Consider the following 54,752-nt stretch of genomic DNA (forward strand, 5'->3'; position numbering starts at 1 on the left):
CTATCAGTTTCTACAAACAGAGAAATGTGTTGCTTTCCGCTTTTTTTTCTTCTCAGGAGCAGGGATCCATTTTGACACCCAGTGCAACATCTGGAGCAGACAGATGAGAGGAGAACAGAGGAGTTTGAATTAGAGCTGACACATCGACATGCAGGCAGACACGCCACACATCAGAGCCAACACTCTGCGCCGGGATGGACACATCAGTCTGTTTGGATATTGGCGAATCCAGAGTGCGAAAAAAAAAAACACACAGCTGAGCGGGACCGCAGGAAGCAATCTGAGATATCGACAATGAAATATAAAACGGAGGCGCAAACCAAAGAAACCGCAGTGTGTACCCAATATGACTGCTTTAACTCACAGAGAAGTTCCCAGCAAGGAGAGGGGAAAAAATACACACAAGCTGGAGAGGCACAGTGTTGTACCTGTCTGAGTGTTTCCATTCTTTTCATTTTATTTTAACAGCAAAAGTGAGGCAGACAGATCACCACAACAGAAATATGATGTCTGAACTGAGTAGAGAGATCTGTTGTTTCATTGTTCTGTTTGTTTGTTTTGAAGACCAGTCTGGCAGCGGAAAGCACATCCCTTTCAGAATACAAAAGATGCCTTAGAGGCAACATAAGTGAAGTCTTATGCTGATGACTGACTGTTTGACAAACATCGGGGGTGAAACTGAAACCCCGTTCAGTGAGCGCGAAGCGAGGACAAAAATATAACAGGGGTACCTGGGTAATGTATAAAAAAGAAAAAAGGAAAAAGGGGGTTTAAAAACTGAGAGAGCAAGAAGACAAAAAAAAAATCTAATTTATATCCTATAAGAGGAATGTGAGGCACCCAGGGGGGGCCTGTAAGTTGTGAAAAATTAAAGGAGACGGATTCAAACTGTCCAATTTCCACATCAAACAAACCCTGGGCTCTGTGCTCCTGGAGAGGCTGCCTCATATCCAACACATAGCCTCAGAAAAAGGTACCCCCCCCCCCCCTTTTCCTCCTCACCCTCTCCCTTCCTCTTCATCTCTTCCATGAGTCCAGTATGGCAGCCGCCACGTTATTTTATTTATTTTTTTAACTGGTACTCTCCATTTCCTCAATAACCCCGCTCCCTAATTCCCTTAAGCACTGTACTGGTTACACTAGCCACCATCTCTCCCCTGCCTAATTATACCCTTGTGAGTCTATTAATCAACTTGTGAATTATTTAAGAAGGAGAGCTCCCCTGCCTGTAACTGGCTTTGACACTGTGAAGGAGAGACGAGAAGAGAAAGGCAGCGGGGAGGTGGGGGCAGGCTAAAGAAAAGGGGGAATGAATGTTCGGAAAAAGAAGGAAGGGTGGATGGAAGGAAGGAAATAGAGAAAAGACAGGAAATGAAAAGAAAAGGGAGATGGAACCAGGGTCTTCTTGCATAAGTCCCCTGAGAACAGTGCTGCCTATGCAGCGCTGCACCCGGACCAGACAAAAACCCCCATCAACATTCACCCTTTTTTTGTTGTTGTTGTTTTTGTTTTTTTAGCCCTCTTCCCACCCTCTATTTTCATGCATAAGTTTTCATGATAAACAGGAAAATTCATGAATATATGGAGTGATACAGTGAGAAATGAAGGAGGAGGGGGGGACAGAGGGGTGAGGTGAAGGAAGAGAAAAAGGAGTGAACAGTCAAAGCCAAAGAGTGAGCCGAGACTGGATAGGAATTATGTAGACAGCAGGATGCACGCACACACCTGCACACATGTGTACACACACACACACACACACACACACACACACACACACACACACACACACACACACACACACACACACACACACACACACACACACACACACACAGGCAGATGCAGTCACATACGTTTACACACACACCACTTCGCATCGCAGGCGAACCGGGGTCCTTCTGCTGTTTGACAGGAGGCAGCGTCTCCCCGGAGCAGCAGGTATCTGGGCGATGGCGATGATGATGATGGTTGTGGTTGTTAGCGTGCCGGAGTCTGTCCTCCTCCTGCTCCCTTGGTCCCTCCTGCTGTAGCCGCTCCTCATCAGTCGAGAGAAGAGCCCGACCCTTCTAATGACTCCCATCGACACTGATGCCCACCATAAGCAGCCGGGGCAGGAAGAAACAAGCGTGAAAGTGAGATCATTATTATTTTCATAATGTTTCATGCTCTCAGTCGGACCCCGGGTGCATCGCCGCGTCGTCTGCAGAATCCTAATGACTTTGTGTCTGAGCAGTGTTTTGGGGGGCAGAAGAGAAAAGTTTATTTCAAGATGGTGTACAAGTTAAAACGATTGGTCAACCTATAGAAATAAACAACATGTTAACTTAACTTCAGTGGTCTCCAAACATGCAGTTCTTTTTTTAGATTTCATACACTGGACGTTTGAGACATCCGCCTCTAACACCCAACACAACAGAGATCAATCACATTTCTTTGTAGGGACTCAGCTCATTGAAGAATACAATGAAAAACAACATTACTGTCTAGAAATTATTTTACTCTAAATAATCTATGGAGCAATAGTTCTTTTCAAAGACAGTAAATCACTGTATAGATTTAACCTAAATACTTATTGTGTGTCATTGCATCATTATTATCATGAAGAACTAACAAGCGTTGACCACCAGGTAATGGTTTTTAAATGTATGTTTTTAAGATATATCTGAAAGATTTCTACCCAGAGCCTAAGATGTGATGCTCAAAGCACAGAACATCTGGTTAAAATTCAACAAATATCAAGTATCCTCATCGAAACATTTACATACGTGCACTGAATCCCAAAAAATGCTTTTTGATAGCACATCTGGATAACCAAATGTATTGTAATGCCATGTTATCATTCTATAAAACATACACACACGTTCAGTGCTCCAGTCTTGAATAAACAATGTGAAAGTGAAGTGAATATTTCTATGGATCAACTCCTACCAAAGAAAAGTTTCTGGGAAAGAGAGGTCCATATTTCTGAAGCTGTGAGTGCCTCAAATGAAATTCTATTCACCCTCTGTTGTGCTGGGATAAAACCCAAACTCTTCACGTCTACATACCACAATCTTTAGGTGGGAAAATGCACATTTGGTAATTGAGGGGATGCACAGGAAAACACTCTCCCCTCCTCCATGTTTATTGAGCAACTGAGTCTATGGGCTGCATGCTTGTGTGTTTTCAGAAAGCGTGTGTGTGTGTGTGTGTGTGTGCACATTTCCTGTTATGTATGAATATGTGTGTGTGTGTGTGAGTAGCACATCTCATTAGGCCTGAGCGGTGCTGTTGTCTGCGAGGGTACGCAAGTCCACACGGCTGCGTCTCTGTGGGATGTTTATTAAATTAATAAAAAGTTGCTCAAGGCGAGCTGTACCAAAGAATGCCCAGGGCTCGGCTGTGATTGGCACTCTCCGCCGCCCTGCGTTCTCTCCAGGGTACGCCTGCGTTTGCTTTAACTAACTGGCCGTGACTTAGGAGAGCAGGCTGACATGAAGCCCCTCTTCTCCCTCCCGCCCCCGCTCCCTCTTTCCATCTCACCCCCTCCTCTGTCTGATTGGGCTCTATTTGCTTTGAATGGGAAATAGCAAAAAAAAAAAAAAATCAGTGACAAAAGACAGTGAAACCTCCAGCTAATTTCTTGTTTTGACAACAACGTCCTGCTGGCTAATGGTTTTAAAAAATATCATTTAGCAATGTGGGATCAGTCCTGGCAGACCCTGGGTACACTTCACAATGAGGAGGCTGTTAATGCCTCAACTTTGAGTAGAAAAGAAGCCGTTTTGGGCAAATTTGTTCTTAACTGTCCAATGCAATCAGGTTCTGAATTCATTTTGGGTGAATATTTTAACAAACCCAAGTTTAAGTAGTAGTTTGATAGGGTTGGGAGTGAACTCGTGATGTAAACCATTCCCCGTGTTTGTTAATTGGTCTTCTTTCCTTCATGGATGTTTTAGAAGCAAAGATTTTGGCTCGCCGTGTCAGAATTACTTATCATAATTCTTAACTTCTCGGTTTGGATCGATGTGGTGTTACATGCATGGCCTGGACATTAGCCTGTTGTTCTTCTGTCTCCATTTACTCCATAAAGATGCGAGCACCTGTCCTATCTCTGCAAAATGGGCAAGACTAAGGAGGAGGCCGAGGCAAGTGGACAAGGAACCAGATAGAGCCGAGGTCATGGAGAAGAAAAAGTATTTACATCAAAAGATAATAGTCAGACAGTTGGAGGAGGAGGAGGAGGAGACTCCTGAGGGGAGGATAAGTCTTGTTTGTCGAGAAGAAAAAAAAAAACTAAAGTCATTATACAACCATTTCCAACTTCACACAAACACTTTATTTAGACTACCGGCATTATGTTCCAATTAAACACAAAAGAAAAGTCATGCATTTCAAACTCTTCAGAGAATCTGCATATTGCCTTTCAGGAAAAAAAAAGGAAACAAAGGGAAAAATTAAAATATATTATCATCTTTTAAAAATCCTTTTAAAAATAAACAAGACAAACACAAACAAAACACAACAAAAAAGCCCCACTCTGTCTCTTTCACTTTATATCTCTCCATCTATCTCGCTCTTTCTAGCTCGGCTGGCCGACTCTCTGAGGAGGAGGAAGCTGAGAGAACTCATTTGCATATAAACTGTGAGAGGCAGGGATTGTCATCGGCGGCACATTAGACGCAAGCAGCGCGAGGGGAGAGGATTTTCATGTGCAAATTTCAGCCTCACCAACTCTCTGCATTATTATTTCATCAGCTCCTAAGAAGGAAGCCCCTCCGATCCCCAAATCCCGCCATCATCCCCACGGACACTTCAAGATTCAGACCAAATCCCCCCGCCGAGCCTCTTCCCCCAGAAGGCCTCACTACTGGGTAGCTGTTTACGCTGGGGCCCGCGATGCAGGAGGAGTCAATCCGCCTCGAAGACAGCCGTGAGATCAGATGAGAGGGAATGGAAGAAGGGGACAGAAATACACCAGTTGTGATCAGCAATATTGGTGTTCCTTGCATTAATTGCTTGTAAACTGCGAGGCTGGAGGCTTGCTGGCTTTCAAGTATTAAAAAGGAGATTACAGCCAATTAGCAGGGGCCTCTGAAAACCCTTTACTGCCTGGGGAATAGCAGCTGATCCCTAATGTGGGACAGCTGTAAGCAACAAAGGAACAGTTGCAGTCCTGCTTTTGAAAACACACTTGCAAGAACAGCACTTTCAAAACACACACACATATTGTATGCACTCACGTTTATCATCACACACGCAAACAAAAAAAAAAAAGCCCCCGATTGATAGCGATAGCTGCAAAGAAGAGCCATTACGAGCATGAAAAATGAATGAGTACATAAATGGAGCCATGCAAACAGACACGAGCGTGCACAAAGTACGCTAACGTTCCCAAAGTGACAAAACGGGAACAGACGGGGAGGTAAATATGTTTTAAAAGGTGAGGGGAAAACATTTGTGGGATGGGGGAACGTATTTCATCCTTTTAAATCAATTTGTCAGGTTCTTCTTAAGAGCCGTGTTACCAAAAGAGCACAGTGTTTCCCTGTAAACTGCCATCTTTAATTTCTTTGTCTGACACGCTCCACTGTACCTCGACACACCAGAGACCCGAGCGTGAGGTGAGCAAAAGGTTCAAAGCCCAGATGGGAGCAGAGCCTGTGTACCCCTGAGCACCGTGGATTACCTCATTCACTCTCATGTCAAATAGAAGGCAGGAAGAGGAGGAACACAAGTCGAAAGATCTCCACAGGCTCCGTAATCTACCACGATTTATGCCGAGCCCCGCGACTCCCACTTACGAGTCTCGCTCAGTGATTTCTTTCTTCCTCTTTATCTTTTCTTTCCCGTGTTTTTCAATGCACTTTCCGTCTGTTTTGTCTACCTTTCTGTCACATTCGCTGTGCACCTGCACATCCTCAGCTGCACCCCCCCCCCCTCGCTCCAGAGCACGCATTGGCAATAACAGCTGTGTGCCAGCTATCTGACTTCATGTAATGGAATTCAAATCCTAAATCTGTTTGTAAAGTTGTTTTATTAAGTGCATATCTCTCCAGTAAGTTTAAAATCAGCTCGTAAAGAAATGCTGTAAAAAAAATAATAAACCGTGACAGATTACGCCTTCAGCAGACTTCTCAACATGATATTTGTATTTAGGTAATCAGATTTTGTCAAACAGTGTCCAGAACGAAGAACTGCTCTCCATGGATTTATGTAAACCTGCGTTTAAAAATATAATTTAGCCTAAAAAACTGACAGGAACATCAATACGAGGAGGTTTAAGTAAGATTTTTAAGTAAGACTGAAAATTGAGAAATAACAAAGTAGTGTCTCGTAAAAGGTTTTAACGATAGAACAGCCCTTGCACCATTTAATAAAACCAGAGGTTATAATGATAGTGCCTTGGTATGGCCAGATGGTGCCGGTTTGCAAACTGTAGATAGATTGATGTTGTGTGACATTACTAAAATAGTCTGCTGACTTCATGAAGTTTGCAGATGTTTAACTATCCTCCTGTTTAGAACAGATTCAAATTTCAATGTTTTTGAAGTCGTTGCAATTGGAACTGTTTGTTGCAAAGCCAAGCAGCAACCTGTGTTGTTGAAAAATGAAGCCAATGGGATGTGCAAAAAAAGTGAAGTTCCTCGAGTGTCCACTTGAGGCTGGCTGCAAAAGCCCCAGAAGTTACATACACACCTGTTTAAAAAAAAACGCAGAAATACACATTTTTACAGCCTGGTTCAAAAAATTAATTTGGTCTTAATTGGTCTGACTGATATGACTGATAACATTTATTCATAGTAACGAGAGGGGCTGAGTTGACCCACAGACAGGGGAGTTGTAGCTGTTTGTCAGGAGGCTTAAGGCCTGCATCAGCTCCACCTCTTTGCCTGTTACTAGGTTGACTGAATGTTTGTTTGAGACAGCATTTCCAAAATGGTGACCAACGTCGATGGGCCTCAAAAGTTTGCCTCACAAACCAATGCTGAATGTTTGAAACTCCAGACTGCAGCAGATTTCATAAACTTCAGTGATTGACCTGAGAGTCCCACAGAGTCTCTTCCTCTGGCTCTGTCAGAGAATAAAACATATAAATATAATGTATTTAAGATTCAGCACGGTCTTGGTTACAGAGTAGTTGCATGTGTTTCAACGCTTTGACATGCCAACATGTTGTACCATAGATGAGAAAACATTGATAAGGAATGAATTAAAATAAGTTCAAACTCATTATTGCCACAAATAAAATTCACACTAAGGCATTTAGAGAGACAAAGAGTTCATAACTTCACAGTCAGGATCAACCAGTCACGGAATAAGCTTGACCTTTTAAAAAACTATTTTCCAGTCCTGGGGATTCTTTAAAAAAAAGGCAGATGTCGATAGTGGAGAAACTTGCCAAAAAGTATTAAACTGCAGTAAAAACATCAAATGTGAGTTGTGTTTAAAACCTGGCTCATTTATATTTAAGGTGAGAATACAGCTGAGGTGAAGAGGTAAACTTCTCTCTGTGTCTGTCATGTTCATCATCAGACTGAATGAAAACACTTGAAATCTGACATCCAAGCAGGAAGTACCAGATATGTATCATTAACATGAAGTCATTTTCCTTTTATAAAAAATAAAGGGATTTATTTTTTGCCATATTGGCGCCCAAAAATACACACGAATACAAGAATTACAGTGTGACTGTGCTCAGGGGAGTATTTGCTTGATAGCGGGACCCTCTCAGGAAAGTCAACAGCTGTTCGAAGTCAGGCTTAGCGGGGCCATCGCTATCCTTCAACATGATGGGTTTCGCCTTTTAATGCATTGCAGTTAACCACATCCTAATTACAACTAATGACTCGCTCGTTAAAGAGCTCTACGGCTAATTGGCACACTGAACTGCGAGCATCAAACGCCACAAGGAGGTCAGGAATAAAAGGAAATACTTTTTTAAAAAGTGCATAATGGTGCGAGGCTAAGCAGAGAAATCTGCTAACCTTCTTATCAAACTGCATTTTTAATTAGAGATAATCAATATTCAAGGCAATGGATTTACCACAGTTTATATATCCATCGAGGATCATAAATACTTAATGCTTTAAAAAAATCTGAAACCCCAACACACCCAAATTTATATTCCCCAAGTTTATGGCAATCTGGCAAATCAGATATGATTAATTATAAATTGAACCATTACGGTTCGCCTCTGAAGATCACGTTCGTAAATTGCATCCACAACCGGGGTTGAACATGACTTTGCTCTCCTGGTATTTCTGCAGCTCGTATGCAAAGTCGCCAATCTGATTCACATGCAGGGTCCGTTCTGCACCCTGTAGTTTCATTTAGATCAAAAAGACTCAAATAGACAGAGAATCACAGGATATCCAGAATATCTGATCATCCCCCCCCACCCCCAGCTCACCTTACATCTGAGAGTCGGAGCCGCTCCCGAGACGATCTCATTAAATCAAAGATGTAAGAACCAGAGATAGAAATATACAACAGCAACACTTCCTGCTATTGTCTCTGCTATAAGCCACCGTGAATCCAGGTTAAGTGCTTCTACCATCCTCCATGATGGACTGTTCAGGGGAGTGGTGGATAAAGTGGAAGCTTTGACAGTCACACCACATTAGTGCAGTAACTGTAAACAGGTCTTCCTGGAATTTGTTCCCTAAAAATACTCTCACACCAATGGTAGCTGGAGCCTCTCAGGAGCCTGATTTAAAACTTGCAGCCCGAGGACAAAGCCAGCAAAGGCAGGAAAATAACTAAAAATGAAAAAACATGCCCCTAAACCGCTCCTATTACAGACACAACAGAGCAAACAGTGGAAAACAATAGAGTTATTTCAGCGCAGAGTGGAGAAGGATGGAGAGCGATGGCATCTTGGGGCAGAGGGCTGCAGGGCTGGGTGGGGGGCCTCCTGGGCCACGGTAGAAAGGAGGGGTGCTCTAATGGGCTTGGGGAGGCTGGCGAGCCCTGCTGGAGGCCCCACAGGAGGCCCTAGCCTGTGGTCTTGCCTTGGGCAGGCCTGCCACAGCAGCAGTCAGGTGGGCTGACAGACTGAGGGAGAGGAGGCCCTCCCCATGTGGCTTACCATCACATCACCCCCCCCCACCCCCTCCCCCCCTACGTCCCCTCCCTCTGCACAGATGTTCAGGGTTTGGGGAGCAACAAGCTGCGCAGAAAACAAACAAAGACGCAAAGATGAGGGTTTAACATCTCCAAGTTGCGTCTCAGTGATGTGTTGCACTGGATTGCTCTGATTGAGTCAATCTGTGGTGGTTTTTTAAATTCAGAGTAAAGCATGTGTCAACGTCTCTGCTACCAGATTAAAAGTTAAACGCTTGCTCATGCATCATGGAGAAGACTGAAGTATGAGGTTTATTAATTAATGGTCATTTACAGGGCTGAATTAAACATCAACACGAGCCCTCTGTGTCTACACATATTAGTACAAAGTTTGTTTTTGTGCTTGTCTAACAGAGAAGAAAGGGCAGGCATCAATGTGAACATCAACACACACACACACACACACACACACACACACACACACACACACACACACACACACACACACACACACACACACACACACACACACACACACACACACACACACACACACACACACACACACACACACACACACACACACGCCTTTCTTGTCAGGTGTGTTATGGAGCTGCTCTGTACTTGCACAGTCGACCTTTGCCCCTAAAGCTCCCTGAAGCCCCATCCATACAGCCGACTGTAGGAGGTAAAGATCAGGGCGGCCAAGCCTGGACTCTCCCCTCCTGACTGGCGGGGCGCGTGAAGCCTCTGGCATGACTCTCAGCATGGGAAAAGTGCAGCTTTATCACCGCTGCTCAAACATTCATCACACAACCTCTCCTGCAGTCGCTCCAAAGGGAGACAATAGCGCCTCCATCAACTCCCCATCTGAAGATGCCGATTTAGGCAGAAGGTGGCAAAGAGGCAACTTCAAAAGTTGTATTTTTTTCGGAGCCCGGGTCGACGCACACATCACACCGAAAAGAAGGAGAAGAGAGGAGGGACAGGGCGAGGAGGAGCAGCTCTCTCCAGTCAGGAGGGAGGTCATTATCAGGCCATGTTTACACCCGCACAGAGAACACTGATGTCTGTTGCTGTTTCAACATTTGGAATATAGTGCTGCAGCCATCACCGCAGGAAAAATTGTTTATGTCTCTGTTCCTCTATGTATGCATGTGTGCATGGGTGTGTATCTCTGTGTGTGTGTAAATTCTATGGAGACAACACTTTAAAAGGGATTCACATTATTTCCTGCATGAAAAGTGAAGGTCAGTGTTTCCCCAGTGAAAATAAAAATCTTTACACAAACTGCTAAATAAATACTCTACTCACTGTGGCATTATGAGCACACACTGCGAACACATCGGATTAAACACGTCTTCTGGTGCGTCACAAAACTCTTTTTTACTTGATAAGGACAAATTAACCCTGCCAACATATGTGACAATTATTCAAAAACGGTGCCAATGTTGGGTTGCTTCTAAATCTAAACACACATTATTAAAACAATGAAGTCACTCAACTAAATAGTGTGTTTGTTATTAAAAACAATAAGAGGGTGAGTTTCTGTTCACTGTCAGGACACATAGACTCAAACTGTACAATGAGCAGAGCACTTCTCAATTTTTATACATGTCATCACTTATTTGTAGGATCTTTACCTTTTTTTAAGGATTATTTTTGGGCGTTACACCTTTATTTAGAGATGGGACAGTGGGAGTCAGAAATCAGGGAGAAAGAGAGTGACATGTGTGAGAGGAGCCACAGTTCGGATTTGAACCCGGGCCATCCACTTGGAGAACTACTGCCTCCATCTGTTTATGGGGTGCATACACTAACCACAAGCGCCCCAGGATCTTCTCCTTCAATTTGTTCTTCATTGTCTTGTTGTTGCAGATACCTGATAAAGCTGTAGGACTGATTACTATGAGTTCAGCTTACATAGAGCTAAAGTTCTGATTATGTCACCAAAGCATATTAGCACATCGTTTTAAACATTAAGTTATATATCATCATTATCAAATTAATATGATGGTGATCTAATGGTTATGCTTAAGAGACATTGTAATGAAGAGAAATACTTTCTTTTTATAACTTGTTAAGAAGACATATTTCGCAGTGGGTAGGCATTAGGTGACTTTAACTGGACAGACATTACGTCTATGTAGATCTCAGGAAGGTCAGGTTGGCTGTTTTTGGTCTTTCAAAGGGTCTGTTAGAAACTGCAGTGAGCTCTTTTAATGTTTCTGTATTTCTTTTTTGTTTTTTGTTTGTATTTGTTAGATTTTAAATCTTGTGGCTGCCTAAAGTCGTGTGACAGAAATAAAACGGAATATTTCTGCAGAACCATGCACATCTTCCTAGCAGCGGGTCCGTTTTTCTTTTCTTTTGAAATTTTCCAGCACATTTGAGTATGCAGCCATTCGCTTGCTTACAGTTTTTGTTCAGCATTTATATCCAGTTCTAGCCTCCATGTTGTTATAAGTTAATTACTCGTACAGTCAAGGCATTAATGTGGTAGGTTTTTCCCGGAGCAGAGAGGCCGATTAGTAAAAGATGTTCCGTGTCGACACAGCATTAGGATGACTAAATCCCTCTGTATTTACTCTATATGGACAAAAGCAACAACAGTCAGGATGCTTTTAAGAATGAAGAACAATAAATGTGCCGTTATTTCTCTTGGTGGCAGAGATGTTTACAGACCTGCTGTGCCTCTCCTGTATCTACAGACCAGTTAACCCACATTTCGTAAACACACAGTGCAACTGAAAATAGAAAAACAAAGTCAAGCTTTGCCGTATCACTGGTGTCAAGTGAAGTGTGATTGCACATTTGAATTGGAAATCCGGCAAAGTGACGATAACAACGTCGTGCACTTGCTCGGAAGGCAAGAAGAGGGTTAAATGAACAAAGCCTTGGAAAAGAGACCAATTCTCCAGCTCCTGCCCCGATCCTCGCAGTTACCCCCACAAAGTACACAAGAAAAAAGAAAATAGTATCATGCATATCATTCATTAGCAGCAAATAAAAGAAATTCTCTCTAATAGTGCCCCCAAATCCCCGAGCTCCCAGCACCATGGAGCGGGGAACTAAAGGAATGGGGGAGAAAGATGTAAAAGGAAGCCGTCTCCCTCAAGTGCTTGTTAGGCCCAAATTATTATGGCGATGAATAATTTTAAAAATAAATAAGAAAATAAATAAATAAATAAATAAAAAAAGAAACATTTATAGATCTAAGTATTATCAGAGGAGCAGTGGATCTGTTGCCAAGCTCTCTGGGCCCGTTTGAAATCCGCCTTTGTTTTTCACTTTGATCTTTAACTGCTAACCTATCCACCGCTTCACCTGGTCCCCTGTTAGCGCTGCTTCACCCACTTCCTGCCGTTAAACTTTTCTCCTCATGGCGCAGCACTGCCCGCACTTAGTGGTAATCATAACCGCATCATCAACATCATCATCATCTTTTTCTCCTCTTCTTCGTCATTAACTTTCGGTTCTTTCACAGTAATTAACATACTGCACAGGGAGCAAGATTAGGCAGCGAGATGCAGAGAAAACGAGGGAACATAGAGGAACGCTGAGCAAAGGAAGACGAGGGAAGAAACAGAGAGGAAGGAGACATGAGAGAACGCCGCGACCAACTCCTCTTCTCTTGCTTCCTTTCCTCTCATCAGTTTCTCTGATTTATTTCTCTTTTGTTTTCTTTTCATCTCATTTCTTTTCCTCTTGCTTCCTCTCATCTGCTTGCTGAATATCTTTTCTCCTCATTTGCCCCTTCCTCTCCTTTTCTGGTCTCCTTTACTTGCACCTTGCTTCCTCTCATGTTTACCCCCTCCCCGTTTCTGTTTCTTCCATTTCCTCAATTCTCCTTTTCTGTTCACTCATCTTCTCGTGTTTCCTTGATTCTCTTTTTTATTTTATTCTTATTCTCCTCTTCCATTTCTTCTCTTATTTTGTCTCCTGTCATCCATCCCTCTCCTTTTTGCATCCTCTCTTTCTCCCAACTCATTTTCGGATATCTTCACTTCTATGAATGTTGCCTCTTTTTTCCATTAATTATGTTCACTTGTAGGTCCCTCACTTCCTTCTTATCCCTCTACTTTTCCATTATTCTTCTGCTCCTCATCCAGTCTTTCTTTGTCCCTTACTTCCATGAGATCTTTTCTTTCTTTCAGTCCATATGCATCTTCATCTCCACATTGTTTCCAGTTTTACACTCTCTTTCCTTCCAACAGGAATTCCTCCCCTTGTTTCCTCAGCTTTTCTTTTCTCTAAAAAACCTTTATTGTCTTCCCTTTTTTATACATTTCCACTCCCCTCATTTTCCCCCTCCTTCTTTCCTCCCCTCTCATCCCTTCCATCATACTTCTCCTGAGGTTTCTGACCTCCAGTACAGGGACGTCCCAAACCCTGTGCTCTGTGCCCGGCCTCTGATTGATATTATAATGAGACTTATCCCAACATCCCTGCCTCCCTGTACTGTTCGCCACCTCCCCTACTCCCCTGCCCTCACTCCTATCTTTTCCTGGTATCCTTCCTCACCCCTCTCCCCCTTTTGCTCCCTGAGCCCCTGAGTGGCTCGCTTGATTCCGTTTCATCACACATCAAACAGGCCTGACGCTCTCCTTGCAAGAAGGACCCAGGGACCACAACATCTGCAAAGGGAGGCATGCAGGGGTGTAGGGGGGGGGGGGGACTCCGGCCTCTGAGGGGGTGGGGAGTGAGGACACGCCATGCTACGAGCAGATGTCACTGGGACCTGAACAGCAGGCTGGGGGGACGCTGCGGGGAAAGAGAAACGTAGTGAGGGACCCCACCCCTGCAGCCCAGCCTTGAGAGGAGAGGAGAGAGGAGATGAACCCGACTCTCTCCTTTGCTCCCCTCTCCTCTCCTCACCTTGCAGCCCAGCTCCCCCTCCTGCTCCCTCTTTTGACAGTACAATTAGGTAATTAGTCACCTCAGTGCTAATAACCTAATCATTACTTGTCTGTGGGTTTTCTGTCTAATTCAAAATCTACGTCCTCCACAGGCGCTCCCCTGAGTGCTGACGTGGAGGTGGGGGGGCAAAGAGGGCGTACAATTACCTTTGTCTGGCTACTCCCTGTAGCACAGAGAGAGCCAAGGATCTGATCCAGACCAAAGCAAAGGCGTTTTTTTTAATGGAGACAGAGAGGCTGCTCTTTGGAAAGGGTCAAGATAGCTCTCACATCCATTAACACCACAGCTATTTCATCACTGCCTTGTTGTGGCAGGCGGGAGCTGCAGAGGGACTGTGATCAGCCTCCGCTGAGCGCAACACGCTGACATTTCCCCGGTTAGTCAAAGTGGCAATTGGAAGCTTCTGCTGTCAATGAGTCATCAAAGGGCTTGTTTGAGAACAGCTGTTGACGTCAGTGCACTGCCACAAGCATTAGCCCTGGTTGAGAAGTCAAGTTTTTTTCTTCCTGAATTGCCAATGATCCTTTCATCAGTATGGGCAACACGCACATGTCATAGTTCACAGAAATGTTATCTGTCACCAAAAAGAGCTCATTTTTGACAGTGATTTTTAGAAGATGGAGCACAACAAAAGCAAAAAAAAAAGATCTTGAATGTATCTATTTTTTTTGTTGAGAAGATTTGTGTGCATGTTCACATTTTCAAAGCATTTGAGAGAGTCAGTAGCTTTTTCCTAAAAAATAAAATATAGACCCTAAAAAAAAGTAATGCCACTCGATCATCACTAATGGGCCTTCATACATGTGTGGTGGTGACTGTTTACAGAGACCCTGTCCTCTGCCTGGATTTTGATGTTTTGGTTGATTTGGTTGACACGGACGTTTCTGGGCGAGAAGCTAGTGTGTTTCCTCCAGCCAATGACAGCGCGCAGGTGAGTTTACCAGCGGATACAATTCAGCGATTGGACTGTATGATCTTTAGAGCAATTTTGATGTGTACACAGTAAATTATAAACTACAAGGAAACCATTACCTGCATTGACTCCCTTACTGCTGTCTCCTTTAAAGCTTCATATTTTTAAAAGTATTATAATGTAGCACTTATGCTAAAGCTTGCATAAATACAGGCACCGTCTTTCAGCTGACCTGTCCTAAGCTTTTAATCTCAATGTAGCAACAACATCTACTATTCCCCTTCGAATGATTTTCAAATCTCAAATGACGACAACTTTCCAAGAGGCGTAGAGAAGCTGCTCCTCTGTGCCATGAAGCACGCTCCTCCACTCCTCATAATCTAGTCTCATGTTTTTGGTTTGAGGAGTTGCGAACCCCCCGCTGTGCTCGCAACGACAGACGTTGTGTCATCCTCTTTATTATTCAGATTTCTTGGAGCCAAACAGCTGTTTTGCATGGCAGATTAAATCAGAGCCTGTCCTGACTCCTGACATGGAGGTGATGGATGAAGCACTGACGTCTTGGATTGTGGCATAAAGATAAGTTGACTGATATTTGAATCCTCAGTACACCAAGGAACAGAGGGTGCTTTTTAAATCTTCATTTACTGTGCATCCACACTTGTATATCATTTTGGTTATTCAACAAATAATTCATCTAGACTTCATGTGCAGGGATTTTTAACTACAGAGACGAGTGTCAAAGCTCAGAGAAACTAAATTAATTGCTGCAGCCACTAACAATTTTTCTGCTCTGTAACAAACTGCCTGCAAATGGATTTCACAAGCAAGTGCAGAGTCGGCAGCAGGCTTTATTAGACAGAGCCGAATGCATTACTTTATCTTGACGGCAAAGTTGGTACACTTTATCACAGTCCGGGTAATGAGAGATAACTCCCTGCGTCTGCGGGAAGCGAGTCCGGCACCACAACCCCCATGCATTTTTTATCAGTCGCAATTACTCAGAGCTTGTTGATATTTCCCATTCGTTTCATTTGGGAACATTTGCATCAAATAACCAGAGGCCCGCTGTAGGGCTAACCGAGCCATGCTGCAGAAAATTATAGGTCTCCGACTGCCCGACAAGTCACCAGAGGTTTTACTAATGGCCAGGCTGCAGCACGAGAGGTCAGCCAGCTTCTTTTGACGTTTTGTCTATCGTCAACTCTCCGGGCAACTCTCCAGTTCAACATCGTTCCTGAGTCAAACTAGTGACTGCTGTCAAACTTGTGACTGCGACAGTATCAACACACATAGTTCTATTTCTGTCCTATGTGTCCGCTGCTTGTTTTTTACTCACCAGATTGTCATGAATTTTTTTCCAAATAAAAGCGTTAAGATTTGTGTTCATTAAGGAGTGTACCAAAAAAAACATTCAAAATCTATGTTTAGGGCACACTCATTTTGTACAATATATGTCAATCATCTACCACTTGCATTGAATTTTAGGAGGCAATTGCATCAATCTACTCCCATCATGCATTAAAAACATGGTTTTACCTCTTCAGACCTAAATCATTAGTTTCTTAATTGGAGTTAAAAGTACCAATAGAGGTACTGTGGAGAGCAGCAGTGGGAACTTGAGATTTTTTTATCTGTTGAAATAAAGTCATGCATAATTCCGGAAATAGTTGAACTAATGAGTTCAATAAAAATGCAAATGTACGTATACATCACACTATGTATTTTATATTTCCTATTTTCATGCAAATGTTAACTGCCTTTACATGCAATACAATGAAGTTTAAGTTTGGTTTTATGTTACAGTGTTTATGTTTACAGCCAGCTTGGTTGTTTGATGTCAGGGGACTATTTAAAAAAAAAAAAAAAAAGATGGTTGAAATTCAGCAATAAAGCTTAAAAAGTGGAGAATGAAGTGAAAAACAAAGTGAATCAGAGCCTTTAAACACTGTAATCATCAGGAAGAATATGATTTAGTAATGGCACAGAGCTGTGCTGTACCATGTTTTTTTTTTTCCAAGTTTGCATTTTCTTCAGTCAAGATTTACAAAGGGTGCATTAATAAAAAAAAAAAGTTTCAGGATCTTGATTTATGCAAACAGTGGTAAGTGTCGTGGTCACCAGCCATAAAGGTTGGGAACCTCAGAGTAAAAATAAGAGCGCTACCTTATGTGACACTGTAGTGAGTGTTGCTCTGCACACTCTCTATCATCAATCATAATTAGCAGCAGTTCTGCTCAATTAATGCTGCAGGCTTGAGGTAGAGATGAAGAGCTGAATATCAATACCTCACTGACAGTAGCGGTTAGATCAGAGCTGATTGACAGGCAGACTTATAACCCGATCAAGGTGTGGGGACCAGGGTGGCTGCTTCCTGGTGTCTCAGATTTGTTGTAATTGACAGGTGCAGGTAGATGTTTGGGGGGGTCCTGGTGGAGCTCTGGGCCGTTTATGCAGATTAACACGTCAAAAGTACAAATGAATAAATAAACTGGTAAGCACAAATCAGCCATTTAGCCTGAGGGGATGGCATCATTACCAGATTAAACAAAGTGAGTAATCACAAAAACAATCCGCTTCAGAAGAGAAGGAAGTCAAAAGACGCCAAAGCTGGAGGGTAAAAAGCTAAGTCATCTTAATTATTCAGCTATAGGCAAACAAAGATATGAATCCACAATGAATAGAGCAATGACAGATTATATGTTTATTTTTTATTTTTTTTACAAATATTGTAGATTTTTGAAGTTGTGATGTGAGTGCTTTGTTGTAAGCCTTTCTCCCATATTTACATGATGACATATAGGAGATCGGATGCTTCTGACAATAGAAATGCAGAATTCAAAAACAAAAAGGAGCCTTGAGGACGGGATCACAGAGATGGCATGAATTCCCAAAGCATCCAGCCAGCATGGGAACCTGAGGCAGAGGCCTTGTGGGAATAGCTTGGGGTCACTCTAAAGAGGAAGGTGCAGTATCAACTCAGGAACAAACGAGACCCGCTCAGGGTGTTTTGACACTAAAAAGGAGATTCTTCCTCCTTTGAAACCCAAATGAGCTGATTAAGGTCCCCGCTCCTAAACATACCCATGCCACTGCCCATGAATCAAATCCTTAGATGTTTGATTCTGAGCCACAAATGATATTTTTTATGGTGTTTTATTTTTTTCTTCACCTAGCTGACCAGAACCGCCATAACCTCAGCTTGAACTTCCTTCAAGCCTAGACACATCTCAGCTGTAAGCACATCACTTCTTCTAAATTGGTCTAAAAGCGCCCCTGGTTTCCAGACTTCCCTCCACTCGCAGCAGATACCAGCCTCTTTTTTTGACCTTCACACCAGGCCACGGCCCGAACCTCGGCTATTGATTTTTCTAACTATGTGTTTACTCCTTGTCTGCACACTTTCCCAGCTGCTTGGAGAGCATCGTTTGCCCCGAGGCGATCAGCAGGGCTCAGCTTGTTCCAGTCTTTGATCATCGTTCAGCCAACGGATTAACATATGCACACTCTCTTCCTCTCTTTGTCGCTGAGCTTGATAATAAATCTATGGCCTTCCTCTCTCTCTCTCTCTCTCTCTGTCGCTCTCTCTCTCTCTCTCGCTCTCTCTCCTCCCTCTCTTTCGCTCCAATATGGGACGAGCCATGAATCAATCACCCCGCTTTACGCCTCGTGTCCGACATGGATGCAAATCACAGAAGGATCTGTGGGTAAAGCTCTGCTTATTAAAACCCGATGCCTGACTCATTACTACCCGCTCATGCACATGCATGTCGCCAAGATGAACAGCAGGTAGCATCGTGAAATACAGCGACGTTGGTTGAGATAAAACACAGACAGATGAGATTAACCCAATTTCTGCATCTTTTATCTCAACGGAGGCCAAAACTAAGCCTCACCCACTTTGCCAAAACAAAAAGAGAATTGAAAAGCTAATGAAGTTAATTACCGCATCATTGTGGGAGGTTACAGCCTCGTTGAAAAGAGGCTTAATCTTAGGGAAACTGTAGTGCAGAGGCTCGCCTTCCTACCTGCCCTCGCTGTGCACTAAGTGTACTAATTAAGGTTGGTTTGAGCCTACAACCACCCCAGTTAGCTCGCTTAAAGGGCCGGGGCTTCTGGGGTTTAGAACAACACTGATAAGGACTCTGCAAGTAGGACACTGAGTAAATGTGTGTGAGCTCCAGCAGGGGGAAAAAAGTGTTCATTTTTCCAAGGAGAGGGGTGACTTATTTTCTCGAAGAGCAACCTATGTGATTTCTCTAATGGCCATGGCTGAGACACACCCTCACTCCCTGTTGCCTCTCTTATTCATTACGACCTAATTATATCAGTGTGTCAGCCAACGGAACCGGCTCCTTGCCCTAAATGCCGCAATGTTCTCATGCCTGCGCTCATACTTGCAGACCTTATGTTTCAGAGCCGTGTACCATTTAACCACGGCATCTCGAGGCACTCGGGGTTGTTTGGCCTGCACTTTTCCCCCCCCTGCTCTGCCCATCAAGAATGCAGCGGATGAGGCAGAGGAGTATATGCAGTTAATAAAAATACAGTAACAACATGAGCTCAGTACTGGCAGGAGGAGGGGGAGGAGGAGTGAATTTTGGACGAGTTTCCCTCCTAATCATCAGCGTGTCGGCCTGAGCGGGCCTGTGAGGTGCCGGAGCTTGGGCCCTATTAAAAAAACGAAGCCCAGCTTGCTGGAAAAGATCCGTCCTCTCACCTCGGAAAACAACAACCCCGCACGCCCCGACAGCGAGACAATCAGCCATGCGCTGCTCGGGGTGAGGCGGCGGTGACCCGCCGTGCCGAGATGAATCCAGTCCTACACACTGATGAGCGCTTTCACAGACATCAAACGGGGAGGCTGCAGACCTCCCCACGACCTGCCTGTGCTGCCTTGTCTCCTGCTCTCTGCTTTTATTTGAGGTTGATACCGGCAGACGGATCAGCAAATATCGATTACTGCGTGCTTGGTAAAATTCTCCCTCCAGGTTTGAGAGGTGATTACAGGCTCTGGACCCAGCTGATGCAGACTGGGTGTGTGTATGTGTGTACATTTAGGTTTTTCTTACCCCACCTGTCAGACAGGCCAAGGAGAGCAGCCCTTGATTCCTTGGTTGGAGTGTCTCCAATCATCTGCAGAAGAGAGACATCTTTAAAAAAAAACACGGAGACAGGCAGGCAGCCGCACTGTACAAGACAGAAAATAGGTTATAAAGCGAGGAGAATAATGCATGTGAATCCCAATCATCGAAATTCAAATGATTTGGATGCATCCCCAACCAGCCCTCCTCTCCTTGTCTGCCTTCTGTCGAGGCCTCAGAACTCACCAATAGGATGGGAGGGAAACAAGCTGCAGATTCAGAGGGTTTGCATTAGGAATGGCCCTTTATTAATTAAGCTTGTGGGGAAGAGCTTTTTGACAGGGGCTCCCGAGGCGGCGAGCGGTGTGGATCTTGGCGCTGACCTGGCCCAGCAGGGGTAGGGCCTGTGTCTTTGAGGTGGAGGTGGTGGTGGGGGTAGAATGGGTGGTGGGCGGGAGAGAAAGAGGAGGAAGGAGGAGGAGGAGGGGGGGCTGGCTACATGCCGACAGCCAGGCCTGCCACGTCTGCGTGCCCGCTTTGAAGTGTCACCTTGAGGGAAGAGCCGATGGCCGGGAAGCCGGGAGGGCGGGAGCATCGGAGAGGAGTGGCACGGTTGGCATTGCCAGACACGGCGCTTTAATATTGCATGGGCTCCCGTCCATCTCTGTACACACTCAGGACATTCCTTCTGCTTGATTTAGTTTGAAAGTAGATCTTTGTTTTTTTTTCCTCTCGCCATGCTGTGGCTCAACACCTGTGCTGGTTTTGTGCTCGTTCTTGGCTGAACAAATGTCAAGCTATGCAGTCAGAAGAACTTTAACAACTTGCTGCAATATCAAACTTGACAGTGCTGCGTTTGGCCTGCTCGCTGACAGAGCTGATGCACATCATACATGCCAACCAGACAGTAAAAAATCATCCCAATCTTACACTTAACATTTATTTTTCAACAGAAATGAAAAAATTATCTTTGCACATTCAGTGGGTACATTTAAAAAAAAAAATTGGACTAGAAAGCAGCTTGTTTCAAGATATATTCAGATATTTATATTTAGGCTCTTAATATTTCACACCTCAGAACACATAACCAAAACATCTGTTTACTCTCATGTGTTGAACACAGAAACTACCAGAATACTGTAAAGGCCATTCTGCTTTATAACACACTGAAACACTGAAAAAAGAGTGAGACGGTCTGCACCACGAGAAGCTATGATTTCAGGATTAAGTGAATACCTAAAACAAGTTCATCTGAATTTGAAACCTACTAGATTGTCTTCATTTTTTATAAGAAAATAACAAATTAAGGTCTAAGTTCTTAATGAAAAAAGCCGTGATGAAAAGTGAAAATACACAGATCAATAATGATGTTTCTTATGGGCAGACATTCTGAAAAATCTCAGAAATATTCACTCTGGTGTGCTAATTGCTAAGTTGCTTTCATCATCTCCTCAAATGGCGTCTTCCTTAACCAAAAAACGAAACTATATCACCGGGGACTCAACTTAAACTTTTACTATCTGTCTCTCTCTCTGTCTCTCTCTCTCTCTCTCTCTGTCTCTCTCTCTCTCTCTCTCTCTCTCCAGTCGCGCGGTGCTTGCCTGACCTGCTGCCAGTGCAGTTACGGAGCGCGGCGGAGAATCAAACATGGCGTTGGTTTGAGGGGATGCATGAGAGGGAGTTTATCAACAGAGGCTGCAGGAAGGAGGTGTTTTGAAGTGAGGAAAAACGCGTTTAAAAAAACACTCACACTGCACGCACTTTCTCCCCACTTTAACAACCGTCCCAGTTCACAAATAGCAGTTTTAACTCCCCTGATTAGCACTGACATCTGCAGCCTTTCATCTCTCCCTCCATCTTGTTTTTTTAATCAGATTAACCCAAACGGGCATCCTTTAATGGCCTCTTTTTTAGGAAAGCTGAAAGAGGAGAGATAATTAAAATAATTAAACCGCTGGGACCGGTCTGTGCGCGCTCATCTCCCGCTCTTTTCTTTTCTTCTCGCCTTTAAGTTTTGATTCTGCCTTGCTTACTGATTCAAGCGGCACAGAGAGGGAAAGACTCATCATCCTCACTTAATTGCATTAAGTTGACTCTCGGAGGTCCAATTTTTCCCTCCAAAACCAACAGCCACTGCAGGATCTGAACTTTAGGTGCATGTCAGCTATCTAAATGTGGAAGTGGAGGGGGGAGGGCATGTTTCTAAACAGCCTTTATGGAGCATATTTATTTAGTCAGCGAGCATATTTTGCATAAGGCCGAAGATAAAAAAAAAAAAAAAAAGAGGGGGGGGGGAAAGTATCCTCTTTAATGATTATTTATTCATGGACTTTTAAGCTTTTAATGAGGACAAATGAAGCCGTTTTCCAGAGTGTCAGTATGTAGTATGCTTACCAAAAATATTCTTGTTTAGCATTTTCTTTTGCACTGTGTGTCCGTGAGGAATAAACACTAACATTTAAATATAACTAGGAGTTTGGAGGGAGACTTTTAAGCAATCAGCTTATCTTGATCTTGTATGAATATAAGATTTCCAACAAGTTTATTAACAGACTCAGTGATGACGATGATTTATTCATTTTCAGTCATCTTGTAATTTCACTTTAATTGATTAAATGTAATTTTGGGGCACTCCACAGAAAAGCCTAAAAAGTAATGTTTTATATGGATGCTTTAAAAAAAATACGCTTTTCTTTCTGAAACTTTAACTTTATCAATGACCTGCTGAACTTTATTGAATATGGTAATACGTATCAATTATTAACTATTGTGTTATTAATTCTCACTCATACTTACACATGTGTGAGACGTTTGTACCTTCTAACTTCTACAAAGACGAGCAGAGAAGAAAGGAGCGCGCTATACCGCACCGTCTGAGTTATACTTTGCATTATAGGTGTACATAGCTTGAATATTAGAATAACACGTCTTCAGATGAATTCAAACTTTACTTCCTGTCAAAAAGAATCTAATGAATTCTTGCATGAGGATTTTACCGAGAGCAAGAAGACCGACATCCTCCTCGGAGTGCAGCCCGAACTTTACACAAGCTCCGATGTCTTTTTTCCCCCCCTCGTACATTTTCGCTTCATTCAGATCATTTTCACAGGGCTTCATTTCAAGTTGGCACGGAAAAAAAAAAGAAAAGAAAGAATCCCTTTGCTGGAAATGCTTAAGATTTATGTTTAAATTTTTCATGGAATCTTTGAGAACATTGAGGAGCAATTTCACATTTGCACTGACATCTAATTTCTCAAGTACAGTCTGAAAGCACAAATTGCCAAGGATTCCCTATGTGCCCAATTATCCTGCATCAATTTCCTTGACCCTGCGGAGTGCTGGTAAATTAATCATACCACTTTTTTTTTTTTTTGGACTCTCTCTCGTGAAATACATATGCACGCGTTTGATAAACTAATCATATTTGGTCGGTTATACTCACAAAAAATGATTCCATCCTGGAAGCAAGATGAGAGTGAGCAGCAAGGCCCAGGGAATTGGGACCTGATAAAACACACAAACAGTCCCATTTGTACATGCACAAACCACCCACAGAAAATATGAACAAAAAGAGGCTGAATACTGTCAGTGTACAGAATATTTTGTTTTATTTTCCAAACTATGTCGATATAGGCATGGAAAGTCACATTTGAATTGTATAAATTACTGTGGGGGAACTTTTGTTAAATGCAGCAGTGTTTCTGATTTATTGACTGCAGTCTTTGCAATAGGTTTTGTTTTTCCAACATTCATATTTTCTCCAAAAATAGCTAAATAATAAAGAATAAATATAATAAATGAAAATGTGAATCAAAAAATTACTCTGTAATAATAATAATTAAAAAAGCTTTAAAGTTCTTCTATAAATTCGATCAATTCTGCTGCTATAGATTGACCTTAACAGCACAGTTAATGGTCTATGCATCTGAATCATCCTCAATCATCAACTGGGCGATATAAGATTTTCTAAACTGTTACCTGTTGATCCATGGCTGCAGAGACCAGTGCTAGCTTTTGGAGCAACAGTGTCCTCTGGTGGAGACAACAAGCAGGGTATCAAGTTAGTGAATATAAACCATAGAAAAACACAAAAAAAATGGATACAGTAAAATAAAAGTCTCACCTTTTTTGCTGGAAAGTCAGCAGAAAACATCCCTGAAATGTCAAACAACAACAGAATTTTGGTCGAGAAAAAATAAATTATAACATGTAGATTGATGTGATAACCAGTCCAGGCACAGTTGTAAAAACCTTAACAAAAACCTAAACTTCATTCTTATTAACACTGATAAAAACATTTTTAAAAAATCTTCTGGGATTGCAATGGAAATAAATCAGAATGTAAACATTTTTTAAGAGAGTTATGGATCCTGAACAGCAGAAACCAACTCTCATTTATACGCTATCTGACCTTTGACATGTGTAATATAGTCTATTTGACATTATAGATCATTCACACTCACTTCTGTGTTTACTGTCGACATTTAGAGACAGAAATGTAGTTTTTACTACTTTACTGTCATATGTGTCGCTTAAATATAAAGCTATAAGGCAGGAGACAGGAGACAGTTAGCTCAATATAGTTTAGCTAACATTATGCTAATTAAACAAACTATTTTACATGTTATTATAATTACCTCATGAGTAGGCGTCATTTGAACACATTTTTCAGCCTCTGGATAGATTTAGTCTGGGCTGTGTATATAGCTTCTTCAATGTTAACTAGTTCTGTTGCAGTATTAGTTCTCTGAAGCCATACTGATAAAAGAAGACACAAAAGTTTAGAACACGTTTTTTCCAAATCTCTGGCCAACAAAGTAAAAGGATGTAGGCCTATCATTATTTTTGAAAATATTGAACAAAACTATACAACAAGTGCTTCACTTCAGAAATGAATTTACAGTACAGGTTAGCATGTTTTAAAATATGTTGTCATTTTGACACCCCGCCCCCCAAAACTTCCCATGAGTCCCTGAACACACCAAATGCTTTTGACACGATATTTATAATTATCTTGTTAACAGAAAATAATGATCTTGTTTGCACAATCATCCCACTTCCAGACACAAGATAAGATAACACATTCTTTTGGGAAAGGTAAACAACTTCTAATCTTATAAAAATACATCTCCATGCTTTCCCTCTAACCCCATGTCTTTAGCCAGCTTCTTCTTTTTTAAATCTTCAATTAGAAGAGTCAATGGAAGGGATTACAACTAGTGCACGATCAAAGAACGTGAACTAGATTTAAGAATATATAGATACTGATCTAGTGCCAACTTTTGATAGATGCTTAGTTTCTGTTTCCGACATCTCTTTGAAAGTGAAAGACATTTCCTCTTGCTTCAGTGTCAGACATAAACAGCAGGTCGTCTCATCTTGTATGAAGAAGTCACAAGGAACGTTACACAATTGTTCTCTGAAGAATTTAGGAATTAATTGTTACCATTTGTTAGTCAATGAGTTAATCTGTTAATTTGTTTTATAGGCTCCTTCCTGTGTTTTTACATCACAGGGCTGAGCACCAAAGAAAATCATCTCCAACTCATTCAGTTGTTTTTCTCTGTTCGTTTGTTTTCCACTGAGCTGTGAACCAACTGCACAGTTTAGGAGAACGGACTGGCTCTTCAGTCTGCAAACATCTGAAAGTGTCCAGTCCCCCAAACAAACTCCATCTTCACCGGACATAATGACAAAACACCTTGATGCTGCTTTTCCACAGAGGTACAAACAAAACAGGCGGAGGTTAAACTCAGCAACAAGAAAAGCCAAACTCAGAATTGTAGTGCAAAACATTGAAGACGATCTTTATTGTTCACAGTTAAACACAAGCCACTGCTTTAAGAACTTCCTTTTTTGCCATATTGTCCCAGTTTCTCCTGCTCCGGTCAGAGTCCTTGTTTTTTCTTCAGTTTGTGCTGATTGTACCTTCTGTCTTGATTTGCTGTAGTTACTACGGTTGGCATTTAAAGTGGATTGTTGAACATGCTTTAGATAGCGAGGCAAAAGGAAGTGACAGCAGGAGTTCCCAGTGGACAACAGGATTTTAACAACTTCCAAAACCGGAGTAAACTTTATAATACTTAAGAGACATGAAGTAACTCCATGTTTGTCAACCTGCAGAATGGGAGCCTTCTTGAATTTGATGATTTTGTTTTTTGTTTCCCACATTGCATCGGCTGAATGTACACACTCATCCTTTTGGAGCCCGAAACATGTCACTTCCAAATCATCAGCTGGTCCTCACCTGCAATGTCTGATATCAATTTCAAATATGTCCTTTTGAATGCCCTTCACGGCTAAATAAATAAAAAGTAAAAAAGGTACGACAGAATGTGTAATTAAAAAAAAAAAGCATAATATTTCATCCGTTTCTAAATTTCATACACTTTCCTGACTTAATCTTGCATCACTGAGTCAGTCCCACATACACATTCACACATTTTATTCTCCTCCTGACTTATTTTGGACAAAAAAGTCAAATGTCAACTTCTAACTTTTTCCCAGAAGAAACGTCTCTACGTACCAATCACTTCCACTGCTTCAATGTAACACTCGCTCAACATGTACTCTGATATCACAAACATATTTCAGTCCAAATTCAATCCTTAAGCATGCCCAACACTTGGCTGTGACGACAGTAACTTATCTTGCTTTTTTGGTGGATTTATTCATCTGTTCTGATTGAAAGTATTAAAAAAAAAAAAAAAAAAAAAAAACTACCATTTTCAAAGGGCCATTTCACTGAAATAATAAAAAAAAAAGAAATTTCCTTGTGTCACTCGGCTCTGGTGGTTTTGACCTCAAATGACCTCAAAACATTTAAACAAACCTGATACACTTTTGGAGGACAACTTGATGCCCAGTTTTAAATAAGTATTATCTCAATGCTGCAAACTGAATCTCAGAGGCATTTTTCAAAATCTGGGCAAATTACAGCTAAACTCAGCTGGCAGTGAAATGTACATTTTCAGTGGAAGTGGCCCTTTAAACGTCAGATTCACAGTGTCCCGTGTAAGTGATTGAAAACTTCAATCTCATCCTGTCAGCTTATCTTTGAGTCATAACCACATGTATGAGTTTAGCATATTCACTGGTAACAAAACATCCTATTTGTTTCCCTCTAACCTTGTTGCAATTCTTCAGGGGAATGAATAAGTATTTAAAAAAAATAAAAAAAATAAAAAAAATAACGAGCAACACTAGGGGGAAATCCTGTTGTCCACTCAGAGGAATGGAACATATAACACTGAATCCAAAGAGTTGCTGACATGTTACTCTTTCTGATTTGTAGCTCTTCTCCATCGTTAAACTTCAGTCTCTCAGTCTCAGTCCTACATCCCAGCTCAGTTCTGTGTCTCTAACTGTGCTCGTGATGTGTTTCATTATAGTCCATGATCTTTAGCTGCTGTTGCCGGGGACGACCTGACCCTGCGTGACCCCGCCCTACACCTGGTCCCGCCCCTGTTTTTCTTTTGGGGCTTTCCTGGCTGGAGGCCCGCTGCTTAGGCTCAGACGGGGGCTCCTTGGTGGGCACAGTGAGAGGGGTTGCTGGGGTAGGAGTAGGTGCAGAAGCTTGAAGAGGGGGCGGATTGGGGATGGGGGAAGGTACAGGGCTGACGGGGGCGATAATACCTGGGCAGGGCGGCTCCACACAGAGCTCAGTTTTCAGGCCGTGTGCGAGGCCGGCCAGGCGCGGTGGCGGTTGCTCTTGCTCTTCATCACACTGGCTCTCGCTCTTGTTACGGAACAGCTCCCGCGCCCTCATGCCCAGGAAGCTCTTGGCGCTGGGGTAGGAACCAACGGTGAGCGGGGCTTCAGAGTGGTGCTGTGGTGTGAGCGAGTTGCCGTGGGGACATGATGGGGAGGGCTCCACCAGCAGGGGCGGGGCCAAGTCCTGGCTGCCGTTGATGGAGTTAGCTGTTGTCTTGGAAGAGTTAGTCGCCTTCGGTTGCCCTGGCGATAAAGTGCTGCCGTTGCCTCGAGGGGAGTTGTGTGGTTGTCTACTGTCCGCCTCCTCGTTGGTGTTAGGTTTACTTGGTCCATCTGGCCCCATGACACTGTAGACGACAAAACATGTCAAGAAAAAAAACCCAACTTCCAAAATAGTATTTATGTTAGTACCACTTTGAATACAATTAACTAATTACACATAAATTAAATGTATCCGTAGAGTTACTTTAACAGCTTGATTTTCTGTTTCTAAAGATATCTTTGATATTTCATGGTGTAAAAAATAAGTAGTACAGAGCATCAGTATCAAGGTTTCTGCAACTTTTACCAAATGATGTAAAAAAATATTCCTATATATATAATAATAATAATAATAATAATAATAATAATAATAATATATAATATATAATCAAAACTAAATGGGTCAAAAGCTCTATGAGTCTGACCTGCAGTCAGCACTACTGTGTTGGTTAGCTCTGCCCCCTGGTGGTGAACTGCAGAGCGTGCGGGCTGGAGCCTCCATCTCCACTCTGCTGTAGAGCTGCAGGAGTTCAGTCTGCAGCAGCTGAGAGATTCTCCTCTGAGCCTGATACCTGCTGTCTGAGGCCTGCAGCTCGGACCTGCAAACAAACAGAGAAGAGATGGGAAAATGTCAATGCTGAACAAAATGAGAACAATTGAAAAACCAAGCAAACTCAAAGAGATAAGGGAAGGGACACTGATTACACATGGAGGCAAAGAAACAGGTGACTAGCATTTTACATGAGCTTTGTACCAGCATCTATCAAAGTTAGGGCTGTCAGCATTAACTAGTTAATCACGATTAATTAAGGTCTGAAATTCATGAATGAATGTTTTTATAGCGATTAATCCCGTATTATTTTGTCCCTTGAGGTGCACCGTGGATAAGTGTCTCCCTGTAGTCACAGTGATGGAAAAGAACGACACTGCTGCATCTTTGACTGTATCAATTCATGTTAAAAAATGTTTAGACAGCTCAGATTCAAAAGTTATATCCAACTTATGACATCAAACATGCACCTCTGTAACTGTTCCTTTGGGCTCTTTTAATTTACTTTTTGATTTGTAACGAGTTCCTTTTTCTGTAGTTAATTAATGTTGTAACCTTCGATCTACCAGAAGGTCCTAACTTCTTTTCAAAATAAAAGCAGGGTTGAATTCAGAGAGCAAGTAAAGTACTCTCAGCTTAAGACAGTATACAAATTCAAAATAAAAGCCTGACAATTTATATTTTTTAATGAAAAATAATGGAATTTTAAACAAGCGATTAAAAATTATATTAATCATAAAATTTAAATTTAGCGATTAATCACAATTAAATATTTGAATCGTCTGACAGCTCTAATTAAAATGAAATGAAAAAATATAAGTACTCAAAAACAAAATGAATGATGCCTTATTGACAAGATTTGCCTTATTTTCTGATGTAACCTTATTGTGATTACTCGAAGGTTCACACCCACCTTGCTTGACATTTGACATCCTCGAGGAACTTCTTCTGCTCCACAATGAGGTGTTCTTTCTTGGTGAGGTGTGTTTCCAGCTCGGCTACTCTCTGCTGCGATGCCTCCAGTTTCTGACCCTGCACCAGCAGGCTCTGCCTCAGCGTCTCCACTTCTTTCCCGTAAGAAACTTTCAGCATCTGGGCCTCCTGCATGAGGAAAGTGTAGGGTTAACAAGAAGTGAAAAATAGTTAGACATCCTCAAGGATTGAGGAGCTATTTCCTCAGATTTCAAAATGTAAGAACATTTTACTGTTTTCCACAAGAGGTCTTAATATTATTTTAAATGTACTTATTCTTTTACTACAATACATTTCTTTACAGTATTCACATTTATCTGTTACTATCAACCTTTTAACAAGTACAGGAACCATTTAAATGTCAATCCAAATACTTGAAATGTATCACTTCTGATTGTCATTTATATTTAGATGGGGAACAGTTTCTGCCCCTCTTCTGTCAGCCTCATCAGAATGTCCCTGCCTTCCCTCCCCCTCCCCTCCCCCACATAACACAGCCTCTCATCAGCCCCACAGTCAGAGAACATTAGAGTAATCTGTGCGTTACATTAACGCACACTGGACTTAATATTTTATGTCTACACTGCATGCAATCTTGAACAGACCTGCACTGTTCCTCCATTGCACATTTCGTGTTTCTATATTCTATCATATATTTTCCAATAGCCTTTATATTTTGCATCTTATTGTATTCAAGCTATCAGCAGGAGCTCTGCTGTTTTTACATTTCCTTGTTAATTATTTTGCACCAAAACACCAAACAAGTCAAATTCAGTGTATGTGTAAATGTGTTTAATAAACACTGATTCTGATTATTTTTAGATGTGTTAGAGCAGGCGAGTTTTAAAATGAAGGAACAAAGGGGCGTCTCCATAACCAAAGTTAACTAACTATCAAGGCTGTCTAGCTCGACACGATATTGCCAGCATAACTTAATTTGTGAGTCTGGTAGATAACAGTCACATTCCAGACTTGTGGCTTCAACACTGAACACTGGAGTAAAACACACAAATGTGCTAATGAGATTGACTTTGGATGTCAGGTGACCTCATTTATAAACTTTAAAAGCACGCTTTATTCTGTGAACGATGATGCTACAGCAAAGCAAAAAAAAAACCATGTTGGACATTTTGACTCAACGCCCACCAAACCCAATTAGTCTCCCTTTTGCACCTCAGTATGTTGCCTCTGCAGTTTCCTCCACCTGTCACACACACAAACACGCACACACACACAAACCTTTCTTTCCGCCATACCTTTGTATTATCGGCGCCTGCGTGGTGTAACTCCTGCATGGACAGCTTATGAGCCTCCCCGAGGAGCAGCAGCTGCTTGTTCAGGAAGCTCATCTGCTGCTGGGTGCTCTCGCTGTTGCTCAGCTGAAGGACAAACGAGACAAACAATGACGACGGAGGGCAGAGCAGCGATTACACTACAAATCAAATCTATCCACAGATATCAGGGAAGACATCAAACATTTCAACTTCAGTGTTCGGCTCGAGGTACTTCACTGAGGAATACATTCAGCAAAATGCAGAAAAAATATTCACACATGTATTTCAGAATCAGAATGCATGGGTTTTATTAGAGGGGTTACTTTAGTCTGACTCTAATACTTTATGACAGAAGTTTACTTCGTGGTCAACTTTAAATGAAATGTTACGCTTTAAGGCTCATAAAAATGAATAGAAATCAGCACCCAGTCCCTGACCTCACAGGATGTTAAACCATTCAGCCCCTCAATCATATTCATAATCTAATTCCATTATAAAAGGCTCTTTGGTAAACTGCATGGATGCTGTCTGATTTGAAATGCCCTGAACCAACAGCTCCTTGTTTATCAGGATTTTTGTTCAGTCTGGGTCAAACCTCAGACAAACCCCAGGAGGCAGAAAAACACCAAGACCCCCCGCATCACTGACCCAAAAATAGAGAGGGAGAGCCATCATCTCCAAGGCAACCGAGCCCTGGGACAGTCTGCAGTCTGCAGAGAGATGGCAGGACGAGGGCGAGGGACGTGTGCGCTTCCAAATTCTGACCAAACTGCCCCCGAGTCCGCCTGCTGTTTTTCTAAAGTCCTCCGTTAGTTAACATATCGGTCTGAATTGTGCACAGGGCGGGCCTGAAGGGCTGCAAACAAACAATCCTGCTGACTGAACAGGAAGCAGCTAGCTGCCAGGGACAAAATGCTGCGTGAACAGTGTCCATGTGTGTTTGTTAGCAGGGACATGTTTATCTCCTTATCTGGAATTGAACACCTGCCCAGACATGTAAGATGAAAAGGAAGACAGCTTTAATCCTTCTCTTTGGCAGGACTTGTTTTTTAAAGAATTCAAACTGTGCAGGAAATACTGGCTGCAAGTTTCACTGATTGAGGTAAAGAGGTCTTTAATTATATTAATACAACAACTGACTATATCACAACAAACTATAATTCTTAAAGTGCTGTAAGGGATACACACATTAAAGACAAGAATCAAAACAATAAAGCTTTTGGAAATGACAGGGTAAAGAAAATAGACAGAAAATTAGGTTAAAAGAATCTATTCTCTTATACACCAATACACCATCTCCCTATAATGTCTACTATTGTCCAGAGGTGAAACGACCCCTCTCTGAGCCTCTGGTAAGTTTTCCATGACCAGGATGAGATGTTGTTGAGCTACAATCAGATCTTTGATTAAAAAAAAATCTGATCACACTTATGTTTTGTTATGTAAATGTCAGTGGTTGTCTTTCCGACATTTCAGATCCATGATTTTATCCCCACTGAGCGTCTTATCTGTCTGTGGAAACACAAAAAGTCTTCTAACTGGTTGAATTGGTTGAGGGTTGTGAGAGGATCCCCCTGAATCTCACTTAGCCCTACAGGTAATGAGATTGGCATCCTTGCAAGGCGGGTTTGATCAGGTGTGGGGGGGGGGGGGGGGGAGAGAACAGATATCCTGACAGACTTTATTTAGCCTATAATTCAACAGAAAGGAAATGGCAATGCACCGCAGCAACGTCAGTCGGAGACGTCCTGTGGATAATGACGAGCTGGGAGGAATGAGTCATGAGGAGAACACATCAGCTTTGCATGATCGCATGACTGTTGGCTACATTATAACACTAAACTACGTCATCTGGATATTACACAGAGTGAAAAGTTGCTTTACAGATTTGAACACTTGGATCAACCCGTTACCTTCATACCAACGTCGGATCCCTGGATGAGGCTCACTGATGAGTTTAAAAAAGGAAACGTTTTGAGTCAAGTAATGACCCCGAAGTCCCCTGTGCATATTCACATCTGAGAAAAACTGCCTTTTCATTCGATGCTCCTAATTCCTGGAATGTAATTCAAATTAACAAAATAAAGACTCTGCCCTCATATGCAGCCTTTAAGGCCAGAGTACCGGACCATTGCTCATTAACTTGAAATTGTTTTTAGATATGTTGCTGGCTGTTTTCTGGATATGTACTAAACCTGTTTACTTTCTTCTTCTTTTTTTTTGCTGATTTCTTTTCTACTTGCTTTTTATTTGTGTCCCCCTCTTCTATGCTGTGAACTCGACGTCACTGTAAATGAGGGAAACCTCAGTGTCTTTCGAGTTAAAATAGAGGTTGAGAATTGAGTTGAATGATTCAAATATTGAGACTATTTTTAGTCAGTAAAATGTTTTAAGTTGTTGTTGATTTAGACTAGAATAAAATGATAAAGGGTAAAAAAAAAAAAAAAAGAAACTGCAAAGACCAAATCTAAAACAGCTGTAAAAAATTAACAAAAAATATATAATAATAATAATATTATAATATAATTATAACATTTCCAAATTCCATTTCTAATGTTTCTGCAATTGGATTGATATCTTTGTCCGCAGCACTTTTAAATTCCTGTTTTTACATTTTGCGCTTTGAATAGTTGCACTGCATTGAAGCATAACTGTTCTTTTCTTTTCAGTCAATTGAAATCCTGCAGTACTTCTTACCTTTATGGTCATCTGGTTGAGAAGGTGACCAGTGTGGCAGACTTTGTTGTTGGCCCTCTGAAGCTCCGCCTCCAGTTCATCCATCTTTTTCTGACACTCCTGCAGCTTACTCTGAGGACACAAAACACAACTAGATTCAAAAAGAGTGAAACTATATCTCATAAAGGTGGTGACAGTCCACAGACACATTCTCACAATGTCATTGTATTGTTAAGAAATGTGATTATATTTGAGCTCTGCAGTGATGCAAACCTCTGATAGTTTGAATCAGTACAAAGCATCATAAGTGTGTGTGTGTATGTGCGGTTGAGTGTGTACCTGGAGCTCCTGGTTCTTGGTGTAGTAGTCATCACGCCCCTGCTGCAGCTGTCTGATCTGACTGTGCAGCCTGGTCACCACCGTCTCCCGGTCATCCCACAGCTGCCTGTACCGCTGCTGCTCCACCTGCAGACTCTCCCTCAGAGATACGATGTCCACACTCTGCAGGTTCAGCTGATCCTTCTGCACACACACACATTAATACACACACACACACAGATGCACAAGTTAAGTACAAAATGCAAATGAGTTTCTGAATGTCATGAAAAACAAGTGTTTAAGGCGTTTTGCAGCAGTTTGTACATTTTTATCTCAGCAGGTCTTTAAGTGAGAGCGGGAAGGACACACACACACACACACACACACACACACACACACACACACACACACCATTTTTCAGAAGATTAGTAGGAATTTAATTACTCTTTCAGCTGATAGGGGCATGAATGCCTCAGTGTTTCACCTCTGTGTTTATATTTTATCCGAGGAGACAGACAGCCTTCATGACTTCTTTGTAAACAACACATGTGAAAAGGAAGTCTGTCTGGCAGTACACACACTTTCTCTGCAGAGTGCTGAAAATAATCCTTGGCTACTTGGACAGCAAACAGTTGTCTAAATGCAGCAAATACCTCAGTAATCAGAGGATGTTTTTTTCAGCCATGTTTTCTCCTCTTCTCTGCTTAAATGATACATTACTAGTTGAGGGATCAAACCTGAGAGGCTAAATGGTTTCTGTGGTGATGCATCTCAATAAACAAATCTACCATGTTATTAGTATAGAATGATTTTTTCATTTCAAGGCACTGTGATTAACTTTCATTTTGTGTTAATCTTGGTAGACCCTGTGGAACAGTAGTGAAGTCGTATGTCTTTGCTTAGTCTTCCTGTACATGTGCAAGTTGTGTTTTCAAACAAACAAAATCTCATCATGCTTCCTTTTAACCCTCAAATGTTGCACTCACTCTGAATGTTTGCCATGAAGGCAGCGGTAACAGGAGTTTAACATAACAATAAAGAAATGGTCAGTCTTATCCGTGATGTTGTTGCCTGCTTTGGAGGGTCATATAGATGCATTTGGGTCATATAGAGGCAGCAAGAGCTTTCACATGCTCAAACAGGGTTAATCTGGAGTAATCAGCACATGTAAAACTTGCCATGGCGTTATTCTGCTCCTCCAGTGCAGTGGCGTTGATGATGCGTCGGAGGAGGCGTCGGTTGCGGACAGCGTGCTGCTCCCTCTTGTAGCGCTCGTACAGCAGCTGGTTGTGCAGCAGGAGCAGCTGGCTGCGCAGCGTGTGAAGCTCGTCCAGCGGAGCCGAGCCTGGGGAGGCCGTGGTAATGATAATGTAATTCACACAGACACACACTTGACGCACATTCACAATATTAATGACTATTTAAGAGTGGAAAGCACAAGTTATTTAAGGAGTATATAACGGGAAAAATAGTGTAGGTTAATAAAAATGATTTAATATAAAGCAATGAAATGTGTACCGTCCTTCACTAGCTTACAACAGTCTTTTAAATAGGTCATACCATAACACAAACATTTGATATTACTGTGTCATCTGGATCATAATGTATGAAAAAAACAAACATAATGACAATCACGTGACACATTTTCCTAAATCTGTTCTTTAGGATATTGCATGAGATTTTTTACATATTTTCATGACTGCACTGAACTTAAGAGAAACCCCTGAAGCCTAAAACAACAACTGTCAGTAGATTATATTTATTTTCAGCAAACAAAATGTGAAATTATCAGAACAATTCTAAACTGGTTAAGTAACCAATGTTGGCATTCAGCATCTACTTGGATTTCTAATCTTGTATATGTGATTTTCAAAATAAGATCCTGATGTATGATGACATTTAAAGAGGACATATTATCCCCTTTTCCACCTTTTCAAAGAGTCCCCTGTGGTCTAAATGAAACATCTGTGCTGTGCTTTGGTCAAAATATAACATGAATCAAGCACCAGAGGAGGTTTGTGACCCTGTATAAACCAGCTCTCTCAGAACGCTCCGTTTTGGTGTGTGTGTCTCTTTAAATGAATCGGCCAACATAACTCTGAATACAGAGCTTCACTTGTCAGCACGAACAAAGAGGAGAGCAGAGAGAGAGAAAAGATTCTCCTGAGAATTTGATGGCAGACTTAAACAGCCTTTGGTGAGTTCCTGTCAGTTAGCTTCAGGCGCTGAGTGGAGTTTTGTTTTATATGGGATCGAGAGTACCTGACTCCTATCAGTCGATCAGGGCTGATGATTAAATTCCAGAGTAGTAATGACAAAGTTGGCAGGGAGTTTGTACAACACAGAGGGTTTGTATCTTGTTGGAAGCTGAAGCTGGAGAATTTTTTTTTGATTCTTAGCGTGGTTGACCGAGTGCATACAGGAGGTTAAAAAAAAGAGCCAACTTCTGATTTTCTGAGCTGATTGAGTTCTGCGTGACTGTGGGAACTGTGTGTGTGTGTGTGTGTTTGATTAACCTCAGTTGAACAAATTCCCTGTCTGGCTTGGTTCTAACATGATGTTCACGTCTCAGAGCGCGTGATGAATCACTAGTCATGCCTAAATAACGCTCCATCTGGAGTCTTTACAAGAGCTTCTTTTATCAGCGTGTGAGTGTGTTACCTCCAAAGTGCGTCCAGTCAGCTGACTTACTTGGCAAAGGTAATCTGTGAAAGGAGAGAATGAAGAAGCACATGAGAAAAATGTGGATGATTCTCTGTAAAGCTGCGCTGCAGTCATTCATGGCAGTCTCACAGTCGAATGATATCACTATTCTAAAATGAGAATGCACAGCATCAATAACAATCCAAATATGTTTACTAATAAATGTTTTTAATAAATGCAACAGTGTCTGCTACAGGAAAGAGAGAAATAAGGGAGGTAGCTTCTATGGTAATCCATCGGTTTGTTGACTGGACAATGTTTTGGAGCCTTGTCTTTGGCTTTTAGGCCGTCTTTTGGATTTCTGAATATAAAAAAAAGTGATTTCAATGAGCTGTGGGGTAAGCAGAGCTACACTCTCCACTCTGACTTAGGGCGGCTGTGGCTCAGTAGAGTTTGTTGTCTCATTTCGATCCCCAAATCCTGCAGCCACATGTCCGATGTGTCCTTGGGTAAGACACTTAACTCTAAATTGGTCCCGCTGCTTTGTCGGCAGCGTGTGAATGTGCATGAATTGGATTAGTTACTTCTGATGGACTCTTTACATAGTAGAGTCTACCATCAGTGTGTGAAAGGTTAGGTGTGACCTGCGGTGTGAAAGCGTTTTGAGTAGTCAGAGGACATAAAAAGCACTTTACAAGCTCAAATCCATTTACCATCTGATTGACTGATTGTCATGTGTGCAACCTGTCACTCACAGGTAGCCAGGCCCTTTTAAGCATGAGCTGCTTTAACTTCTACTCTATTCTAAATGAGGATATATTAGGCCTGCGCAATTAATCTATTTTCATTATCAGTTACAATTTTGTCATCCTACAATCATGAAAACAAGATAATCAATATGCATAAATAACTTCGCTGCATGGTGTGTTGTTGCTCATTTTGTCCACAGGTTTTTGTCATGTGTGGGAAATATTTAAAAGTGTTTGTTGTTACATTTTGACCACAAGGGAACATCACCACGGCACTCAAAAAAATCGCCAATTTATATTTTTTTCACACATTTATTTTAATAGCTGCGTGTGATGCAGACATCGTAAAATCAACAAGTAATCGTGTTTGATAATCATGATCTCAATATCAATCTAAATAATCGTGATTATGATATTTGCCATTATCGAGCATGTTTAGAATATATGATAAAACATTTTTTTAATCCTATTGAAGAAGACTCAAAACCAGTGTTCAACAGCATGAACTCATTAAGACAATGTTAACCATGGTTATAAAATCACTTGAAAAGTGCACTCCTTTTTTCCTAGATATTTTTAAACAACACTTTTAGCCACTGGTGTAGCGGTCCCCTGCTGGACACGAGCGGAATTACAGAATTACTTACATTTGATTACATTTTCAAGACAATGAGGCTACAGTTACATTTTATATACAGCGCAAACTCCAGCCAAAGTCAACAGCACTGTGATCAGCTTTAGCCTTAAAGATTAACTACATTTCAAACTAAATGTTTACCACAACAGACAGAGACAGGCAAGACTTCCCCCTGCTTTCAGTGTTTAGAAGTTATTTGTCACAGCCATACGTCAGGCTCTTTTTCAGTGTGTTTGGCTGAGATGAAGAGAGTCAAATCTGAGGAAGAAGGCCGACTGAAATGAGTGAAGCTGAACTACTATGTGTCCAGAGATGACTTTGCAGACACAGTCTCTGCTGTTGTGTTATTGGCTCTGAGCACCGGTACTGTGTGTGTGTGTGTGTGTGTGTGTGTGTGTGTGTTCACATGGAGAAAGTAAGGGGGTGGCAGATTCTGAACAATATAATACTTGTCCTCAAGTGGGTGTTTCCTTTGGCTGCAGAAACAGCCTGAAAACAACCCAGGCGAGCTGTGCACAGTGGACAGGACATCCAAACACTCCGGAGATTCTTCAGAAACGATAAACATGGGTTTCTGACACACTGAGGGAAACAGCAAAATACCTCAACCCAACAACACCATCCTCTGAATCTGTTTAATTATTAACATTAAGAGTTTATCTAAGTCTGCTTTTAAAAACACCTAAAACCTTTTCCAGGGTTTAAAGGTCACTTGGCTTATGAATATCTGCAGCAGCTCAGAGGGGATAGAAACACCTGTCATGTAATGTTGTTACTGCAGTACAGGTTTTGTAGGCCACATAGAGAATACATTTGGAAAAATACACATAAAAAAGATTTTTAAACTGCTGTTACTAATGTTGGTTTTAATACCACATTTCTTGATGTTTTTATCAAAAAACACATTTAAACTCCCGCACTGTGCACACTTGATAGTTTGCACCAATGCAATAGCAAGCGATATGATAGGATAGGATAAAATATGATACAATGGGATGGGATGGCTTACCTCTTGAGCACTTTATCATGGTGGTCGCTCCCCTGCTGAACAAGGCGATCCAGCACCTCCAGTGGCGAAGCAGACACCACTCCTTCCTCCTCCCCGTCCTCAAGCCCTTCCTCCCACTGCGACAGCCTCTCCATTGCCGCCTTGTGCACCGCCTCCGACGTCTTCTGGCCCACAAAGAGCGAGGCGGCCCTCGGGAGAGCCAGGTCAAAGAAGGACTCGTATGGCACCGGGGCCGGGGTCTTGCTGCACGGGCTCGGGGAGAACATCCCAAACTTTCCCAGGTCATCTTCCGGGGCGGAGGGGCTCCGGTGCAGGTGGTGATCGATGGGGGTGAAACATGACTGAAATGACCAGGACTGCTCAAGACCGAGGGCTGAGCTCCTGCTGTCCCCCCCTGTTCCTCCTCCTCCTCCTCCTCCTCCTCCTCCTCTTTCACTCCCCACACCGCTGGTACTCGCAGTGCTCTCAGCTTTGTCAGGGGTCGCTTCCACATGGTGCGTGTTATGAACGGGGCCTCCAGACTGGTGATTGGAGAGGGTCTTGTCTTGTGCCTGACAGCCGGTGAGCGTCTCTGTGGTGTGATAGAAAGGGGAGTCAAACCCCCTCAGGCCCGACAGCTCCTGCTTATCCTCAGTGATCTTCAGCAGCTCCTCTGTGATGGCGGCTGCAGCAGAAACGACATATGGAGGATCACGTAAAAGAAAACCTGAATGCTTGTTGTGAATGTCAATGTCTGCTCTTAAATATCTCTGCATTCACAACAAGTGCCAGGTTCCTACCATAGCAGTCAGAAAAACAAAAGGCTTGGGGGTTTGTGGTTTCCCCTAAAGGGGAGCGAGCTTACGCAGCAGAGCTTGTACCATTTGGCAGGTGCTTTTATCAAAGTGGTTCACAGTACTGTATGAGCATTTTATTTTTAGTACAAGAGATTTAAACCAATAACAGTGCAGAGCTAGAGGAGCACAGAGGGATATGAACAGGTATGTGTTCTCATCCTTGATATTTAGCATGATGGCTCAGGCTAATTGAGCGGAAGAGGAGGAGAATTCATTCACATGAAAACATATGCAATCAAAAAACAAAACTTTTTGGTTTGGATAAAATAAAGCGCAGTAATGACTGACTTAGTCAGGAATCAGAAAGGATTACAAAATGTGATTGTAATCATAAGAAAATGAATAATCTCTCCAAAACAGGGTTTAAGGATTTGTCTGTCTATAGAGGAATTTTCCTATTGGGATAAAAATCATCTTCCCCTTACGATTTTATTAATTTAATAAAAATGCAAGTGTTTGTACACTTGTTTGCATAGTTGTAAATATGGATAGTGATGTCCTATTTGTATTTATTAACTATCTGCTATCCTGTATATCTTATTGGTACATTAAAACTGGAACAGGTACATACTATGGATTAGCAGATGTGAGTCAGAGTGTTTCAAAGCACACAGGGACAAATACACAATCAGGCTCACAGCTTCCTTTGCTTCACATAACAAGCCTTCAATGGAGTGCACACATATAAAAACCTTTGAGTTACACTGTTGTGAAATCAAACTATCATTCAAAGGGGCTTCATTTAGTCACCCTGCCAGATTTCTTTCTTTATCTACACCATATTTTAGTTCTTTTTAAGTGGAGGAAGAGGGCCACAATGAGACCTTTGTTCTTTACACGCTGAATGGATCCGCTTCTACTGACACTCACCCTCCTCCCTCTCTTTCTCTGTTCTCAGCTGAAGCTCCAGCTCCTGTTTCTTCATAAAGACCGACAGCTCGGTCAGAGTCATGGAGATGTTCTCGGCAGCTCCTGCGTCTGAGGAGGAAATGTGTGGTGCTCAGTAACAGTCACATCTCCAAAGAGCCAATCAAACTCTACACACACCTCTGATGTGGTGGGTTTGAAGATAAAGGAAGTACAAGGATGAAGTGTAATGACCTTTAAAGATAACTGCTGTTTGACTTCACTGACCTCTGTTTGTAACTGCCTCTGCACTCCTCTCTGAATCTTTCACCGGCTCCTGTCTTACCAGGGCAGGTTTGTTGCTTTCTCCATGTCGGCGGTCCTGCAAACATCACACAGGTAAAAGTTATCTCATCATACTTTCAGTAAAATGTATGGGTAGCTTGCTTCAACTGTTTCTGTTCCAGACGACATTTACACATCCTGCAAGCTGGAGTTGAAGTTTAAGGACACGCAGGGCATGCTGAAAATAAACTCTTACTCTTTATTTAATGTTTATTTTAATGTATAATAGGGATAAATATAGGGAAAAGTAAACACTGCCACACATCCAAACAAACCAGACTCCTGCTGAGAACCAGTAATATAATATTATAATTATAATGACCTCCTCTCGCTTCTCCTGTGTGATCATTCACAGTCTTTAACCCCTTTGATACATCAATGTGCCTCCTGCTGTCAGAAAAAATGAGTTCTCAAGTTTCAAGTACATCATTTAAATTGGCAGCCATATTTGTTTTGTTTGTTCCGAATTGAGCAACACAGAAGGACAAAAATCTTTGAGCAATTACTGGATCAACAACTCATAAAAGTGGTAAAAATACGGTCAGAAATAACCATAAAAAAAACAGTGGCCTCCTGCAAATCTTTCATGAAAGGAAAATAATTAGAAAAGACAAAAAAGAGAGAAATGCACAAACAGTAAACTGTCCCTCATATATTCTCTGACACTGGAACATGTAAGAAAAGAGGGGAGGAACCTTTCTTGGTGGACTGGACTGGACTGTGTTGGCTGGTAGGGAGATGATGGGGAAGTCGTCCGACAGGGTGGGAGGTGGGGAGGAGGTGGCTGGAGTGCTGGAGGCGGGGGTTCCTTTCCCTCCTGTTCGTGTCACAAAAGAAAATATAAGCGTTAGTTGAAAACGTAGACGCTTGAGCTGAATAGCGTACACGTTCATGCACATGATGCGAGTGTTGACCTGATGTGCAGTGGAAGCGGCTGGGAAGGTGTGAGGCACTGTGGGACAGCTCCAAATTGGGTGACATGCCCCTGGAGGAAGGGGGTGTGGCCATGCCACACAACGAGGAGGGGCTCCACAGAGGGTCCTTCCCCCCACAGGAAGAGTTGAGTTCACAGGTGAAGTTCTGCAAGATGGTAGAGAGACACATCACAACCTATGATTTTCAAATCTGAGTTTCCTCAATTTTCTTACATTTTGCAGAAATAACTTTTTTTCCCCCTTTCTTGCAGGGAGATTATGTCTTTATGCAAGGAAGTTCTTCCTTGCTAAGTGTAGCGGAGTGCTTAGCTCATTGTGGCTGAACACTGGGTGTTTGTAGATAATATATCAGAGAGTACAGTCTAGACCTGGGGCCGTATTCACAGAGCCTCCTCAGTACATGGAGATGCTTCTAGTGAGGAAATTCTGCAAAAATTCTTAGAATCATAATGTTTTCTAAGAATTCCCCCCTAAGGTTAAGAGTAGATCCTGGTAAAAGATAAAAGTTATTCACAAAGCATCTTAGCCCTTAAGAGAGCACCTAATGTGAAGAACTGTTACGAGGAGTGAGGAGGACTTTTAACAGTGGAAAGACACTAAAGACACTCCTATAAACAGGAAGGAAGGACTCATACTCAGAGAACAAAAGGAGAACAGAAGGCAGTCTTGATTCATCGTTATTAACGCAGACTTTTCAGTCTGTTGTGAACTTTGTTCAGTGCAAAGTGAGGTGTGCATGTTGAGTCCTTCTAAAGGTGGCTTCCTCCACAGGTGATTAAAAGCCTCTTCACATGCTGATGTAACAGTCCACATGTGAAGAGGCTGCAGCGGGCATGTGTGTTCAAACATTTTGTAGACTAACACATTTAAAATACAGCTTACAGTTTTTTTTTTAACAGAGACATTCATTACATAAAATGGTGTTCATGATCGCACATTAATGTCCGTGTCTTGGCCGATCAGCACTACTTTTTTTTAACACAATAGGTGGATCTCAAAAGCGCACCAGATTTGTTCTGGGTCTGGGTCAAAGGGAGTGCAAAGCGAGGACAAACCCTCAGACGGACCCTGGGGAGGAGAAAAACAACCCCGGCCCCTCCCTAGAGTGGCTGGCCCAGTAAGAGGAGTGGAAAGACAGAATCTCCATGGCAACAAGCCCTTAGGGTTGTGTCTAAAGAGGTGGCAGGATGAGGACAGGGACAGGGGGGCATGTCCTGTTATTCCTGAAGCTTGGGCCTGTATGCCAATCTGTAGACTCTGATGAACCAGAATCCATCTGTCTACTTGTATGGTGTGGTTTTTTAGAAGAAAGAAATCAAATCAGCACATTTAACAAGTGATATTTGGATTTGTAAACAGGACCAGAATAAAGCTCAACAATGAAATGCTCTAGTGTTTTCCTCTGGCAAAGTTACGACGGACCAATCATGTGACCTAAACCAGGACTCTGACAGCTCTGTGATGCTGTTATTGATGATCTTACCTGCCGTCTGGAGGTCTGTGGGCTGCGGTGGGAGGACTGTGTCCCTGAGAAGGGGGGCAAGGACAGTGGCGGGGGAAGTGGCTGCCTCGGAGTCGAGAACGGGGTCGAGAACGGGGTCGAAGAAGAGCTTCCTATTGTCAAGAAGACAAACAGCCTGATCAATGTTTGGAGAATGCTTTTAACAAATTGCAATCTTTAGCGGTTTCTGTGTTTGGTGTCCTTTAAAACTGTCAGAAAACAAAGTCTCATTAAAAAAAAATCATTGTCCAAGGCTGTGAGAGGGCTCTGGATAATAATTATTAATGTCTTTTTCACTAATAATAATGATCAATAAAAAAACATGCAGTAAAAAAAGTTACAGAGCAGTGTCGGTCATACAGCGGCCGTAGTCAACAGACTGTTTGATGCAAGTATAGAGGGTAAAGACTCTCTTCAAATCTATGAGAAAAACTAAAATATATATCTCCTTTCACAGAGACTTATTTGCTGGGTCAGCTAGAAAGGGACATTTCCAAATCTTTAAATAACCTTTTTTTTATAGATTTCTCCTGAAAATGTACTATATCATCAAAATGAGTGCTATCCTGGGGGAATATAAATGACATACAGTATGATAAAGGATTTCATTCAAGCCCTCTCCTACTGTGAACTTCTAGAAATAGCAGCTGTTTATTCTACAAGACAAACATCTTAATGTATCCCCCCTAAAGGTGTCATTAAAGATCATATACTCGATGCCTCCATCATAAAAGCATCATTGTGAAGTGTTCTGACCGTAGCTGCTGTGGAGGTCTGTGTACGGGCTGGAAGTGCAGTCCTGTGGTCGCAGGTGAATCTGGGGGTAAAAGTTCTCAGGCATGGTGGCGTAGCCCTCCTCACAGGAGGCCTCCTTGGGGTCTAGAGACACTTTGGCACATTCGATGACGATATCATGGATTTCATACTTTTTCCACCTAAAGCAAAGCATAGCACCATCAGTCACAAAGATTCACATGACTGTAAAAAAAAGAAAGATTCAACGCTGAATCGTCTCTTTCTGCAGTGTCAGACTCACCTGGTGGGGTCAAGCTCGTGGTCCTTTGTTCCTGTCACCAGTTCTGGGTGAATACGCACATGTTCAAGCATGGGCTATAAGGGAAGGTTGAACACAGCGTTATAATAGTAGCTTTAATCTACAAAACCTATAATGAGGAGGAATATGGAGGTGCAGCAGGGATCAGTTTCTCACCTTCACTACCTCCTCAAAGGTTTCCATGTTCTCCTTCATGCTGTAATGGGAGCGCAGGTAGGACACAAAGTTGCACGGGTACATGCCGTAGAGACGGTGGAAGAGAGAGTAGACGCTGGCGTGGAGGTGGATCAAGTAAACCTCTGAAACATGCCCTGAATGTGCAGAAAATCACACACACTTGAACTCAGCACGAACAAAAAAAGAGCCCACACAGTTAACACATTCACAACCATTTAACAGTTTGATGTTGTTTGTTTTAGCCAAGCTTATCTCCCCAGACCTCCTATCATTCACACTCAAGTTCACTGCATAAACTGTCACAAGTGCAACATCCAGTCATGCATCCTATTGAGGGATTGAATAGAGATATGATGTCAAAATATGTTGCATATTATCAATTAGTAAATGTGTGCAAAATGTCCCTTTGCTTCCAAGCAGAACTTTTAATATTGGACTATTATCTTTCTTAAGGTCAAACATGTCTCTTTAGACTTGCACATATGATGATATTGTTGCATATAGGCCTGACAGGCTACACATACCAGGATTCTTCAGGTTCCAAGACGCCAGGCGGCCGAAGATGTCAAAATACTCCCACAGGTGTTGTTTCCCAGCTTGAGGGATCATGGGTAACAGAGTGATCAGCACCAGCACTCCGGTAATCAGCACCACAACATCTGTATCCGTCTGTAAAGAAAAGGAGACGAGGTTTAGAATCAAGTGGGAGGTCAACGGGTGGAGATGACAGACGCAGACTGAAATCATTTGAGTTCATCAACACACTTTTATGACTTCAGCCTGTAAAATCTACTTCCATATGAGTCTTACAGAGAGGACTGAAGCCTTCCATCAGATTTAGAAAAGATGAAATAAATTCAAACTAATGTCCTCTTCTGGAATAATGAATGGACCTGCTCCTAGTATGATCCAAACAGAAAAACCTTATGATATATAAAGACATTATAAAAAGAAGAGTCCAACCAGACATCACATATATAATTGTATTCTCAGAATCAGAGCAGGGTCTTTACCTTCAGGCATTTGAGCAGCGAGAGGAGCAGAGGGTATCGGGCGATCTTGTGGATCCAGGACGGCTGCTTGCGGATGACGTGGCCGAGCAGGGTGAGGGTGGGCAGCCGGCAGGCCTGTTTGGTCATACACTCGTTCATCTTGTCCAGAAGGTGCTGTAATGAAGGGAGGGAGGGGTCAGCAAGGTTAGCTCTGTATTTAACAGGTGAGGTAGTTTAAATGTCATTCATTGTTGATTACATACATTATTGTGTGTGTATTATAGCTTATGTGTGTAGCATGTTCAACAACAGAGAGTACAATAGAATTTCCTCTCATGGGATTAATAATATCATAAAGATACAGATAAAATCATTTATCAAAGTGTTTATTCATTGTCTATACATGTGCTACTGTGTGGAGCATTTTAAACTACTCAAAAAATCAAACTAAGGATGCAGATTATTTTCCTGATTCTATTATTATAAGATGGTTTAGGATATTTCTATTAAATGCAAATATAATGATGCAGGACCCCAGAAATACTCATTATGACATGAATATGTTACAGCCTACCACAACTGATTCACAAAGGTTCAAGGTCATATTTGATCTCAACTGAACTGTTCAGTCAGATCGGGAAGGATAATAAATGTGTGCAATATTCTGGATAAAGTTACATTGTTCTCTGCAAAGCTGCAGCAGTGTCCAGCAGCATGCTGAACTTACGTATTGTCCTATTAGCAATCATGAGCTAATGAGCTAAAAAGCTTTGTAGCTCAACACTGCCAAGTTGTAACAGCTGCACTCAGATCAAAAGCATTCATTTCCAAACAAGCATCAAATAGTAAAAACAAATACACAAATCAGAAAATAATAAAATGAATAAATAAGAAAATAAACAGGTATTAGAAATAAAAATCAAAGGACAAGCCTCCAGTAAAGAAACCCCCTGTCCCAACCACAAAAAGAGAAAATGGAAAACAGTAAGGAGAGTCTGCAGAGAGAGTGTTGGAAGGAGAGGGAAGGCAGAGCCAGTGAGAAGGTTAGCAATATGTCAGCTAATAAGCCTAGTCCAGTCACTAATGAGACAGTTAGATCAAACAGCTTATTTAAAAGACAATGTAGCTGTCTGTGAACTATTCCTCTTCTGTTGAACTCTTTTTACCCGGACAGAGGAGGTTCATCGAGGTGGATGATGCAACAGAGTGACCATAATAAGCTTAAAAGGCATCGTGCCCGTCCCCTCAGAGGTCAAATCTGTGTGTGTAATGTGTCTTTTAACAGGTTAGCAGTGAAAATCTATTTCTAAATGCACCAAAGTTAAATTGTGTTGAACATTCCTGTGGATTCATTTTGCCTTCTCATTTAGATCCTATAAGAGTAGAAATTCCATTGAAGTTAGCTGATTTTCACATGCATTTTTTGCAGTATAAAACCTTGTTGTGGCCAGGCGTTAAGCTCCCATTTGCGGATTTCTTACCTTATCGTGTGGTTCTCTGGCTGAGGAGAGGATATGCATGGCCTGTGCAGAGTTTGTTTCCAAAAAGTAGTCCACCAGCCCGTTCAGCAGCATGGACCCTCGCTCTTTAGGGAAAGCAGGAAGGATCATGTGTAAGACAAAGAGCTTAATAAATCAGGAAAGGGTTTACATAGCAGAGTTATCTTAAAAGAGCACAGTTAGCTTCATGCTAGCCAATGTCCTCTGTTACGTTATACTTTCTTGAAGCCTTATCAAACTGAAAACTGATCACACACAGTGATGTTTTACTAGTGGCCCTACCGGTGCTGAGCTGCTCGTTGATGAGGCCTCTGATCTCTTCGAGCTGGTGGAGGTCGGAGGTCTCCAGGAGTGGGAGGAGGTCCCCCACATTGGGCTGCTCCCTGGCCATGGTGGCGGCAGTGCTGGCGGTGGTGTCCTCTTACGGTGTCCGTCCCTGCCTGCCTGGAGGACTCCTGGGGCCACCCACCAACACAGTCTCCAGGCACCTCTACAACACACCAAGACCAGATTTCAAAAACATTTCTCAGAATTAGTAAAGCCCTGATCGAGGATTAGTTGGCATGTGATAATATCGACTCAGTGCTGGGAAGTCTTGCTACAGTTATTTGTTCAAAATGGAAACAAATTTGGATTGTGTCCTTAAGAGGAATCTGGCCCTTCTTCAATTTAGACACATTTGGGTTTGAATGATCATTTAAAGATGGCAGTAAGATGCAAAAACACAGAAATGAGCCAGAAAACATGGTGAACAAGTTTTCTGTTACTACTAAGTATGAATGTTAAAGGTCACGTACTATACTCATTTTCATCCAGTTTAAATAAGTCTCAGAGCTCCCCAAAACATGTCTGTGAAGTTTCTTGTTCTATGAAACTGTATTTGATCATGCCTATAAACCCCTCTAGTTCAGCCCTGCTCAGAACAGGCTGTTTCTGTGTCTATACCTTTAAATGTAAATGAGCTGTGTCTGACCACGCCCCCTCTCTGGAAGGGCTTGGTTTGGCTTTCTTGCACCATACCCTATTATTTAAGGTGAGAAGGCAGATTCAGAGGGCCGAACAAACACCTTGTGGGAGTGTCACCCACCTGGGGGAGGGGTTACTGCCCTTTGTGATGTCACAAACGGAAAATCTCCCAACGGCCTGTTTGAGCACAAATTTTCTGCAGGCAGAAGATGGAGAGGATGAATTTTTGCATAATTAGGGGGGTTTGTAGACAAGCTAGAGCACAAAATGGACCAATGACAAATGTTTAATGAGTGAGATAAGTCATTTAACCCTTAGAACTGAAAAATAACCACATAATGAATGTGCGAGCCAACATGCACTATGAAACTGGAGCAGCCAAATGGAACTCAGCCATCATTCATTTGATTCTACACCTGTTTTTATTTTTGACAGTGACATCACACGTTCCCTCAGTGGACACATTTTTTTCCGCTGCTTTGTCCCTCTGTGACGGTAAAGCTAATGTAGCGTAGCTTGATATGGGCGACACATTTAGCTATTGCACGACAGCTGGTGTCACTCTGTTTTCTCTCCGTGCAAGTTGCACCAAAACTAATGTTACGGCCTCCTTTTTGCCAGTGAGAACAGAAACAGCCGGTGTAGCAGAGCCTTTATGATTAATTAACTGTGATATTTTAAACCCAGGTCAATAGTAAAACTGGTTAACCGGCTCATTGTAGAGTAAAACATAGTATATAATCGAATGTACTTGTATAGTATATGACAAACTTGATACCAAGCAATTCCACTTAATTCCACCTATTTTAATGATATTTAAAATAAATATCAAATAGAGGACATGAGGTCATTTTGGAGAAAGTAAGATAAAGTGATGACGTCTTTATGTTTTAATTGCCTAAAGGATCATAGGAAGTGATGAGTTCATTTTTTTTATCACCATAAATGTATCATGAAACTAAAACATTTTCTGAGCCAGTTACCATGGAAACACATTGCAACCCTATGGTATGTTAAAAAGTCTTTGAAAAAAGATGGCTTGTATCATGAAGTCCAACATATACACGAACACATCCTGCACAAAACCACCAAATGATGAGCTGTAACATAACTAACTGATACATCCATCCCACGTTTCTCCAACCACAGGGCGCATGTTATATCTATACTAGCTTGTTCTTAGCAGCCGTTCGAGGTCATAAGTCAGTTGAGAATATTAGAAATGAGTCACAGCCTCACAAACACGATTGAAACTTCAACACTGTGAGAATGCAGCACAAATGAAGAAAAGTTCAGAGAACAGATTAAGAACGGATTAAGCACATGAATAAAGCGGATATCTTCCACGACGTAATCAAGACAGTATTATACATCCAAATAGATGACCTATACCCTACATGACCCGGCAAGACACTTCTATTTCAAAGCTTCCTATTCAAAACAAGAGGCTGGAATGGAAAACCACAACATGACCTAATGTGTTCACCACTTCAGGCTATTAGCATGTAGAGGTTTTTTCATGTAGAGACACTGGGGTAGTGATTTTAAATAAAGGAGGCCAGGGGAAGCCTAGCAAATGTGCTTCTGAAAAACAGGCATAAATAATCCTGATGGGCAGGTCATTATCGTCGGGGTGTCTTGCACCCAGCAGCTTAGTCTCTAACACGAGGAATGAATCAGCACCGGAGATCTCATCAGCTCCTAAGATCTCCGTTCAACACTTAGGTCACAACACTCCACGTATTAGGGGATGATGATCAGTGCCTGAATGCTGCACAGATTGGTTGTTTTTTTTAAGGGCTTACAGGCAAAAAATTAGTCCATAACTGTAAAATATATAATCTTCCAACAGAGAGTCACATGTTGGGGGGAAAAAAAGGTAACAGGAGCTAATTTTGGAGAGCGAGACAAGAAGAAACGGATCATTAATCCTCCTCACATTAAGTCTTATTTTCATTAGTCATACGTTAGATCAACAGAAACATGTCAAAGTGAATCTTATGACAACAAAAACCCAGACATGATACATGCTCAAAGAAGCTCCTGTTGGTTGAATAATGCAGGAAGTCACAGCATTGTGTCCCTGTTATCAATTAACTGTGATCTCAGGCAGCTTGGGAACGCTCAGGAGCACACAAAGAACCTTTATGCAGTCCGGACACTTCCATGTAGACTCTGGAAATGACATTTGACTGTGTGCACTCCTGTGTGAATATTTAAAGTGCGCTCAGAAAACAGACAAACAGCCGTTTGATCCACTGGAGAGAACGGTTTAACATGAACCAAACTGCTGTGTTCTGTTTGGACTTGATCCAGGTGAGGAAAGGAGGTGGACAAATATTAACTGCACGTTGACAGTCTAAAGACATGTCAGAATATTTCATATTTGCGATATTACTTATTGTTTCCTATGCCTTAAATGGATTAAACACTGCATAACACTGTGGATCCGCTAACTCCATATTTTGCCCCAAATCACTTACATCAGCCTCACAACAACTCCTCTAACTCTATACTAAAACATTTTGGTGACCAGGTGATTTTATTGTCGCTCCGTCCTGCTCTTGTAATAATTTCTCATACTGCATTAAGTCCTTCTAAACCATGGACTATTCTATATCAGGTTTAAAGACTCCTTCTACTGGAAATGTGACCGAAGTTCTGAAAGTAAGCTTGGATAATATCCTTCTTGTTGTTGCCTTTTACAGTTATTTTAATAATGCAAACACATAATGTGGCAAATACTAACCAGACTGCTGCAACTGTTTAACTATTTAGATGCATGCCTGAACATTTAGCTCTATAAAGATCAAATCAAATCACTTTAGAAATTCCTTACTCAAATAGAAACAGGGAGGCTGCATAACGTTTAGCTGTAACTGTTGTCTGCCCGATAGTCTAAATGCAACATGGAACCAAAAATACTTAATTTAGAGTGAAAGCAACATAATTTACGGTTAATGATGGTAACAAAAAGACATTGTTGTGTATGGATTACTTTCAATACTTTTATAATTTGAAATGGTAATTATGGCAATCTACAGGACAACAATCTTTGAATTAAGCATTTAGTATCTGCCTAAATATTTCCTGCAATTGAGGGGAAATTTTTTATGTGGCTTTAGGGCATGACATTTACAGGAAACACAGCTAGATGTACTGACTACAGCTCCCAATAATTACACTAAGAGGATACATTTTTGACTTCTGATCAGACTTTGTATCCTGGGAAACTGAACTAGTGATTTTCCTTTCCTGCCTACAGACCTGCAAGTAAGATGTGTATATATATTTATAAATTAGGGTAAAGTTGTGACAAACAGACACTAGCCATGGTGACAGTGAGGATAGTCAGTCCAGCACTGTGTGACAGAAGGGTCGAGAAGGTCAAACTGTGAAATCAGTGACCCACTTTGTCTACATGGTGCCAGGAGAGCCAGAGTGGACACATGCTAATAACAGGATATTAAATCGTAAGAGGAAATTATTGTTCAAGCTATGTTTAATATACAGCCGAAACTTAAACATTGAGCAAGCATTGTGCAGAAAGCTACGGGGTGTTAATTCAATATATCAGTTAATATATGCATATCGATGCATCAAATAAACAAATATAGACTAAATGACTTGATGATGGTTCGGCTGTTGACATGCATTATGTGAGCAGTGCAGAGCCCGGACAGGCTGAGGGAGCTGCTGCTGGATGTGGACTGACCACTGGCTGCTGCTTGTCGTAAACAACTCGCAGAGAACAATGGGCAGGGTTGGGTTTACTTTATCCGATTATAACAACATGCAGGCGTCTTTCCTCATGCACATCCAGAATATATGCAATCCTCATATGAACACGCAGATACAATTACGACTTAATGATTACACCATCAGCATCTACAAAATCCATCTACTGGGTCTTTCCAAAAACAAGTCAGTCCCAGCGCTGAGAGCTAACGTTAGCTGGGAGCAGCGACCACCACTCGGTCGGCGATTCATCTCGCCTGTCCGCCGAGTCTAATCGGTGGAAAAGCAAGCCGAGCAGCCTGTGTTCAGTAAAACAAGTCATGTGCGTTGAGATCCGCTGAAAGAAAAATGCATTAGATGTAAAAAATTAGACCTGTTTACCTGTTAGAGTAGCTGCACTCCACAGGGCGCCGCCATCTTGAACACCTCACAGCCCATCCCACCGCAGTCAGCCTCCGCTGTCGGGCTGCATGCAAAATAATCCCACAAGTTAGCGCCCGGTGAGTCGCTGCCGCAACTTTTACAACTCAGTCACGGTAACAGCATCTAGTAGTTACTCCGTTAAATCAGCTCTAAAAAACACAGAAGTAGTAATTGTATCTATGCGCAAACCAATTCTTTCCTATTCTGCAGAGCTAAGATTGTTTTTTTTCCTCATCTCCCCATTGGTGGAAGGATGAAGTGAGTGTAATGCGGTTTCGCGTGACCCACATGTGAAGAGCGCATGCGCATAATGGATTTTGTTTTTTGACAAGGCAGTAGCGGGCAGTAGTTGACAGATCAATAAAGAAGCCGATATCAGCAAAAACAAAAAATGAATTCAATTAAATTAGACACAATGAAAAGTAAGTGAAACAATCTAAGAATAAATGAAAGGTAGACATAAAGATAAACGTGACAAAACAAACACCTTCAATTAAAGTTTTAAATTAAAACATTTAATTTAATTGATATTCTATTAAGTGGGGAATGCACATCCTGAGAAAGTTAATTGATATTTGAAGTCATCTGCCAAACAAATAGATCCCTCCCTCCAGTACTACTTCAATAATATTATGATAAACTTTATTTATAGGCTTTAGCACTTTTTTTTTCAAAGCTCCGCCCCTAATTAATTTAGCTTATTTCAAGGAAAAATACCATAAAAAACTAATAACAAGTAAATATGTGTACCTTTCTTTCTCTGAATGTAAAATGTTACCTGTCAAGAGTCAGGAGTAAAACCCTGACTCAACAAAAAATACACTTAAAATATAATAACTTTGACTATCTATAAAAAACTGAATACAATTTTAGGAAAAAAAGTCAAAATTGTGACTAACTATCTTACAGTTTTGACCTACCATGAGTATTTCAGTATTTGCAATCTCATCAATTTTGTCTTTTTCAGACAGACTTGTACTTTCATACCTTAAGTAATAACACTAATTCTAAGTTTTGTCTAACACTGTATTTTATTAGCTATAACATGGCCACTTGAGAGAGGACCTTTGTGGTTCTTCTTGGTCTTCTTGTTTTGTATCTTGCTTGTATTGAATTGTTATCATTGTTGCAGTTATTATTTATGTCATTGTCCCTTTTCTGTTTCTTTCTCAGATGTTTAACAATGTAATTTGTGTGGATTTTAATTTCATCTTTGTAAGTGTGGATCCCAGGAAGAGTTGCTATACTTTGGACCAATGGGGATCCAAAATAAAAAATACAAATTATTTTACATACTCATAAAGCAATCCTATTTTAGCATCAATGTCATTGATTAATGCATATTAACAGTTTATTTGAGATAAAAAGGTTTAGCTGCTGGCCTGATGTGTAATTGAGAACTATAGTCATTTCTCCCATTCTTTGAAGGAGTTTTCCTGCTGGTTGTTTATTTAGCGGAAAGCTTGATCCGGAAATCAACTTAAAATGTTTCTCTCGTGTCTATTGGATTCTACCATCTGTAGGGGGGAAAACACTAACATTTTATTGTTGTATCCAGCCAAACAGAGAGTAATGGTTATTTTGTTTGTAATTCAACATAAATACAAAAGTTTTATAATAATGGAACAGGGCAGGGTGTCATGCATGAATACAGCTAACATATTTAACAACAACAAATGTAATCACAAACACAACAGCAGTGTGATATGTGTGTGATATAATCAGCCACATATCAAGCATAATCAACTCCATGTCGACACACTTCAGTGAGTGCTGCTGCTGTGTTGATATACTGTATTTATTTATTCTATCAGTAGGGATAGATACAAAAAACACCAAAAGTACAATTGTTCCTGTAAAAAAACAAAAAACAAACTTTACATGACATAAACAGCCTGTAAAATAAGTTGAATTTATATGGAGAATTACTTGACCTTTTTATGGTCCTTAACTGTATCAGACATATTTTAATACAGACTCCTGCAGAAAAAGGTTTGTTCAGGTCACTTTTGTTCGGATTTTTACACACAAAATTATTTTTTTCTTATAGTTTGGTGAATCATATATTTATGGACCACAGAAACAGAACAGGAATTCCCCTTTGTGTACGGTCCATTGTTTGTTTATGAGTAGGCTTGTACATGTTTCCTTTTAAAATCATAATAAAAACATGCTTTAATATTATTCCTAAATCTTATGAAATACTCTCAAGTATAGTCAAGTCATACACCCATTCTAGAGTGAAGATACACACTCCGTCCACCAGATGTCGCTGTTGTGTTTCTTTCCCTATACAAATCATCACCTCCTCTTTTAAATGTCTCTTCATTCTTCCACTCTGATGTTTTCAAACGCTTTAAGAAGCCGACTTTATTTTTCCTAAACAATTTCTTCCAAACACAACGTATCCACCTGTTTTTGATTTTTGTTTGATAATTGGTCCCACGATTTACCAAACTGCGTGACACAAAATCATCATGTGAAGAAATCTGTCACGGCTGAATATAAATATGCTTTAATAAATATAGACAGAGTCAACAGTGCTAATCTCCCAGACTGGTTTGGTGTGTGTTTTGGTGTGTGTTTTATCGATGTGCTACAGTCTCATGATCTGCTGTTAAAAAATCTAGCACACAACATGGTCATACACACACATTACATTACTTGAAATCCTGT

At 41.6% G+C, this 54,752-nt stretch overlaps 1 protein-coding gene across 1 annotated transcript; it reads right to left on the minus strand.

The window, feature by feature from the left end:
* Window positions 1-25,742: 25,742 nt before the first annotated feature.
* tsc1b (TSC complex subunit 1b) lies at window positions 25,743-52,314 on the minus strand. The gene is made up of 22 exons (XM_020636054.3): window positions 52,035-52,314; window positions 47,232-47,439; window positions 46,932-47,035; window positions 45,472-45,624; window positions 44,983-45,127; window positions 44,438-44,592; window positions 44,264-44,337; window positions 43,984-44,162; window positions 43,210-43,340; window positions 41,706-41,871; window positions 41,487-41,608; window positions 40,735-40,828; window positions 40,471-40,578; window positions 38,765-39,428; window positions 36,388-36,431; window positions 34,905-35,071; window positions 33,748-33,930; window positions 33,430-33,540; window positions 30,715-30,837; window positions 29,400-29,587; window positions 28,362-28,535; window positions 25,743-28,022 (listed from the first exon to the last, which is right to left on the minus strand). Exons 2-22 carry the CDS (start codon window positions 47,338-47,340, stop codon window positions 27,323-27,325), a joined length of 3,894 nt encoding a protein of 1,297 aa, XP_020491710.2. The 5' UTR covers window positions 47,341-47,439; window positions 52,035-52,314; the 3' UTR covers window positions 25,743-27,322.
* Window positions 52,315-54,752: the final 2,438 nt, after the last annotated feature.

This window comes from Labrus bergylta, chromosome 17, assembly GCF_963930695.1.
Source record: "Labrus bergylta chromosome 17, fLabBer1.1, whole genome shotgun sequence".
Taxonomy (NCBI): domain Eukaryota; kingdom Metazoa; phylum Chordata; class Actinopteri; order Labriformes; family Labridae; genus Labrus; species Labrus bergylta.

Bases quoted from the DNA above. Each gene is read 5' to 3' on its own strand.
- tsc1b (XM_020636054.3), bottom strand. From the start codon at position 47,340: ATGGCCAGGGAGCAGCCCAATGTGGGGGACCTCCTCCCACTCCTGGAG. The intron at 44,163-44,263 runs GTGAGTCTGACA...GCTTTGCTTTAG, and splicing joins CACGAGCTTGACCCCACCAG to GTGGAAAAAGTATGAAATCC. The intron at 40,579-40,734 runs GTCAGTGAAGTC...TTTCCTCCTCAG, and splicing joins AGAGGCAGTTACAAACAGAG to ACGCAGGAGCTGCCGAGAAC.